General features: G+C 38.9%; 3 protein-coding genes across 6 annotated transcripts in view; 1 reads left to right on the top strand and 2 right to left on the bottom strand.

Annotated features, from left to right (window-relative positions):
* LOC113170541 (single-minded homolog 2-like) overlaps positions 1-21,820 on the top strand; it is a 23,207-nt gene extending 1,387 nt beyond the window's left edge. Inside the window, exons 2-11 of the mRNA XM_026372665.1 lie at positions 9,756-9,838; positions 13,463-13,552; positions 13,820-13,928; positions 14,669-14,754; positions 15,714-15,913; positions 16,213-16,319; positions 18,431-18,578; positions 18,682-18,835; positions 19,356-19,680; positions 21,066-21,820. Of these exons, the coding sequence (XP_026228450.1) occupies positions 9,756-9,838; positions 13,463-13,552; positions 13,820-13,928; positions 14,669-14,754; positions 15,714-15,913; positions 16,213-16,319; positions 18,431-18,578; positions 18,682-18,835; positions 19,356-19,680; positions 21,066-21,820 (2,057 nt within the window). The remainder of the gene's footprint in view (positions 1-9,755; positions 9,839-13,462; positions 13,553-13,819; positions 13,929-14,668; positions 14,755-15,713; positions 15,914-16,212; positions 16,320-18,430; positions 18,579-18,681; positions 18,836-19,355; positions 19,681-21,065) is intronic.
* Positions 21,821-25,426: 3,606 nt separating this feature from the next.
* Positions 25,427-50,389, bottom strand: LOC113169570 (holocarboxylase synthetase (biotin-(proprionyl-CoA-carboxylase (ATP-hydrolysing)) ligase)). 4 transcript variants are annotated; one of them, XM_026371086.1, is made up of 12 exons: positions 49,994-50,389; positions 48,647-48,787; positions 46,578-46,740; positions 44,278-44,304; positions 43,295-44,163; positions 42,710-42,883; positions 37,878-38,158; positions 29,013-29,080; positions 27,572-27,732; positions 27,238-27,352; positions 26,770-26,983; positions 25,427-25,899 (listed from the first exon to the last, which is right to left on the bottom strand). In XM_026371086.1, the coding sequence occupies exons 1-12, from the start codon at positions 50,249-50,251 to the stop codon at positions 25,728-25,730; spliced, it is 2,643 nt and encodes an 880-aa protein (XP_026226871.1). In that variant the 5' UTR covers positions 50,252-50,389; the 3' UTR covers positions 25,427-25,727. The 4 variants fall into 4 exon arrangements, with proteins under 4 accessions (XP_026226871.1, XP_026226870.1, XP_026226874.1 ...); XM_026371085.1 differs by having other exon boundaries at positions 43,295-44,304; positions 49,994-50,388; XM_026371089.1 differs by lacking the exon at positions 49,994-50,389 and adding an exon at positions 49,759-49,977 and having other exon boundaries at positions 43,295-44,304.
* Positions 50,390-62,182: 11,793 nt separating this feature from the next.
* Positions 62,183-69,185, bottom strand: LOC113169056 (ribosomal oxygenase 2-like). Its single transcript, XM_026370188.1, has 5 exons — positions 69,093-69,185; positions 64,993-65,155; positions 64,822-64,910; positions 63,786-63,896; positions 62,183-62,445 (listed from the first exon to the last, which is right to left on the bottom strand). Exons 2-5 carry the CDS (start codon positions 65,075-65,077, stop codon positions 62,293-62,295), a joined length of 438 nt encoding a protein of 145 aa, XP_026225973.1. The 5' UTR covers positions 65,078-65,155; positions 69,093-69,185; the 3' UTR covers positions 62,183-62,292.
* Positions 69,186-72,089: the final 2,904 nt, after the last annotated feature.

Below are 72,089 nucleotides of genomic sequence, written 5' to 3'. Positions count from 1 at the left end.
GACTTAAACGTTTCATTGGCATTATATTCACGTGATTTCAGGATTTTATTCTCTCAAATTTTGAAATGACTAACAGTCTAAATTGATTGATTTATTTTATTATTAATAATAATAATAATAATAATAATAATAATAATAATAATAATAATAATAATAATAATAATAATAATAATAATAAACCCGAAAAGCGACTAAAGAGTTGAACTTTAGGTCCTTTGACTTTAAAGCTGCAATATTCTAATACTACTAACTGAAAATAATTTATTTGTGTTTGCTAGATTGACGTTCTTTTCACAAGCGACACATTAAGTTTCCACTGTTAAAATAAGGAATGATCCAGTAAGGGTTTTAAGTGTTTATAAAGTTGAAGCCAAATCTCTTAAAGTCTGTTGTCAATGTTGTTGAAGTTCTACTGTTAAGTCTGTTAACTTAACTTACAATCTAAAAAAAGGTGTATGTTTTCACCAGTATGTTTTTATTCCTATTGTTCTCATCAGAAATATTTGAACCAGAATAACAAAGATCCACTATGAAGCAGAATCTTTTCTAAATTATCTCAGTTCTGGTCTCGATGTTATAAAAGTCTCCAACTTTGCTCATAATAAAAAAAAGTTGAAATAAATGTTGTAATTGATACACTGGATACACTGTAGAAGTATAATTTAGAGGCACTGATGCTTCAGTTCAATATTTCCATTTTAATATTGCACTTTGAACTATCCATCCATCCATTTTCTAAACTGCTTGTCCACTTAAGGGTCAAGGGTCAGTCCATGCCAGCTGTCATTGGCCAAGAGGGAGGGTACACCCTGTATAGGTCGCCAGTCTATCGCATGGCAGACATATAATATACTGTAGAGACAGACAACCTTTTACACTCACATTCACACCTGCAGGTAAGTTAGAGTCACCAATTAACCTGCATGCTTTTGAAGGGCAGAATGGTGGTGTAGTGGTTAGCACTGCCACCTCACTGCCACTTTCACTTTCATTCACTTTCTGAATGGAGTCTGTGTGTTCTCCCCATGTCTGCATGCATTCTCTATGGGTACTCTGGCTTCCTATCCGTTTGAAATAGTTGCCCTTAAAGATACAGTTATTAGTTACTTTGCTGTCATTGATATGATATTATATGATATTATATGATATGCTGTGTACTCAGAAAATATGTATTTCTATAGTGTTCATTATTCATCAGCACATTTTAATCCAAAATCACATCATTAAATTGAAACATCAATTAGTAGTATTAGAATTCATTATTGCTAACACCTCTGTCTTTCTCTTCTACAAAAATTGAATTTTCCAAGCCACCTTTCACTGCAACTAGTTTTAAAATAAGGTGGTGAATTCTAAATATACCATGGATTATGGGAAAGTATAAATTTACAGCTGAGATTAAAAGTGTCAACCACTAACATTTCAGTCCTTCTTGATCAAATGATTGCAGATTCCATATTTCCACTAGTGTTTTTGTTTATAGCCGTCCTCACACATACCTCTATGCAAATATTTATTTTTATGTCAGTGTAAAGCAGTAAGTGGGCTTGGTAGATGGAAAAATACCCCAAGCAACTAAGATGCCATTCAGTTTTTTGACATGTTTAATGAAGCATATCTCAGCTCTGTATCGCAAAGCGAAGCAAAGAGATTTTGTCAAACATGTTAAACTTCTAATCAGCTCCTCTGGCTAGTGAATGAATTACATACTTTTTTTTTCTTTTTTGTGTCTATGACTATGACTATACATAGTCATAGGCATATAGTTAGTTATATAGCAAGTTATGAAGACAATTGCTTATGAACTAAAGGGGCGTTGATACAAATCAATGAAAAATCAATGAGATTTAAGCAGTTTACTGACATAATAATTCTCTTTGGATGTTTACATAGCAAAAAACAGCCAACATGCAGTAACTGAGAACTATTTCAGCATGTATCAGAGTTTGAGGGACCAAGCAGCCAGGCAAGAGGAAACACAGGTAGATTGTCAAAAAAAGGGTTTATTTATCCATAAATGTGGAAGGAAAATGACACAACATATTTAAGAACTTTGAGGGCCCATAAAAGAGGTCAACAAAAGAAACTAAACTCAACAAAGTAGACAAGCATAACTTCAACTGAATAAACCAACTAACAAAAACCAACTGACCTACCAAAATGAAGACACAAGGGAACATATATAATGGCTGATCAGACCATTTGACACACAGGGGTGTAACTACAAACAAATACTACTAACAAAACTTCAAAATAGTACAACATCACGGTCAGTCTTTTCAGTTGTAAATAATTAAACAATTAATCAAAAATAACTCCCTCCACAAAGGACTAATATTGCCAGTGATTAATATAGTCCACAACATACCAATCTAAATTCCCCCTCACAGGTGGTAGGTTATGGTACAATCCAATGAGCCTCTTCCTGTATAAAACAGGTCTGTGTTCAGGGTCGCATCCTTTGCCCCGGACTGAGAAGACAATCAGCAGCAGCAGCAGCAACTAGTCACTGTAGATAACTAAATTTGCACACTACAAATAGAAACTAATGTACTGGCAACAAAACTAAATAAAGTGTATTAAATAAACTTATAGACTATTTCCTTTCTTTACCTTCTAAATGTATAAACCGAATATGGTGGTTGAAGTATGTATATAGATCTAAACCAATACCAATACCTGAGGATTACCCACAGTTCACTTGTGTGGCAGCAAGTGCGGCCATCACAGAGATACAGTACATACAACAACTGTTGCCCGAGTTCTTCACCAGTCAAAGCTTTATGGGAGAGTGGCAGGGACAAAGCCACTGTTGAAGAAAACTCATGTTACATCACGATTTGAATTCGTCAATAGGCGTAAGACTTCATGATCAAGTGGAATAGGGTTATTTGGTCTTATGAGACCAAAATGGTGCTTTTTGGCAATTAGACGAGACTCTATGTTTCACACTAAACACTGCACATCACCATCACTGTGAAACACAGGTAATGGCAGCATCATGCTGTGGCAATGCTTCTTGGCAGCTGAACCTGGAAGGCTTGTTAAGGTAGAGGGTAAGAAGGTGTACATTACTTTGTAGAAACCTGTTTGCACTTGCATTACTAAGGTATTTCTCTGCATTTATTTTTCAAAGTGGCCAACTTTTATTGACCATGATTGGTTTATAATGTCAATAAAAAGATGAAACATCCAGTAGAGTATTTTTATAGACAATGTATCTGGTTGCTTGGTTTTTTATTTGTCTTAATTTTCGAGAGGGATGAATGCTTCTACAAAATGTTGTGACATTTGCAATGTACTAAGATATGGAAGTCCACCCAGAGGTGTAATTGTGTATACTGTATTTGCATGTGAATTTTACCCTATTATACCTAAGGAGACTTTTCCCCTGTCTTTAGGGCATTGCCTCCCCACAGGTGAGTGTGTCCCTTTTGAAATCTGCTCTCAGTCTGGGAGAAGTACTAACTGAAAAACAAACTTGTAAATAAAGTGAATTAACAACTTAGTAATTCACACATCTATAAATATAATGTATAAAGTAAAGTAAATAGTGATTGATAGTCAGTATCCCAGAGACAGTGCATGTCACCACTAGGTAGTCCACACACACAATCAAAAATGTTGTACTGCAACTTCAAATATGTAGAACGTACACACCATGACACATGATTTTTCTCTACCATCTAATCTAATTCATCTAGTATTATATCTCATATTATTCATGACGTGACAGGCTCATGGTGGGCGGCCATCTGCCTCGACCGGTTTGGGTAAGTGGAAAGAGAAGAGAGAAAAGAACAGCAGGCAATAAAGACAACAACAAGCAGCGAGAACATTGGGCAGGTCAACTGGATTCTGGAGATGTACAGCTCCAGGCCGAGGATACCTGCAGAAAAGTACAGAGAGAGGGAGACAGAGAGGAGGAAACAACTACAGGAGAGGGAAGACACAAAGTTAATGACATGCAATGGTGGCATTTGCATTGATATAGGAGAAAGGAGCTCAGTTTGTCAGTAGAGTTCCCCCAGCAGACTAACCTATATCAGCATAACTAAGAGATGGTTCAGAGTCACCTGATCCACCTCTAACTATAAGCTTTATAAAAAAAGGAAAGTTTTAAGTCTAGTCTTAAATGTGGAGAGGGTGTCTGCCTCCCGAACCTGAACTGGGAGCTGGTTCCACAGAAGAAGGGCTCGATAGCTAAAGGCTCTGCCTCCCATTCTACATTTGGTGTAGAATGGGAGGCAGATGATGAATGATGAATGAACAAAAGTGACAAACCAGCACCGAACTGAGGACTGCTTATAAATGAAATGAGTCAATAATTAGTCCAGTGTGTGGAGAGTGGAGGAAGGGGAAGTCCATGTATGGGTGTGGCAGGAGGGTGAGACATAGAACAACACAGAACCAAAAGACAGGGCCATAGGGAGGAACTGTAACAGAACCCCCCCCCCCCCCCCCCCCCCCCAGCAAGGGGCGGATCCCAGACGGCCCCAAACACACCAGGCCCGGAGGAGGGCCCAAAACACCAGACTGGGTGGGCGGAGGGAGGCCCGGAGGAGGGACCAGGCGCAGCAGACCAGGAGAGCCTCCGGCAGACGGGCAGGAGGCGACGAACCAGAAGACAGAGCCTCGGGCAGACGGCGAACCTTGAGCCAGCTGGAGCGGAGGGGCCAGAACAGGACTACAGTTCTCAGGGGGCCCCCCCCAAGGGGACAGGAGCAGGGTGGTGGTGTCCTCATTGTCATCCCACCACATCTCCTGGGATGACAAACAAAGTTCAAATTGAGGAGACGGCAACGACAACCTCTGCGTCGACCCGTCCGGAGACTGAGGAGACGGCGACATCGACCTCTGCGTGACAGGAACAGGAGCCGGATCCGTGACCAAAGCGGCATCGGCTGCTGGACTAACAAAAACGGCATCGGCTGCTGGAGTAACAAAAACGGCATCGGCTGCAGGACTAACAAAAACGGCAGCAGTAGCCACAGGACCAACTAAAGTAGCGCTGGCTGCAGGACCAACTAAAGCAGCAGTGGCAGCTGCACGACTAACTAAAGCAGCAGCGGGACTAACAAGAGCAGCGGGAGCTGCGGGACTAACAAGAGCAGCGGGACTAACAAGAGCAGCGGGACTAACAAGAGCAGCGGGACTAACAAGAGCAGCGGGACTAACAAGAGCAGCGGGACTAACAAGAACAGCTTCGGCTGCAGGACCAACTAAAGCAGCACTAGCTGCAGGACCAACTAAAGCAGCATTAGCTGCAGAACTAACAAAAGCAGCATCAGGGGCTGCGGGATTAACTAAAGCAGCATGGGCTGCTGGGCTAACTAAAGCAGCATCAGCTGCAGAACCAACAAAAGCAGCGCTAGCTGCAAAACCAACAAAAGCAGAGCTAGCTGCAGGACTAACAAGTGCCGGGGACCGGGGAGTACTGGAGGAGGAGAGCAAATGGTGCTGGCTGGGCAGGGCAGTCAAACGAAACCCTTGCTTGAAGGAATTCAGAGCAGCCATCACAGCGTCTTTAAGACACTGGAACTCTGGATACGTCATCATGTATCCCTTCTTTACAAAAGGTCCTGATTGCTGCACTGTAAAGTACCTCGAAACACTCGGGGTCCACACCCGAGTGCAGCCAACCGACCAAATGCTCTGCACTGTAGCACAGGTCCAAATACTCCTCCTCCAGAATGTCTGCCAGGGTCCCAGAGCGCACAAAACTCGGACAAGACGGAAGGGAGAAGCAACCAGTGGTGGAACGTGGTGGTTCTATGGTTGCAATGGTGGCTGGTTTGTTCTGTTACAAACGGACTAACGGGACCAACGAGTACCAACAAAAGTATATTTATTAACAAAAAGGAGGGCACAGGGAACTAACACAAACTAACAAAGTTTCAAATGAAAGAGACCACACAGTGGTAAAGTACAAAAAAACCCTTGACAAACCTACAAAGTACCAACTAATAAATCACTAGACAAAATACCAACTACAACTCACTAATAAAAAAAAACAAAGTGACAAACGAAAATCACTGCCGGTGGCAGGAAAACAAGAACAAAACACACCAAGCTAACAGGACAAAGTACCAACTAAAAAATGTTGCATAAACGCAGACCAAACAGTTCAAACATACCGACTAAACAAAGGTTTTTAACAGACAAACGAACACACAAACTAACCAGAGTGGTGGATGATACCATATATGATAAATGAACAAAAGTGACAAACCAGCACCGAACTGAGGACTGAGGGGTGCCTATAAAACAGAGGGATGACCAGGTGAAATGAGTCAATAATTAGTCCAGTGTGTGGAGAGTGGAGGAAGGGGAAGTCCATGTATGGGTGTGGCAGGAGGATGAGACACAGAACAACACGAAGGGACTCAAAGCTGATCCTTGGTGTAGTCCCACCTCCACCTTGAACTCCTCTGTCTGACCTACAGCACATCTCACCACCGTCATACTTCTCTCATACATGTCCTGAACTACTCTGACGTACTTCTCCGCCACTCCCGACAGCCTCATACAGTACCACAGCTCCTCCCTCGGCACCCTGTCATACGCCTTCCCTAAATCTACAAAGACACAATGCAGCTCCTTCTGACCATCTCTGTACTTTTCCATCAACATTCTCAAAGCAAAAATGGCATCAGTGGTGCTCTTACAGGGCATGAAACCATACTGCTGCTCACAAATCTCCACCTTCTTCCTAAGCCTGGCTTCCACTACTGTTTCCCACAGATTCATTGTGTGGCTCATCAGCTTTATTCCTCTATAGTTGCTGCAGTTCTGCGTGTCACCCTTGTTCTTAAAGATCGGAACCAGAACACTTCTCCTCCATTCCTCAGGCATCTTCTCACTCTCTAGAATCCTATTGAACAAACTGGTTAGAAACTCCACTGCTGTCTCTCCTAAGCACTTCCACACCTCCACAGGTACATCATCAAGACCAACAGCCTTTCCACTCTTCATCCCTTTCAGAGCCTTCCTAACCTCATCCTTTCCAATCTCTGCTATTTCCTGCTCCACAACATCCACATCTTCCTCCCTTCTTTCCCTGTCATTTTCCTCATTCACCAGCTCCTCAAAATACTCCTTCAATCTTTTCTGCACACTCTCCTGGGTTGTTAGTACCTTTCCATCTCTGTCCTTAATCACCCTTATCTGTTGCACATCCTTCCCATCTCTATCTCTCTGTCTGGCTAGCCTGTACAAGTCCTTCTCTCCTTCCTTTGTGTCTAACCTGTCATACAGCTCATCATAAGCTTTCTGTTTGGCCTTTGCCACCTCTCTCTTCACTCTACGCTGCACTTCCTTGTACTCCTGTCTACTTTCCTCAGTCCTTTCTACGTCCCACTTCCTTTTAGCCACCATCTGTCCTTCCAGATTCCTTTCCTTTACACCAAACCTGCCCATCACCTCCTCATCACCTCTGTTGCCATCACCAACATGTCCATTGAAGTCTGCTCCAACAACAACTCCCTCTCCTCTGGGGATACTCTCTATGGCCTCATCAAACTCACTCCAGAATCTCTCCTTCTCTTCTAACTCACAGCCAACCTGTGGCGTATACCCACTGACTACATTCACCATCACCCCTTCAATTTCTAGGCTCATCACCCTGTCTAAGACTCTTTTCACCTCTAGGACATTGTTCACAAATTCCTCCTTCAGAATCACTCCTACCCCGTTTCTCTTTCTATCCACACCATGGTAGAACAGTTTGTATCCTCCTCCAGTACTAAGTGCTTTGCTGCCCTTCCACCTCGTCTCCTGCACACACAGAACATCTACCTTCCTTCTCTCCATCATGTCTGCCAGCTCTCTGCCTTTCCCTGTCATTGTGCCAATGTTAAGAGTCCCTATTCTCAAACATATGCTCCTGCCTTTTCCCTTCTCTCTCTGACCAAAAACCCTTCTGCCTCCCCTCTTTCTTCGACCAACAGTAGTCAAATTTCCACTGACACCCTGTAGGTTAACAGCATCGGTAGCAGCCGTTGTTAACCCGGGCCTCGACCGATCTGGTATGAAAGTGTTGTGGATGATTCGCATAGTTATTTTGGCAATTTTTACGCCGGATGCCCTTCCTGACGCAACCCTCTCTATTTATCCGGGCTTGGGATCGGCACAGAAGTCACTGGCTTGCAACCCCTGTGGCTAGATTATTGGGACATCCTATTAATAATGAATTACAATAGTCCAGTCTGGAAGTAACAAATGCATGGACTAGTTTTTCAACATCACTTTGGGACAGGATGGTCCTAATTTTAGCAATGTTTCTCAGGTGAAAAAGGCAGTTCTAGAGATTTCTTTGATGTATGAAGTGAAGGAGATATCCTGATCAAAGATAACTCCGAGATTTCTTACAGTATTACTTGAGGCCAATACTAAGTCATCAAGGGTGAGAATGTGATTAGACATAGTGTCTCAGAGATTTTTAGGCCCAAACAGTATAACCTCTGTCCAGGCCTTTATGTTTTTTAAGCATGCTTGAAGTTTGACTAATTGATTAGTTTCTTCTGGTTTCATAGATAAGTATAGCTGGGTATTATCTGCATAACAGTGGAAATTTATAGAGTGTTTCCTAATAATATGCCTAAGGGGGACATATATAAAGTGAAAAGAATCGGTCCAAGCACAGATCCCTGTGGAACTCCATAGTTAACTTTGCTGTGCATGGAAGATTCATCATTAACATGTACAAACTGAAATCTATCTGATAGATACGATTTAAACAACTCTAGTGCTGTTCCTTTGATCCCAATGACATGTTCCAGTCTGTGTAATAAAATGTTGTGCTCTATAGTGTCGAATGCAGCACTAAGATCTAACATGACGAGTATAGAGAGTAGTCCATTGTCTGATGCCAATAGAAGATCATTAGTGACCTTTACCAGTGCTGTTTCTGTGCTATGATGTACTCTAAATCCTGACTGGAGATCTTCATACAAGTTATTGCCGCGCAGGTGGTCATACAATTGCTTAGAAACTACCTTTTCAAGAATTTTAGAGATAAAGGGCAGATTGGATATTGGTCTATAAATCACTAAGACCCCTGAGTCCAGAGTAGGCTTTTTGAGTAGGGGCTTGACTACAGCAACCTTAAAAGCCTGCTAGATATGATATGGGAAAAGTAAAGAAGGTTCTGTACATATTAATGTCATCTTAGAGTTGAATAATGCACTTGACCTTAAAACTTTATTAGGTCATGTTACCAATACACAATCATAGATTCAATAAAAACATGAATCTGTGATTCTTTAATTCACTTGAACCTTTAATCTGACAAACAAAAAATTTTACTGGACAGCTAATTGTATTTTGTAAATATAAGGTACATTAGAGTTTGATGCTTCTCACAAAATTATGACAAGGGCAAAATAAGACTGAACAGCTTCTAAGTAAGTTCATTATCTACAGTTCATAATACTGTAAAAGAGTCAGAGACTTCAGGGAAATCTATGAATGTAGCCACATGGACTTGGTAGTACTTTGGAAACTATTGACACTTAACAGTCAGCCACTGCATCCAAAAATGCAACCTGCAGCTCTTTTGTGCAAGGGGGATGCCATGCATCGAATTTGGGCAGAAACACAAAGTGCTCTTTGCTCCCTGCCAAAGACTATTACAATCATTCAAACTGTTACCAGTGAAAGTTGCAACTTAAGTAGTAGGAGTATTTTACTCTTGCGTGATAGAGTTTCAGTATTTTCCATTCTGACTATTTTACTGTGTCTGTCTCTTTTTATAGGTCTTGGTGATGGGTGGGGTCAGACAACAAGGTTCAATCCTCTGGACAGCATGGCTAAAGAACTGGGCTCCCACCTTTTACAAGTCAGTACAGAGCATAACATTATTCTCTACATGAACTGCTGCTTTAAATACATTAGACTACTATATGTCACTGTGCTATCCTAAAGTACCAAGAGTGAGTGTGGGGGAAAAGTACAGGTCTATGTACACTCACTGTAGAAAGCATTAATTTTGCAATTATTACTGGTCCTACACAGGCCTAATTCATGAATAGTCATTTTCATTTAAAATGAGGCAAACATCAAAAATATATACACTTTCCACTATATTAATGAACATGACAGTGATGTACAACTAGTTTTAAAATAAATCACAAAACATCACCACACAGTGTTGGATGATCTGATAACGTTCTATTGGTCCTTTTTCAGTTAGACACACAAAATAGTGTTGACAGTTCTATGAAAAATAGTTCTGAAAACCATTTATTGATTGATTTGTGTTGAGCACCACAGCAGACGTGGTGGATTCTAAATATACCATGGATTATGGGAAAGAATAAATTCACAGCTGCGATTAAAAGTGTCAACAACTAACATTTCAGTCCTTCTTGATCAAATGAATACAGATTCCATATTTCCACTAGTGTTTTTGTTTATAGCTGTCCTCACACATACCTCTATGCAAATATTTCTTTTTATGTCAGTGTAAAGCAGTAAGTGGGCTTGGTAGATGGAAAAATACCCCAAGCAACTAAGATGTCATTCAGTTTTTTGGCATGTTTAATGAAGCATATCTCAGCTCTGTATCCCAAAGCAAGAGATTTTGTCAAACATGTTAAACTTCTAGTCAGCTCCTCTGGCTAGTGAATGAATTACATACTTTTTTTTTCTTTTTTGTGTCTATGACTGTGACTATACATAGTCATAACAGTGATGTACTCTTTCAAACCAAAGAAGGGTTTATAAATTTGTTCTTACATTGTTGGCTCTAGGGAAGTAGTTAAATAAGTATTTAAAGTGCTATATTGATATAAACATCAAATAACAAAACAGCCTGTCTACTTCTGCACTACAGTATATTCCAGTTAGAGTTGCTTTCTGCAGTGGTTTTCAAACTGCACTGCGCATCAAACATGCAGTACAGAGGCCCATCAGCCAGGTCCTTTTATAATTTTGAGGTTCAAAGTTGGAAGATCGGGACCATTGAAGTTAATCATCATTACATTTGATGCCTTTTGTCTCTGTTTTATCAGTCTGTGATACATTTATTATTACTCATACATTCTTAGTAGATGCTCTGAGGAGAGTAACAGAAAAATTCCTAGGAGAGATAGGAGAGACTGTATATGCTGTTGCCTAGGTTCTTCACCAGTCAAAGCTTTATGGGAGAGTGGCAAGGAGAAAGTCACTGTTGAAGAAAGCTCATGTTAAATCACAACTTGAGTTCGCCAATAGGCCTGTGAGACTCCATGATCAAATGATATAATGATCTAAGGAGGGTTCTTTGGTCTGATGAGACCAAAATGATGCTTTTTGGCCATCAGACTTAAAAAGGGCTGTTCACACCCAATCCCCATGCAACCTGACAGAGCTTGAGCAGTTTTGCAAAGAAGATGTGCAAGCCTAATTGTGACCTATCCATACAGACTCCATGCTGTGAATGCAGGTGCATCTATTAAATACTGACCTGAAGGGGGTGAATATTAATGCAAACACTGATTTCACTTTACATATTTTATTTAATTGACATTAATTTGTAGAAACTGTCTGGGAAAAATTGAGTCACAAGACATGAGTGCTGCACAGAAAGGATTTTTAACCACGCGACTCAACAAACAGAAAACGAGGAAACTACCTGAGGGAGGTGTCAAAAGAACACTGCAAGAAACTGGACTAGATACAAAGACAAAGTAACAACGAAAAACAACCTGAAGCTCGGGGGGGCACAAAGTAATAACTGAAACCATAGATACAAAGTAGCAACAGAAAATCACTGCACTAAGGCAAGTCTCTGGAGGGCATGGTCAGGGTCCAGGGTACAACAAGGCTAAGGAATATGGCTGGTTGTCGTAATAATTACTGACAATCTGGCAGGGAACTAAGGGCAGAAGGGAGCATATAAAGGAGAGGGGGAACAAAGGTAGAACTGATCAGGCAATCAAGGCACAGGTGTTTGGAGAGTGAGTCAGTCTATATATGGGCTTGGCAGGAAGTGGCTAGGGAGCAGAGCAACAGGAGTGGGACCAGGCTCAGGCAGGAATTGTGACTTGTTTTTCACTTTGACATTTCTTCTCAAACTTTGACAACTTTAAACTTTGACATTTCTTGTCAAAGTTGCCAACTTTTATTAACCATGACTTACTTTTTACTTTTTTGTACATGTGGCACAGCAAGCTCAAGTCTATTGTTCATACAGCTTTGGGAATTTTGAAATCAGCCTGGTTGCTCACCTTTGGTAGGTTAGTGGAGTTGAATTGATCACTTTGTAGGCAAGGGTCAGGCTAATTTTGGGTAACTTTGCCAAAGGTGTAAATGCTCAGTGATTACCAAGTTGAGCAACAAAAACATACCAAGTTTCACAGTCACCAGAAGAGCTAAATAGACTGATTACCAGAGAAAACTTAGCTACCCCTAAAACAAACAATTTTAAACAACACTTAGTTGTTCAGTATATCTCCTGTCCTAATTAGATGGACATTATATTGTTGAATTGCTTGTCTGGTCGACTTTCAAGGTATCTTGGCAGGGGCACGTTTCTAGCTCTCACTGCCTCTCCATTGGCATGGTGCAGGGCTCAGTTCTTGGTCCTATATTCTTTTTCATCTATACTACATCCCTAGGTTTCATCATTCAGTCACATGGTTTTTCCTATCATTGCTCTGACAACACACAACTCTTACTGTCATTTTCACCGGATGACTCCACTGTCTCACTACGCGTCTCATGCCTTGGCGACATCGCTGCCTGGATGAGAGAACGGTATCTTTATCTCAACCTCTCCAAGACACAAGCCTTCACAGCCTTCCCTTCAATAAAAGAGCATCAACATAGGGTCTAGAGTGATTGTCCCCACTAAGTCTGTCAGAAACCTGGGGGTGGTCATTGATAATCAACTAAGCTTTACCAACCACATCGCCTCTGTCTCAAGGGCATGTAGATTTGTAATTTTCAACATCAAAAATATCAGAGCCTACCTTTTGAACTATACAACACAACACAACACAACACAATGACTAAAGCATGGATCTAGTCATATCTTGTCTGGAGTACTGCAATGTCTTACTGACAGGGTTACCAGTATGCAGTATCAAACCCCTCCAAATGACCAAAAATGCAGCTGCAGGGTTAGATGTAACCCAATTGGTCATTACTTCAACCATGGGGGATTTATACAGCAGTCCAATACAATTTAAAATCTCATCTTAAGTTCTGTAGGAACTTCCTTTGTTAATGCCATAAAAGTCCTCCACAAACCTGTGTTTTCCAAATCTGACCTTAATAGTTAGGTCCCAGATTTCCCTTCTTTAAATAAGGCAGGACTGCCCAGACTTTCACAATAAATAAACAGTAAAGTCTTAATGGTTGTGATGGTCTTGTATTTTAGACATTTGCCAAACAAATGCTGTCATAGCAACTACAGTAACAACAGAAAAATATTTTCTTATCAACTTGTGCCGTAACTAGTTTCTTTTTTCTCACTTAGACTCTGGATGGGTTTGTGTTTGTTGTCGCCCCTGATGGCAAAATCATGTACATCTCAGAAACAGCATCTGTCCACCTTGGTTTGTCCCAGGTAAGATACTCCACCTCACCAAGCTCTCTGATATGCTAACAACGTCAGTTTGTCAGTCCCAATACTTACTTCTTAATCAGAAGTGATCAGTAAATAGGACCAATTATTATAATCTAATAATAATAATAAGAGCATGGATATTCCAAATTTGGCATATTTGTGATTTGGCAGAAATTAATTTCTTTCAAATACATTTCTGATTCTTGTGCTGATCAGTGTGCATCTCTGCAAATAAATGGGTATGTGCTGAAAATGTGTGTGCTGCAGGTGGAGCTAACAGGAAACAGTATATTTGAGTACATCCACCCATCAGACCATGATGAGATGACGGCAGTGCTGGGTCTTCGCCAGCCCCCTCACTATCATTTCTCTCCAGGTACTTGAGAGTACAGTGTTTAGGTTGTACTGTTAATTCTTAAATAACACTTATTAACACTAATTATAATACATAACACATACATATATACATATAATACAATACAATTTCCCCATCGTGGGATGAATAAAGTCTATCTTAACTATTATGTATACATGTTGACTTGATGAACTCAATATAACTTTGATATTAATTCAATCAGTTAAACAGAGCCATGCCAGTTGCAGCACTCTAACTGCTGTCTGAAGGTAAATAAATGCTGTTACAGAGTTAATGCTGTTTATTATTCTGACAATCCCATTTCCAAAAAAGCTTTTCTAAAAACCTTTTCTAAATTAAAATGAAAACTTAAATCTCTATAGTATAAGAAAAATCATTGAATCACACTGAATCAATCAATCACTTTTACACAACAATATAGTGAAACATTAAAATGCCAGTTGAACAAATTGTAATAATTATTCTTATTGTAATGAACATAAAGTTTAGGGATTATATTAAGTATTTTAAGAGCAATGAGACGCCATCCTTGATAAAGAGTAAAGCAGTTTTTTTACAGACTTACATGTATGCATCACTTTGGACAAAAGAGTCTGCCACTCTTGCAAAAAGATATTTTCAACAATTGTACCAGTAAGGTGTGCCACTGGGCTACTGTACTTGTTATATTACATTATTATTACATTATAGTAATGTCTCTAATGTGAGTAATGCTCTTGTAATGTGCATTTGTGTGGCAGATTACGAAATTGAGCGCTCCTTCTTTTTGAGGATGAAGTGTGTTCTTGCCAAACGAAATGCAGGACTGACATGTGGAGGATACAAGGTAGGTGCAGCCACTGGACCTTTATCTAATCCAACATCTATGATGATTTATGGTGTCGTACGGGCTTCAGTTGTCATCATGGTCAGCACTGTGGAGGTTAGTTAGCTCCATTGCCAGATGTGACCCTAAATTGCCTGTAGGTGTAAATATTTGTCTGGCTCTCTATGTCTGCATATGAGAAACCTGAGACAGATTGATGACCTAGACACATGCATGAATGAGTCATTATTAAGTGATGCATAAGTAATTTCTAATTGGTCATTCTCAAATAACCACAGTGTGGACCATTATCACAAACATTCAATTGTTAAATCATTTAAAAATTGAGAAATGTTGCCTCAGTGAATACACACCTCCTTAGAAGCACACATGTAAGATAAGATAGATAAGATAAGATAAGATACGATGAGAAAATGACTGGCTCATTGCTTTGTATATACTGTTGTTTGTTGAACATGAATTTGTTTAATGTTACTAGATATATAACAGATTACAAACTGGCTGTATTTATTCATTATTTCTGTGACCTGACCTTTGACACTTAAAATAGTTAATATCTTCAGTCAAAGTTTGCAATTAAGGTTGAATAATATGGCAGTAGCTGCACAATTCAGGGACATCTGGATAATATATGAGTAGTTGCAGGGTTCATTAACCACTGTGCACCATAATTTAAATCCCAGTTGGCTGGAAGTAGTTGATTATTAAAAGCATGTGGTCAAATTCTGTATTCAGTTAAAATTGTAGCTGCAGCATTGTGAGCCATCTGATGACTTTTAGTACTCCTGTTTGGCAAATGTAAAACTAAAAATAATCAAATCTGGATGACATACAATCATGACACACAAAGACGTCTTAGGTGTAGCACACCTTTAGAGGCAAATTGGGAAAATATCTTGCAACAACTTTGTCAAGTACATTTATGATGGAAAAAATGTCATGCTGTTGTTTCACTGAAGGTCATTCACTGCAGTGGTTATCTGAAGATGCAACAGTACATAATGGACATGGCTCTTTATGAGTCATGCTGTCAGACACTGGGTCTGGTGGCAGTCGGTCACTCTCTGCCCCCCAGTGGCATCACTGAGATCAAACTCCACAGCAACATGTTCATGTTCAGAGCCAGCCTGGACTTTAAATTAATCTTCTTGGACACAAGGTATGAGAAACACTTAACCAAATGAGTGGATAGATAAAAATAATTATGTCCATGATATTTAGATTACCACATTCTGCAATATAAAACAATATCAACCAGCACAAACAATTTGCATTTACAAATTGATTGATCCTTGCTTAAGACAATGGAATTATAAATCTACATAGCATGAAATAGTTAGGTTAATCGATTTTTGCATCTACCAAACATTAAGGCATGATGCACTTTTATTGAATTACTAATTAAGTGTGGTGACAGGCTTGTAAATTGTGCATATTTTGCCTACTTGCTGAATTCAGGGTGGCAGAGCTGACAGGGCATGAGCCTCAAGATCTGATAGAGAAGACTCTGTACCACCATGTCCATGCCTGTGACATCTTCCATCTACGATATGCTCACCATTTATGTAAGTCCTAAAAGTCTGGGTCGGGGTCTGGGCAAAGTGCATTCAAACAACAAATAAACAACCAAAAGACTGACTGTGATGAGTGAGAGGAGAGAGGAAACATGAAAACTGAGCAATTTTTGACAAGTGAAGTGTGAAGAGATTTGTGCTTCTGATGATGGCAGCTCAAGTGGATCAATTGTCAGCTGCATTATAGCATTACATAGTAACTTTTGTTGGTTTGGAGATTTTACTTGCATACAAACACATTTTGTAACTGCTAAAAATCACAAACACATAGCCTCAGCACGGTGTTGTGTTTTCTTCTTGTGCTTAAATGTGTAAAATTAATTTATCTGTAATCAGATCAATTTATAGTGTCAGAATGGGAATGATTAAGATGCAGTCTTATGGCAGCACCTCCCTTTTTGCACAAATTATTTGTACCTGTATATTGATCTCCAGTTGATAAATTCATTATTCACTAATCCAGATTAGGATTAGAATGTTTTATAATATTTTATAACCGGAACTGGTCTGCACTGATTTAGCTGTAACCCGTATTGAAGAGTGCAGTCTAAAGGAGAGTCCGTAAATCTTTTATGGTTTAAAAACCATAACCAGAATTATTGCTAAGAAGGATTTGGAGGTTGAAGTAAATAGAGGTGTTAATAAGGATGAAGGAGAATATAGACCAGAAGGTGTGGGGGTAAAAGAATGTGAAATCCAATTTCCACAATCCAAGTTAGAAGATAAATACAGAATCAGCAACAGCTGCAACATCTGGAGATTAAAAAGCGTGACTTCAGGGACAACCTGGCAGGAGAGTGAGGACTGCAGACCTATTTATTACAAGTGCACTCATGGCTCCTGGCTTGGAGTTGACTCAAAGCGGCATATTAAAGGAGGGGAGACATATTTGTTGACCAGTGTGGTATATATGGTTAGCAGTATGTTCTTTTTTTCCCATTTCTTTTAGGTGTAATGTTTTTGAATAGGCTTATCCCCTGCTTAGCTACGTGGTTCCACAATAGTGGAATGACCTATCCATCATTTCACACTCCTCACTCCAGTGTAAAGCGTTTAAGCCTTCCCTCAGCCTCACTCCCAATTTTTTAAAAATCTGCTGAAAATAAATGTATTCCACAACTTTCTCTGCACTTACACCTCATGAAACAAACAGTTATTCTTATAACACTTAAATGTTGTTTGGCTTAGATATTTTGACTGTCTTATACCTCACTTGTAAGTCATTTTGGATAAAAGCATCTGCCAATTACTAAATGTAAATGGAGGACCTAAAAAAATTAGGAATTGAATAGCATTGAAGTCAGATAAGGGTTTAGGCAGAGGCTGGTCAGAACAGACAGGAGTCAGAGCAGTCAGAAAACACACAAGATAGAATCAAGACCAGAGAGTTGCTTCTGAAGATCTCTGAAGATGAACTGAACTGAAGATGAGTGAAAAGCTGCTTATATACAGGGAGGCACAGGCGAAACCAAATAAGCTGATCAGGGTGTGATGCTGGGAAAATAAGGCAGAGGCTAAACTAAAAGTGCAGGGAAACTTCAAAGTAAAAGCGGAAGAGAGCAGACCACAACAGTAAGAGGAAACAGTTCTTCTGGAAGAGGCTTGAGCAGGGGGAACTGATGAAAAATGGCAGAGGATGAAGTAGACCAGAGGGACAAGAGAGGGCATTAGCCTTGCACCGACACCAGCGTTGAGGCGTCTACCTTTACGTTGAACTAGAGGTCTGTACGAGTTAAGATTGGTAAAATGTTGTTTCAAATGGTCAAAAGGTCAGATGCTCTCTGTTCTTCAGGAGTCCAGTAAAACTTGACTTTACAGGAGGTGAGATGATGTAGTGGACTGATGATGAAGCTAAAGCTGAGACTCAACCACCTGGAAAAGTCTTTAAAACCCAGAAAGCATGCAGTGATTTGTGGTTCCCTTGGGCCAGCCAGTCCTTTACCGCCTCAACAATAACACAGTCCATCTGAATGCAAAAATAAGAAATAGATAATGCTGGTTAAGACTACAATATTTAATACTTCAAAAACAATGTTTACATATCACAATTAGTTGAGAATTTTCTTTTGTGATCATTTTGTATGTATGTATGTTTCTTGTAGTACTGGTAAAGGGTCAGGTCACCACTAAGTACTACCGTATGTTATCAAAGCATGGAGGATGGGTATGGGTGCAGAGCTATGCCACCATTGTCCACAACAGTCGTTCCTCCAGACCTCACTGTATTGTCAGTGTGAATTACGTCCTAACGTGAGTTGGCATCCCGTTTCTCTCTTCTTTCTTTTCGCATTCTCCATATGAAACTCCCCTGTTAAGGCTGTATAAATGTATATGACTCTCTGACTGCACACAGTGACATTGAATGCAGAGACCTGCGGCTATCTGAAGAACAGAGTCGAGCAGCTAAGCCCAGTCTAAGTCTTACTTCCTCTCAGGACCACCGCAAACATCTCAAAACCAAACCAGTCAAGATGAAGACCAAACTCAGAGCAAGACCCTATCCTGAGGTGAGACTTTCACTTGGATTACTAATAGTATTTCTGTCAATATAGTAAAGCAGACAGGACTGAAATGCATGACTCAGAAATTTAAATCAGTTTAGCCTTACTTGAAGGAACAATACTGTGTGTAGCACAGTGTGTGATTAGGTGTGAGGTGGTTTCTCAAGTAACAAGGTTCTTCAGAGCAACCAGTTTTTTTGGTTAATCACACTGTCTGAAATCACTGCGAACTTATTTTCTATTAAGCCCTTTAGAAAGGGATCGCTTCACAGCCAAAATGGCAAGGAATTAGCAATAAACATACTGTACATACGTCTTTACACTAAGCTAGGCTATATTCCAAATTGTCAAAGTGTTGCTTTTTGATATTCTAGCCTAATAGGTTATATCTGAAATTTAGCTAAGGCAAATCCAGTTAAAATATCACCATGCATGTCTGTTACAAATATACTGCTGCAAGCACACAAATATGTGATTTTGAAAGCCTGTGCCCTTCTCTATCTTATTTTGTGTTTATGGAGATCAGCACACCACTAGTCTCTTACAGTTGGATCAGTTGAGCTTCCCCCTACAGAGGGGGCTGGAAAAGGACACATCCTCATACCTGAAGACCACACACTGCAACGCGAAGAACTCCAGCTTGAGCCATGATGCAAGCCAGATAACTTGCAGTCCCACTTACAATCTGACCCTCCACTATCCCTACAAAGGCCAGCATCCGGATGCCAAGAACCAGTTATCTAGTTCTATTCCTTCATCTCAGCTGGCTCGGCAGATCATCAGTTCCCTGCACAGTAGAGGGCCTGTTGGATGGAACATCAGCAGATCTCCAGCACCCAACAAATACATAGGTACATCTTTTAACTTGTAATATTAATATTACACCAAAAGGAACAGATAACACACTAATAACAATATTATTGTGTAATAAAACCTCATTAAAGGGTCATTCCACATCCTGTATATTCTTGATCTATCTCCACAATACAATAAACATAGGAGAAGTTATTTGAGACCAAATGAGAACGTACACAATTAGCATAAGCTGCTGTCACAGTGCTTATCAGATTCAAATTAGCTACAGACTCCACTAATGTTAGTCTCTCAATACTGTCTCCACCTTCTATAGCTAATATCCAACAACAGCAAACATTTGCAAATTAGCAAGGTGGGTGAATCTCTATAGAAAACAACAGTCCTTGATGATGTTCTATTCTCTTGATTAAAAAAAAATGACAAATTCTTTAAAACTGCTGATCACAAACCTTTAATAAATTATCTCCTTTCAATAAATTATGAGTACTAAAACTAAACACAGCATAAAAACACATTACCCGGTATCCTTGATACACATGGATCACATAATGCACTTCATACACAGACCTTAAAGTTAGATCAGATCATATCTTTCCAGTAGAGTTCAAATTGTTGGATTATTCAAAATCTCCAGATATAGACTGATGAAGGACCGCTAATAATAATTTGTTATTATTATTGCAATGCTTTTTTACTCACTGCACTGTCAGATTTTATGCTAATAACATCACCTGCTATATTCAGTCAAAATACTCACAGTAAATAGAAAATAAAATCTCTATAATTACATTTTATACTATTAATATTATTTCAGAGCCTTTATTGTTAATACACTGTACAGATTCTTATTTCATTCAAAAATTTACATTTGAACACAAGACTGTTAAAGACGCAGAGAGGAAGTGAACTGTAATTTGCCCATAAGTACCAACATTTTTTCAGGTTTTACCACCTTTAAAGATGTGATCGATGGGGATGTATTGCAAATTCATAACAAAATAAAAGGTTATTATAAATATAGTATAATCACATAAAAGTGATATTTCTTTCTGAAGATGTACAAAGGCAGATTTAAATAAATCTCACTAAACTTCCTAATTTAATCCTTGCTGTGCAAAAAATCCCCAATGCAAAAACTGTATATATTAGTTGCAACTATGTCTTTTATGTCTTTTTCTTATGCTACTAAGGACTTACCTTTTCATTTCATTTGGAAGAACAGCTCTGATAGGGAGGGTTTATCTGGTTTCAAAGTAAATGTGTATTAAGCAGTTTTTTAAAATGTATCTCTTTGGATATTTCCAGACTAGATTCATATTCCCGACATCCTGACCTTTTAGTAAAACTACTTATCTGAGCATAGTGCTGCTGTTGGTTCAAAAATTATTTTTGGTAGTTTTCAGCTTCTAAATGTTTTCAGGCCCCGTGCTGGCAGCTCACCAGAGGTACCCTGACAAGATGCCAACCTATCATGATTGTTGGAGAACAAATCACTATTCTACCAGCAGAATGAAGGAAGAACCCTACAGAGATTATACAGTTGTTAACAACGTGGTATCTGAGGCTTGTCCACATCCTTATTTTCATGCCACCAAGGACAGGAAGTCTTTAAGCCAGGACATGCAACATAACACAAGATGTGCTGAGAAACTTCAAGGTGATCAGGCCCTGGCTCGCCCTTTGCTCAGTGGCCTGATACTGGGTAAAGTTGAGCAAGGTGGCTCACTGCATGGCATAAGCCAGCCTCTTCATGTACAGATGGTGCTGGAGCAGAGGAGAAGACAGCATATGATAGAGGCTCCTTACAACAATGAAGCTGCAGGACATTCACAACCTGTTGATGGCCACAAGCATGAAGCTCTAACAGAGCTACAGTCCAGCTCTGCTGAGGGTGACAGGAGAATGTCAGTAGGCATGGGGGTTGGGGTAGAATTTCCAGTCCAAGCTCCATATATGTCTTTGAACTTTCAGCAAGTCTTGGGCAAACACAGCTCTATGAAAAGCCTACCTTTTACCACAATGAGCCATATATCAGACAGCCATAGTGACCATAGTAAAGACATGGCCTCCTATAGCTGCACCAGCCAGAGCCCCAGTTCTAGCTTGGCCAGTCAGAGCCAAAGAGAAATTCCACATTACATTAGCACATCTGTCATTAAAACAAATGAGAAGTGACCCAGGACAGAATCTCAGCAGATTTTTATGATGAAATTAATAACTGAAATTAATATTAAATAGCCCAAAATACCAATTTTGCTTCAGTGGGCTTTACCGTCTGTACAACACCCTCTGTTCCTATACCCTCAACCGGAGGCAACAGGTAAGGGATTCTACTTCCAGGACAAACAGACTAGATGGTGTTTATACACAACAGAGCAACATACATCTACACAGATTTACAATAATGGACAATCAGAATGATAACAACGATATATAAAAGAAAAACTTGATCATGGTGAACATTGAGCTGATACAAACATCTTTTTGGAACTGAAAAGAGTACACACAAGAAGAAGAATTCAAGAACACTGAGCACACATCTGGGAAAGGAACCAATGCACTGACGACAACACACAGACCAGAGTTTGCAGATCTTACACCCAGCTGTAACTGAGTGGCCATACTGTCATTGGGATTGGTGTTTTCCAAACACAACAACAAAAATGTTTTTTTTTTTTTTTTCCAGAAACTCTCAGTCTATACAGTCCAAAGACATGTGGTTACGGGGGGTTGGTGACCTGTCTGGGGTGTACCCAGCCTCTCACCCCAGTGACAGCTGGGATTGGCTCCAGTACTTACACAATCCTTGAGTAGACAAGCAGCATTGTGCTTGAGTGGTGTAACACACACTGCTAAGCAATGACAGTGTGCCTGTCTGTGACCATTCGAATACACCAAGGCGGTTGGCCATGTAGTCAGAAAATAACACTTTTTATTGCAAGAAATGGCTACTGTGGTGTGTGACGTTTATACTGCCTGGTTTCAGTTTGTTTAGAAAATATTTGTTGTAAAAGTAATCAAATGTAATAAGTGATATTACTTTGACTTAAGTTTGTACCATCTTAGCCAAACATTTGTACCTAAATATAGGGTGGTTACAGTATAGGGTCACAATTTATGGTTAGCTATTAAAATTTAGTCAATAGTTCTATTTATCAAGTGTGTGAAATGATGAGATTAAAAAAACATTTATAGTGGGAACTGTAGTAACTGAGGTTTGATCTAATCTGTGTCAGGGAATGTTTTGTTTTCATGCACTTCTCATGATGCACCTTGCAAAGCAATGTGGACAGTATGAAATCCAGTCCTGGACTCTATGTTGTTAAACCCTGATATAGAGTCCTGGACTCCATTACTTGAAGCCCAACCACCCCAAAATACTAAAATAACCAAAAGTCCCAAAAGAGACAGTGCCACTCCCCAACCACAGAAGAAGGGAGCAGTGACTTATAAGAACTTAATAAAAAATAAATAAGAAAAAAAAAGATCAAATGTGGACTGTTAAATATCAGCTCTCTTTCGTCTAAATCCCTGTTAGTGAATGATTTGATAAGTGACTATCAAATAGATTCATTTTGTCTTACTAAAACATGCAGCAGGAAGAATGTGTCTGTCTGAATGGGTCAACTCCCCCAAGTCATATTACTCTGGAAGAGGGCAGTCATCTTAGCTTTACTCCAGTACAAGTCGACTATCTTGTTGATAATACTGCAGCATCACTTCGAACATTCAATACTGTACGGTCACATATTGCTCTAAAAGGTAGTTTTAGAGAAATTATTTGACCAGTTTTTCTTTCCTCTTTCCACTCTCCGCAACTGGTTGAGGCAGATACCTTGTTTCGGCTGGAGGTCTCTTCTTCTAAAGGGAATATTTACTCTCCACTGTTGCCTAATGCTTGCTCAAATGGGATGGTTGGGTTTCTACATAACACTTTATAAGGTCATAACTTACACCGTAAAGTGCCTTGAGATAATTTCTGTTGTGATTTGGCGCTATACAAATAAAATTCAATTGAATTGAAGTAGGTGTTGAGATTTTTTCATGTTTTTCCAACTACAGTGCCACCACCAGGACAACTGATGGTAAATGGTCTGCACTTATATAGCGCTTTTCTACCTAGCTAGTACTCAAAGCGTACACTGCGTCTCACAACTTGGGGTTCAGTATCTTGCCCAAGGACACTTAGGCATGTGACATGCTGCAGCTGGGATCAAACCACCAATCCTGGGATTGGCAGACAACTGCTCTACCTATTGAGCCACAGCCACCCCACTGATAGTGAACTAAACCAGACAGCTGTGCATAATTTGGGAATAGAGGTTATAGTGACAAGTAAAAAGAGAAAAGAGAAATAATCTGCATTTAAACTGTTGATGTTGAGATGAGGGGATTAGGTGACTATTATGGCTCTACGGTGAGAATTGTTAGAAATAGCGGTTGATAGCAGTCTCCTCTGAGTCCTGATCAAGTTTTAAGGTAAGCCAAAGGAACTCTGGTCTTTCACCGAGGAGGCTCGCAATTGCTGTTAAATGGTCAATATGAAAAGAAAAAAATATTTTTGACCCCTGCAACCTGGCTGCTCAAGTTGTTCAATGGGATGTTAAAAGTATGGCACGTATAGATCGAACAGTGAGCCCTTTGCTTTACTACTTTCTCACTGCTTTTGACACTAAGAGAGACTTTCCTAACTTTTATAGATTTTTAGATTTTATTAGACTTTTATTTATCTAAATATTGTTGAGTATCAATGGGTAAGGTTTTGAGGAATAAAATATATATTTGAACAAAACGGTGATAAAACTATTAGATATTCTAAAACATGTAAAGAAACTATGGCATTGTAATATGGCAATATATGGCATAATTTAGCTAGCAATTGTAATAAATGTCTATATTTTATCAATATTTCCTGCAAACCTAATCTTAAATCCACCATCTTGCCTAAATGTTATTTTAACCTTAAAACTAGTCATTGCTCCAAAACATAAACCTAACCCTAACCTTTGAAAGGTTATGTATTACTGTGTTATAGTAATGTTGCATAGTCCATAGTCCTGAAATTCAATCAGGTGAACATTAGGTATGATTGTAATGATGGCAGTACCATGTTTAGTTGAGCTAAGTTTAAATCCCAATGTTATGATATAACACATAATTATTTTTATGGTACAAATACTACATGATTGATGACACTGACAATACTCAGTATCAGCAAGTACTCTAAATTTAAGTACTCATATTTGTAGTCAGCATAGAAGAAGCACCATTGGGTGCATCCTTAATGTAATGCAAAGGTTTAGTGGTGATGACGGGACTTTGGTGGGACAACGATAAATATGAAAAACTTGATCATGGTGAACATTGAGCTGATACAAACATCTTTTTGGACCTGAAAAGAGTACACACAAGAAGAAGAATTCAAGAACACTGAGCACACATCTGGGAAAGGAACCAATGCACAGAAGACAACACACAGACCAGAGTTTGCAGATCTTACGCCCAGGTTACACAAAACACAAGTTTGTGATCTGTTTGCTCAAATTTGGAATTATGGTTGTGCTGTCTCCATTACTAGCCGAGTTTGCACTGTGGTCAACTTAAGTAGAATACAACTTCCTTCACTATGTGTTTGTCTGAATGGCTCACCTGGCTGTCCTGTGTAGAGCAAGGAAGGGAGACGCCATCCAGATGAAAGGAGGTTAAGAACTACAGTAAAAGTATAAATCTTAGGCTGAGAAATCATCTAGATGAGGCAGTAAAATCAGGTTAGACACCAAGTTGAGGGGTAGAACATTTATTGTTCCAAACCAGCAGGACAAAATGATGTATGTGTCCATAACTAATGCACATAATACTTCATGTATTCCAACAAATACCCCAACCAGTTTAAATGTATTACAGGTTAAGAGAAGCAGAAGCTAACCATTAGTCCCACTTATACCATAACCATTAAAATATTTAGTCCTGTATTAAATATTTAGAAAACAAAATGTTACATAAGGTTTCAAAGTTTTACATTAGGTTTTCTGTCAGACTAAATAACTCAGTTTAATGATGATTCTGAACGTACAGTTTTGTCCTAACGATACTTGATGACCACAAGGTTCTTCAGCATGTCAAAGGAGTTTCCATCAGGCTCCACTGAGAACATGCCTTGCTCTTTGCTGTGCACTTGGAGGAAGCCGTTGAGATCCAGGCCCACCACCTCAGCCTCCAGTCCATCCTCACTCCAGAGGCGCACCCGAGTCCCACTGAAGTCAGAGCACAGAGAGCAACTGTCACAGCTGTGGTTCAGGACGTTATTATAGAGTTCAGGACACTAAAACAATCTGCAGTCAGCTTAGACCATTTGTGAGAATCAATACTGCTAGGAGTGAGAACAATACTTTAACGCTTCCCTATCCTTACCCTCATAAACAAAATAGCCCTCCCATGTCCCTCCAACTCAGCACATGCTGACAGTGTTTTATCTGTTTCACTGTCTTCACTCTTCTATTCCATGTCCTTTACACAAGGGAAAAACAAAAACTCAAGTCTATGATTACGGTTTGGTCAGAGAACCATGGATGGAGCTTACACAAACCAAGGGCAGTGTTTCATAACAGTTTTTTATAACAATTTCCTGGCCCTGATTTGCCAATATCCCAAATAGTGAGGACTACATTGCATCCTAACAACAGCTGCTCAAAAAGATTGCTCCTGCCATACAAAAGTTTTAAATTTAGACTCAATCCCAGCCACTTCAAGCGTTATAAATTCCACTGTGTCTATTTGCATGTTCTTCTCAATGTATTGTACAGTTGGCAAAAATGCCCCAATTTGCATATATATGAAATCAAAAGTGCAAAATCCATAGCATGTGCTATTTTGCTCATTTCAAAGATGCAGACCTTGGACACCCTTAGTTTTGCCAGTGCTTTCAAGTTTGTACATGATTTAGTACATGCAGTCCTTTAGTAACTCATGGCCTATGTGGTAGCCAGCCAGAGATAGCTGTATTACCTATATGTGACTGTTTTTTGGTTAAATTTAAAAATCCACTTTTTTCCGTGTCATTTTTACCTTTTTTTTCCCCCAAGTCTTCTAATTATAAATGTAACATAAAACCCTCTGGTGCTGACCTGTGAAGCCACCTCTTGTAATAGGTGGGCAGAATGGCATCTGGGCCTTCTTGTTGAAAGCTGCTGATGAGGACCTCGAGGCAGCTCACTGTCCGAGCAATGACCTGGGCGCAGCTTAGCTGCTGTAGACTGCAGTTATGTTGAATGTTGTGTTGATGGATCAGGTCATTGATGCATACTGTTGGGTTGCTATTTGAAACGTTGACCCCACAGCCTGTAGAGCACATTATTTTTAATGTTGTTCTGAAAGATACTGAGTTTACTGGTGCATGTGGCATAATAGTATCAAAAAAGGACTATTAGTGATCACCCATTTTTTAATAAATATTTGATTTCAAGTTTCAAATTCATAAGCTATTGAACCTATAACTGCTATGGCAGTCCATGAAGTAAGAGAAAAAAGAGTCATGTTGACATATAATGAAAAAAGATTTCTGTCTCTAGGTGTTATAAAGAGGATATTGTTACCTATAAGCAGATGAAAGGTTGATCCTATTACAGTTGAGGTCACCAGCACTCCACCAAGCTTCATCAAATTACTATAGTAGATGTCATTGGGCCACTTCACTCTCAGGTCTATGTCCTGAAGACATATTAAATGTAACTAATTAGAATAATACTTTTTCAGTTAATACCCAATGTATTGACATCTAATATAGCTGTATGGTACAAGAACAGAACTATTATCACACCTTTATGGTTTATTTAAGACATGTAACTTATGAGTCAAATCATAGAAGATAAGTAGACTGGATTATGTTAATATTATATTACTGATACAGGGAAGTATGCAGACTGACACCTCATATCCAGGAAGTGAGCGAACAGCCTCCACCACTGCCAGAGCAGCCAGATGTTGAAGGAAGGGAATCCTCTGTCCAAGCTTGGATCTCAAATTGACCTGGACCTTAAGAGTGAACATGGCACAACCTAGAGGACTAAGCCAGGCATTCTTGCTGCGACCTGCAGCAGTAGAAAACACAGGAGACATTACGACTTTAGGCAGATTGTGTTCATCACTGCTCTTACTGAAACTATGCAGGTGTAGGTGTAGATGGTAGGGGTGTGTTTTATGAAGTGTTGAGACAACAAAGTATAATAACAACAACAATAACAATATACTGCTTGAGATAATGAGTTGAGTTGGACAGTTGCCAGACAGTACATGTCACCGCTACTAGGGGGTGGCTGGGGCTCAATAGGTAGAGCAGTTAACTGCCAATCCCAGGATTGGTGGTTTGATTCCCGGCTGCCACGTCACATGCCAAAGTGTCCTTGGGCAAGATATTGAAATGTTGCCCCCGGTGCCCCCGGTGTGCTCTGCCATCGGTGTGTGCTTGTGTGTGTGAATGGGTGAATGAGACGCAGTGTAAAGCGCTTTGAGTACCAGCTAGGTAGAAAAGCGCTATATAAGTGCAGACCATTTACCATTTACTACAGGGTTTCAGTGGCTTCTTCAAGGAGCTGAGTAGAACCGGGTATTAAATCACTGGCCCTGGGGTTTGTAGAAAACTGCTCTACCAATTGAGCTACTGCCACCACATATATTATATTTATTTATTACATATAGAAACATGAGGCAGAGCCTTTTACTATCAAGCTCCTCTTGTGGAACCAGCTCCCTCTTCAGGTTCAGGAGGCAGACGCCCACTCTACTTGTCAGACTAGGAATAAAACTTTCCTTTTTGATAAAGCTAGTTAGAGCTGTCACAGGTAACTCTGAACCAACTCATAGTTGAGTTAGTGCTGCTATAGACTTTGTCTGCTGGGGGAAATCCCTTCTTTCTAGTGTGCAGTTACCGGCCCTACCAACTTTTTTTAGTGTTTTTTCTGCTGCTTGTTTTTCTTTTGTTGCCTGTTATTTTTATCTCCACTTTCCACTAACCTAGGGGTTTTCCATATCATTCTTCTGTAAGGTCCTAGCCTAACTATGAAAAGTGCCTTCATATGATTTTTGTTGTCATTCAGTATATTTCTAGAAACTGAATGACAAGAGTCCAGTTAGAGGAACAAGGTGTGTGTTTTAAAAGATTATCTGAGGCCAAAACACAACACAACCATGGCAGAGTGGTTTGTTATATGTATTTTCCATAAGCTTTCATTGTTTTGACCACAGCTCCTTGTGATGCTGGTCACCACTGCATTAAACAGTGAAATTAATAACAAACACTTCCAACTGAAACTAAAGTGTTGAAGCATGTGTGAATTTCATGTATGTATTTAATATGAGGTTAAGAACTGACCTTTTCCCCGGGTTTGTCGAGCTCCTATTGCTATTATTCCCACATCATTTGGTACATGCAGACTCAGCCTGAAATTAGACAAAAATGTTGAACACAGAAATGTTAAAACCTACTTTAAAAAGGGACAACCTGTTATAGCGGTATTGTTTTATATTATACATTAAATTCGCATTTTTACTTTAGGCTTGCACCATGTCTACACAGAAGTGCACATCATGACACAGATACACACCTACTTTAATCAATCCAGATGTCTTCGCTGACTGGGCCTACTTCATGGCCACGGCCTGAACAGTGTAAGTCTAGATTCCTATGCTTATGTGCATTTTCACAGTGCCATCTCCTAAAGCAAAGTATTGGCTGAACTCTGTCAAAGCATGTTTGCATAGAGTTGAGCTTTTATCAACCTTCCCCTGTCATGTTGCTGGGGTCCTTTTGTCTCAGTCATGCACTGCAGGGTGTACCTGTGCAATTACACTTGGTAGTATGTGCATTAGTTAACTTTACTTGTTAGTTAATGCTTACTTACATGTTAAAATTGCTAAATTACATACCCTCGTTGTAAAATGTTAATAAAGTGATGGCCACTGTGGCTGGGCCAGTGATTTTACGAGAGAGCTTTGTAAAAGACTTCTTGAAAAACTAGGTAGATTCACAACTCAATTGATAACTCTATTCTAATGTCACGGAAGCCTGTTTGAGTTTTACTTCAACTGCAAACTAAATTAGCAATGAATTTATAAGTCTAGGCAGGTTAAGTATAGGATAAGTTACAGGATAGGTTCATAATTTTTCATTTATGTCTTAAAACCTATAGTGCCCATAGATTGCAGTTGCAGAACTAAGTTAAAGTCTTGCCTGCTGTTGAGGTTGTCCATATCAGCAGCAACCTTAGTGTAAAGATTTCCATTAGCCAGTAATTAACACTTTTTTGCTGGATAAAATTCTGAGAAAAAAAATTTCATAAATAAAAATAAAAACGTAAAAAATGCTGGTCAAAATTGGTAATATGTAATGTCAAGACATAGTGACATGGATAATTAAAGAAAAAGCTGTTTCTGTTAGCATCACTTAGTATTAACCGTCACTAAATATTAGCTTAAGAGAAGGATTACTTACTTACTTACATGTTCATAACCATAAAATAAATATTGTCTGTTTTATTTATGCTTGTTTTTGCCATTTCTTTCATTCGAGCATCCAAAACCACCACAAAGGAAGCCTGATTCATTATATTGGTGTGACACACCCATTTCACAAGCTCTATAGCATCTATGTGTATACACCTTCAGGAGCTTATGAGGAAATCATTAAATTATAATTTAATTAATGACCGAGAATGTTCACTGTACTGTAAAAAAACTTGAATTTTATTTTGGGAGTCAATGCAGAATTGGAGAATGCAGGCACATTTGGATGGAGAATCTATGATATTGTAAATTTTACAATATTCCAGAGAATTTGGGGTGGCTCTATGAAATTAAGGATCAACTTCTCAGTTTCTCATGGCCACCTGTTGAGGTGTCCTTACACAATACACTGAATCCCTGTAATAGCTGTCCAATGGAATCTTCCCCAAGGGAATTGATAAAATTAATCACTATTATTATAATTGAAAAACTTAAATTGGTGTATATAGCATTTTTGTGATCAAGTGTCATATCAATAATGCTGACTGAATTGAGTGTATCTGACCGTGTTCATGCATCAATATATCTCATCTAGCAAATAATCCATGTCTGGTATAGCTGGAGAAAAGAGAAGGATCTTCATACATGCTAATGTTACAAATGTAGAAGCCATCAGTCCCAGCAGCAAACATCATTTAAAAGTTATGCCACATAGGAATCAATTTGAACAACACTAAACTGTGCAAACCATAAGTATTTCGAGAGCTAGTGACAGTGATTCCTATGTAGAAAATCACTTCTTGCCCGCTGCCTCTAGTTTGACCATATACACGCAGTGATGTGACATCATATGCTGCCACAGACATTTTTCTACTGTATGTGAACTGAACTAAAACGGTTGAGCAAAACTTGCAAATAGTGCAAAAAAGAAAACAAAAACAGCTCAACAGATTCAGGAATTTGTTCACTTAACTGAAGCTGGTTACAGTGGATTGTAATGGTTTCTGAAGCCAAGTAACTGCCAACACGTGCTGACCATTAGAAAAGTATTTTAAAAATTATTTTAGTACTATTTAAGTATTTAAAAAATTTAAAATACATCACCAAAACAGACAGGACTTTACAACTATTCCCTAAGCTAATATATGCCTCAGTCACATTAGCTGAAGCATGACCTGGTGAGCTGAGGTTGGTCAAAGCCGATAAATTCCTGCTAGGCTTGTAACTGGGGGATGTTGCTGTTTGACAGGACCACCAAAAGAAATCAGTCCAAACTGTGACTTAGAGGTCTATGGCAACAATTACCTTCATGAAAAAACAAGACCAGAGGCCCAGCTTGCTCTCTAGAGTCCTAAACACAGATCAGAGGATCACATCCAGTCTCAATTTTGCTTCAAAATTCTGAATTGACCTAAAAATAACAGTAGTTAGCCTTAACACCAATGGGTTTACTGTAGGCAGTACTGTCTGTACTGCATAAGATTACAGGGCAATGCTTCGACTACATATAACATTCAGTTTGTGACGTTTGATTCATAGAAGTGGATCGATTTATTAATTCCTCGTGTCTGTCAATTATAACACCACAAGAATAGTGATATTTAACATGCTGAAGTTAGGACATTATGGACAATGAATTTGCCTCTTGTGCAATATGGTAATTTATCCTCATCGAAAACACTGGTCCTAAAGCTATAACACACATTTTTGTCAACTCTAAGACATTTACGAGTATTTTTAAATGTATTACAACCAAGCAACGACACAAGAAACATAATCAGTGAGACAATCGCAAAGGTTTGAAGCAAGCGTCCAAGTTTGTGAAATGTAAGAGAAAACAAGGAGTTTGTCTGTGTTGGATAAACTGTGCATAACTGACACAGTTTACAGAGTCACTTGTAGCTTCAACTTTGATCCAATTTGTACCTCAGTTACGTGCACAATTGTCCTATAAGGTTAGGCAGCATTTCAGGTGCGCTTACTTACAGTTTGACCTCCATATAAAGTGGTTGATGTCTGTTGGACCTTTCTTAGCTATGTTAAATCCTGCATGTTTGCACTCAAACACATTTGCCTAATGTTATTGGTAGTATGGCTGTTGCTGAGACTCCTAAGTCAACTCCCAAACCACCACCCAGCCACCCAACTGTGTTGGATGTGAGTAAATTCTGCTTCTGAATCACTCATTGCTCTGCAGAACAGAAGGACAAAATAAATTGACCTTGCTCTATACAAGAATACCTAACTGTAGCTGTTCACAACAAAGATGCTTGAAGTTCTTGACTGAAAATGCCTATTCAAAGCAGTACGATTTAATATGATAGGATTAGAATAAACTAAAACACCTAAAACACTAAACTAAACATAACATAACAGAGAGGCTGAGATTTCAAATGGGATGCTGCTGTTAAATCCAGGCCATCTAAAAAAATTTAATTGCTTTCTTTTATCATGGGAGCTTTATTTAGTATTAAAAAATGGTTTTATTTTTTCATGCAAGATTTTTTTTCAGATCATTCCCTGCCTTTGCTTTTCTAATGGAAGAAAAACAGGACACACTAATTCACTGCAACAACAGTCAGTTTGGAGTCAGGTCTGAATCAAATCAGGATAAAGAGAACTGGAATCAAATCATCCTAAAGATTTACACCTCATCTCTCGTCACCTCATATTCTCATCAAAGTTAGAGTAAATGGGTATAAAAGTTGCAATGGAATTTACATAGTTTAACGAGTAATGATTTTACTGATCACCTTTGTTTTTTGTCAGAGCTTTTCAGGTTTAGATCATCCCAGGCTTTGTTTAAAAACTACCAAATTATGAACCAAGTTGTTATTAGGGCTTTCTATTTTAAATAATCTGTGGATTTTTGTGATTTTGTTTCATCCCTAAATGTAATAATTTAATGTCTAGAATTCATGAGCATCACAGTTTTGAAGAGTAAAAGCTGACATGGTAAAAGCTCTTGTCAATAACTCAAACATAGTCAAGAAAAGACAAAAAAGCTAATTACCAAATTTTGGAACACAAACGTTGACATAAAAAATTTTAGCGATTTGTTTCGAGGTCACAGGTGAATTCACTGATTGTATTATTATCTCTGTTTGTGTCCCTAGTAGTAAAGACATGTAGATGTGTAATAGGTAAATTAAGAAGGCAGACTATTAAGGAAAGAAAGTGATCAATAGCTATACAGTCAGAAGATGTGAATCCTAAGGTCTCTCACTAATGGGATCCACTTAATCTTCTTTTTTTAATAAGACCAGAATAAAGTGAGTAAGTAGCATATTTTACAGAGAGAAATTGGAGGCATTGTCCTAAGAAATCCTAGATATAGAAATAGCTAGCCAGCTAAGTCATCTCTAAGAGTAGGTGGTGAGAGAAGGTGGAAGAGGACCTGTAATCCTAAACTAAGCTACAAGCTTGTCACTGCCTCTCTCATACTTAAGACTGATATAAAACAACAAGGTAGGTGAATGCCACTGAACAACACAGTAAAAATATTTTTGAAAATTATTACAAGTTATATTTACAGACATATGAACAAACTATCAAGGACAGCATAAAATACACATTCTATCCATTGTATCTACTTTTGTTAAATATAAACTAACCATCTAAATAAAATGGTGGATTTGATGGGGTCAGCAAAGATATAATTTTCCTGAAAGCCAATAACCTCCCAAACCACTCTCCACCCAAACCACTCTCCACCTAAACCCTGTTTACTTCCAAGATTAAAATATCTTAGGTTAAAAGATTATTTTTGCTACTGATGCTCATTTTTGAAACAGGATTTACTGTGCATAAGCGTGTTTGCATTGATCATTCAAGCAGCATCAAAGGAATGATCAATATCAGAGGGTAGACTAATCTGTAAATGCTCTTAATTGAGCTAATCCTGTTTACCACTGAAATTGCAATTGTCATTTCCAAACAGCATGATCAGTAACAGAAGTTTGCTATGCAGTGCTATATTGCCATGGCACAGCTGAGACACCATGGACTAACCTTGATTTGGTGACTGCTTGTAAGGGCTATGCCTGTTTAGTCTTAAAAAAAATAAAATAATAATAAATAAATAATAAATAAATAATAATAACAATAATAAATACTTTATTGATCCCCTTAGGGAAATTGCGATTGGACAGCTGCCAGATGGTATGTCGGCGCCACTACGGGGTTTCAGTGTCTTGTCCAAGGACACCTCAGCAAGTAGCCAGAAGGAACAAGGAATTAAATCCCTCACCCTGGGGTTCGTAGTCACTACCTGCTCTACTACCTGAGCTACTGCCACCCCACTGTTGAGAAAGAAAAACAAAAGGACTGGAATATAATATAATTAAAGTGATTTAATACCTAAAGGAACTGTTTCTCTATCTTCTAACAAATATGGTCTTGTTCAGGTCCTGTAGTTTGCCTCACAGCAGAGAGAGAGTGAGAGAGAGTGAGTGAGAGAGAGAGAGAGAGAGAGAGAGAGAGAGAGAGAGAGAGAGAAGATGAAATCAAAAGCCTGCACCTCATCTTGACCACTGCACCATATGTTCAACAGCATGAGAAATAAGAACATTCAGGCATCTGCTTACAATCTTTTCTAATTGCAGGTAGAGTATGCAAGGTCAATTAGGACAATTTGATTTCTATGGTTAAACCTGTTGCCACAGTTATGAGGACTCCATTTTCTCTGCACCAAACCCCTTGACTGTCCTGTGGTTGATGTTTTTCTTGCTTGCTTGTCAAAACAAACAGATCACCAGGATCTTTTTCAACAAATAGAACAGCTTTAAGCAGAAGAGTACCCAGTTTCTTCTTCTTACCAGATTATGAGGTTTGCACTGAATTTACCGTGAAATGTTCAGTTTGTGAACATGCACCACAATTAAGAATCACTTCCTTAAGAATCACCTTTGATGAAGGAGTTGGGGGGGGGTCAAAAGTATAACTGGGTGGGTGTGCATGTATGAGCCTGAAACTCTTACAACAAAAAGTTAAGTAGGACATGTTGCTCCAGGCATGGGGATCAGGTTCAGCAGAACAGGAAAAGAATAATTATGTGCTTGGGACAAGTGGTGTTAGGAAAACCCTGTAGTCTCTTATCTCAACTTTTTTCATAAATAAACACCTTGACACTTTTAACTGTTCTTAACTAAACACAAACAGCTTCCTGCTGGCACATACACAAATCAGACAATGTAATTTAAAAACACATTATGTCACACTTTAAAAGAATTGTGCAGTTAAGACTGGTTAAATTTAATATTAACTTGTACAAACGTATACATCTATTTCTACAATCACTTTAATACACAAACTTTGAGTTCTTTAGCAGAGAACAAAGCTTTTTCTACTAAATAAATCTAAACTAGCATCCTACTGTTTATGCTGTAGGACTGGTATCACACTAGGTACTGCTAGATGCCCAACTATTTGAAGCATTTGGATTTAATATTATGATCTTTTAAGATTTTCAGCTACAAATTTGGTGTGCTAACTTTGTTATTGCAGTAAAGCAAGTCCGTAACAGTCTAATGTTACTGCTGCCTTAGAGTTTAAACGATGGTAAAGATACAACATTAACAGAGCGTGTGTAGCTGCAGGTCTGAACAGAGCCCTCAGTATTAAGCAGTGGAGAGAGAAAACACGTAGTGTGTGTTGTGTTTCTATTAGTATAGTATAGTTTAATAATGATCAGTGCTAAATAATGTGTAAAATAATAATTATCATCAAATATCAATATTGGAATCACCACATGCTACAATGACATTCCATCACTATAGCACACATCCTGTACTACGTGTTGAAAAGCCACATCAGTGAGTCTAAAAGGCAAGTGAGTGTAAAGCTGCTCACTAACAAATTCCAGTTGTAGTTTGTGATAAAACTACTGTGGCACCACATTGTTTCTTATTAGCCGCGCCCAACCAAACAAAGCAATAATAGGACAATAATACTAGCAAACACAGTCTTCTAGCCATTAAGCATCAGCTTCAAGTCTCTGAACCTGTTTTTTCATAAGTTCCTCAATTTCAGGAACTGCTGACCTCTAGGCACTTTATCAAACATTTTTAGTTTGTCTTTCCAAAGGACTCATCTGAAATTATTTTTGCTTACTTGATCAACAATATATCCCTAAAAGAAATTATATCCCATCATCATATCCATGAACAAATACAGTTATTGCCATTCTGCTCACTACTCTCTGTCAATGTTTATGGCTTTTATCAAACAAGTGACTTTACTGCTTGACAAAAATAAAATGTGTGGAACCATACCAGATTGTGGAAGGGCTTGGGGCGTTTTAAAGTCAAGCAAGTGGCTTTTTACCACAGGAACTACTCATCCTGCATTTTACATTGTATTCTAATTTGCATACTACATACATATGAGTCTGCATTGTATTTTAATTTGCGTACTATGTACATATGTGTATGTAGTAGGGAAATTAACAACAATTAACAATGCACACTTATAAGTCTTGCTGTCATATCATATGCAATGAAAATGCATTTCTTGACCCACTGAAATGGTATAAATGTTTTTAATGTAACCCACAATGCACATAAATTAATCTCAATAAAATGGGCAAATTGACAATCCACAATGCTACTAGTATAATGTTTAGTGTGAATGTTTATTATGTCTATTATTAGACATGTTCAATCAAGATCAAGAAGATTCTGTTCGAGTGATATTGGCTTAAAACTGAATAGTTTAAACTAGGGCAGCTGAAGCTGAGACTGAACTGGATTCTGCAATATAGGCTTTGAAATATTACTTACTTAACTGTGTAAAGCTATCAATTCTACCAAAAAGATGTTTTCTTTTTTCTTCAGTATCATGCAGTATAATAAATACCTAACAAATACAAATGTTTAAATAAAACAGACATTCTTTAACAATAACATTAATCAAGGCTACAGCAGTGGCACATCTGGAAACTCAAACATTAGCTGTAAAGTGAAACTGAAGCAGCAGGTTTGGGTTATATGGCCTACTCATTCACCCTGCTTTAGTTTTTGTATAACCTTAATGACAACACTGTCTGTTCCAATCAGCTCAGTGCTGCACCACAATCCATTTTTCAAACTTTATGACAGTTTTAATTGCTCCCATCTGCTGCCTGATCGACCCACTCAACAGCCACTTTTACTCATATGTGTGGATGTATACAAAGAAGTCTATTGGGTGCAACTTGCCGCTGATGCAGTGAGGTCACTAAGGCATTAAATTAGTTCCAGCCTGTCTACCATCCCACTCCAGTAAGTGCATATGCAAACAAACGTCCACCCACAAACACCAACACCCTGGATTCACTGCAAGGCTTGTATGCTTTTTTAATATTTTTTCTTTCCTTCGCTTGATTTGTATCAACTTCATATTCTTCCTATGCCAACGAGACACTTGGCCTGTTATTGAGTGAGCAGAGCTTGTGACATTCCTTACTGTTTATCATAACTGTCTAACGCCTAACACAGTTTCCAATTGTGGTGGTGTACTTCAGCCACGTTTTCTGTTCACTTTCTTGTTGCATGCCTGCTGACACACCACACAACAGAAAGCTACAAGCAGCTGGTTATCAAAATCGAGTAAGTACAATTATACAGAAAGTAAACTAATGTATTTGAACTGCCGTTTTGCATTTTTAGTCACAAAGACAATTTTATCTATGAGAATACACCACTGCTAGCCTCAGTATACATTTCATACATTTAACAAGCTCAGAGGAATGTATTACCCTTCTAACAGGTCCATGGTAGATGTGACGACCTCAGCGTACAGCAGGATATGCCCCAGTAAGTTGGTTTTCAGATTCTTCCTGTAGGTCTCCATACAGAATTGCGCCCAGCTCTGAAATTCTGAAGAGTCAGTGACCAAATGAAGAGGACCCTCAGACTGCATAGAGTCATCTTGGAGCTCAGAACAGGACACAAGCTTCAAAAAGGTCTTGGACAATGTGATGAGACCATTTTGATCTGCTTGTGTTTGCAGCCACTTCAGAAAGCTAGCCTTGGCCTTCTGTGTGAGACAAAGGAGCAGAGAGGCACAATAATACCATCAGTTGTTTCTTTTATATGAAACATTCTAAACATTTCTATAAAGACAACAGTCTATAGTACAGTAAGTCAATATTCTCTTTTTCTGTTTAACATGTTACTGGCATGTACTGAATGGATTTTGTTTTCCAATACAGAAAGGACAAGGCCACTGCTATGAGGAAAGTAAATTGAAAGTTAGGATAGGCCGGTGTCATTATTACTATTTATAGTGTTAACACACACACACACACACACACACACACACACACACACACACACACACACACACACACACACACACACACACACACACACACACACACACACACACACACACACACACACACACACACACACACACACTTGGTGCTTTACCAAAAAACCACACGTATCCCCTTATGTTAAATGTTAATTATAACAGAAAATGTATATTAGTAAGGACCTTTTTAAGTAAAAAAATAAATAAATCTAGAAATAACTAAGTAGTTAAGACGGAATCTTCAGCAAGTGCACAATCACAGTGGTCACTGGAAGTTAAATTTTTAAACATTCATTTTGAAGCATTTTCTCTATACATGAATGGCCTAAACTTTGTCATAAAACTACATAAGGTAACTAGGAGACAAAAAAAATACACCTATTAATTTCTTTATTTTAGAATAATAACTAATATAATATAATAATAATATTTTTTTTTTAAATATAAGAAGTCTCATACAAACACACACACACACACACGTATGTATGTATGTACGTACATACGTTTATATACATAAACATATATACACACACACATGGAAACTCCTACTCACGCTTAACCAGGTCAACTCAAGACCAACACATCCAAATTTCCATTTGTTGGGCCACAGTGGCGGAGGTAACAAGGTCAAATGTTATAGTAATCCAAATATACAACAATAATATGAACAACTACACTACAACTAAAACCCCTACTGTTACTTCTATGGTAAATGGTGTGCACTTATATAGCGCTTTTCTACATAACTGGTACTCAAAGCGCTTTGAACTTCTCATTTACCCATTCGCATACACAAGTACACACAAACTCACCGATGGCAGAGCTGCTATGCAGCTGACCTGACTCACAGGGGGAAAGTTGGGGTTCAGTATCCTGCCCAAGGGCACTTGGCATATGACAGGAGGAGCAAGGAATCGAACCATCAACCCGATTGGTAGACGACTGCTCTAACTCCTGAGCCTACTACTACTACTACTACTACTACTGACCTAGTATTTTATATCCAAACAGGAGTCGCTTGAGCCAGTGAAAGACCAAATTTAGGAATGTGACAAAAAATATTGTATGGAGAATGTTTCAGGTCCTTGCTTCTCAAAAGCTGGGAAACCGACTCCTCCTAGTGGTTGTTCCTATGTGCATGTCCCACTGAAACAACATATTGCTATTCCATGACAACCACACCATTTCTGATGGCCTTCCTCAATTTTATGAATTAGCTCAAAAGCAATGTGCTATTGTTATCTAATTTTCATATACATCTACACAAGTAAATGTAAAATAAGAACATCCCTTGTTAACTATAATACAATTTAAAAAAAATAGTAACAGTTAACATCACATTACACAAAGAATCATGATCTTAGTTCAAGTTGATATTGATACTGGATTGGTATAATAATATTGAATACTTTATCAGAGTCTGAGTATCTGTATCAGGGACAAAATGGAAAACTGGTAAACAACCAATTGTAGGATTAGACATGGAAATGTATAATTTTAAATTATTGGATGTGTGCATCTATGAACATGTTTTGACAATGTAACTTGACAATATAAACTGTCCAGCTACTATCAATGCTGTCATTTTAAATATCTTAATCTTAAAGACTGTATTAATTAGACAACCTTTAATATGCACACCCTCAAGATGAAATTAAGTTTTCCAAAAATCAAACCATAGCATATGTGTGGAACCTAAACTGTACAGCACTCACTGTGATTTACTGCCCTCATGTGTTTGTATAGGCCCTGTGTCCACAGACCTGCTGTAAGCTTCCCGCATCTTTGTATTCGTCTTAATATTCAAATTTTTTGAGATACTGAATTTGGGGTTTTCATTAGTTGTCAGTTATAATCATCAAAATTAAAAGAAATTAAAACTTGAAATATATCAGTCTGTTTGGAATGAATGTATACATTATACAAGTTTCATTATACAAGTTTCTTGAATGGCATTAGTGAAATACATAAACTTTTTAAGATAATGTAATTGTATGACCAGCATCTGTACACTGGAGATCAGAATTAGAGAACCTACAATTTCCAAAATATCAAGCTCACTCCTTTGTCCTATTTTAAATGATATAAACATGAGTAAAATAGCAGTATTTTAAGCATATATCAGTATTTACATATATTCTGAAAGACAGCATAAACAACTTAAATAAGATATTTGAAAAAGAACACTGATCAAAATTAGAGAATACTTTCAGATACCTCCTAGTTAGTGGTGTTAATTTAGCATCTGGTGGTAATTTCCTTAATTATCTGACAAACCCGATTTAACTAGCAGCCAAGCTTTAAAATTTTCACTGACTTTCACTGAGATGGTGAGCTGTTCCAGCAGCAGATTGAGGATGAAGGCCAAAGGAGTGACAATTACCAAGAGAAGTTGGTCATTCTAAATCTGTGATTTCCAGAATTCTTACGATGTCAACGTTTACAAGTCCCCCAAGAAAGCTGGTCATCCAAGACAAATCCAAGACAAATGCAGGGGAGGATAGGATGATACAGAGAATGACAATGGGCAATGAGTTCAACACTGCAGCTGGAATTGCAAATGTTTATCAGAACCTTCTCCGACAACATGTATTTCTTTCCCTGCATTTGTCACCCAATCAGTCAACAATTTTCATGCAGGACAATGCCCCCTGTCACGCCGCCACAGGTAAAGTAGTTTAGGTTTCTTGAAACTGAAAACACTGAAATAATGAAATGGCCAGCCCAGAGTCCTGATCTAAATCCTCTGATTTTCTATTGGATTGGATTCTTGGCGAAATAGTTATGGCCAATAAACTCCCCACTACAGTCACAGAACAATGGAAGTGACCAAATCACTCCAGAGTAGTGTGAGAGACTAGTGATGTCTCTGTGAAGTCAACTTCAGCACACCTTGTGCAGTTTGTGTCTGACCTCACAAGAATGTGGGCACACTCTTGATCTTGTCCTAGCACATGGTTTTACTGTTCTTAACCTTGAGTTTGTGATGCATTCTAAGCCTCAACAATCACCCCTGGTGATGAGAGCTGAGCATTAATGGAAGAAAGACAAGTTACATGTGTCTTTTCAGATTTGAGAGACAGCTGGCGTTTTTAATCAGAGAATTGTAAAAGTTGGTAAAACCAAGTACCAAGTAGTTATTGTTTCACAACCCTGTGTTAATTTTAAAACTATGAACGCTGCTCTTAATGTCTTAACACCAACCTGTCTCTCCTTTTTAAAGGGGTCTTTCCAACACCCTATGTGCTCAATATTGATAATGGCAGCAAGTGTCATCATATGAGAGAGACCATCCAATGTCAAGATCATTCAAGCTGACTACTATGACTAACACTATGCTCATTAAACTCTAATGTCTGTAGTGTTACCCTCATTCTGCAGCCAGCATAAGGATCAGCACACACAGGCAGTGGGATGCATGTCAAAACATCTGCACCCATTGTTATCTATGTGAGTCCACACACTGGCCTCAAATTGACACGCATAAACGGGTCAGGATAGAGCACTGACTATCTCTATCTTTCCAGCACTGATGCAAACCAGCAGTAACTTTCTTGACTTAAAGGTCACGGCCACTCTACTGTTATTATTTATGTTTTTTATGAGATCGGTTTCTGCAGTTTTGCAGCAGTTAAAACATGAAACTTTAAACACGCAGAAAACAAAGCTCAACATACAGGAAAGATATTCTGTCATTTTGGCGAGTGCATACACTTCCCAAAGACACAGACACAATTTATTTTGTTATCCCTGGTTTATGGATGAATACTGTTGTTCAAATTTACATTTACATTTAAAATTGGTAAGTCACTTTATCCAAAGCAACTTACAAGTGAGTTACAAGGCAAACAAAATATGTAAGCCAAAGAGAAAAAGATTAGTAAAGTAAAGTGCTCTAGGTGCAATATTTTCTTAATTTATTTAAGTGTAGAGAATGTCTGATGTTCAGATGGTTCCAGATTGCAAATAAACTTTGATTGTATTAATATTTTTTATGAAGTGGCTTTCCTCTTATTTTTGTATTACATGTCATGGCAGAGACATTAATATTACTGTAAAAAATGTAATATTTAATGAGGGAATGCACTAAAAGCACATAAAAAGACCGCAGATAGTTTATTTTTCTTAATATCAGCTTACTAGTCATCTGTATAGTTGAAATATTACACAAACCAATGTTATGGATATCAAATGACGCACATCAAAAAATGTGCCACTGCATGGCCGGTGTGTGTTGGCCTCAATATTGCAGACAAGCACTGTGGGTCTAACCTCAGAGATGGCTAGTAGGTGGACTGGGCTTGGAACTGGAGAATGGTTTAGTTCACAGCTGAGGCCGAGAGAAACAAGAATCTCTGTCAAGACTTCATAACGCAGTGCATTGCTGACCTTCAGTTCATCAAAACCTTTAGATGCCAATTTCTCAGGCTCAATTTCCAGGTGGACCTGCAGACAAAAAAACACATTAAAAATATATTGACATAAAGCTTAATTGACCAATTTCTAACCTAATAGCTAAAATCAATGTAATTTTCTTCAAAAATGCTTCAAGTTGGATGATGCTCTGATCATAGAAGAGAAACAACTAAACAGCAAGCTGTAATGCACTGTGTGTTCTGACACCTGTTCATCATGGCCAGCATTTTATAAATCAGTTTTTCTCATGATATCTATCACAGCATTAATGTTGTGGCTTATCAGTGTAGATTTTACACTGATTTTATTATATACATTTTTATTTTAATAAAGTGGACACTGAGCAGTATAAATGTAAGACAAATCTTTGAAGATTTTAAAAAATATTCTGCCTTGTAAACTACAACAATAATCACTTTAAATAAGGTCATATGTGTTTACCTGACAGAGAACAGCCTCCCCACCATCCCTTCCATGGGTAACACGCACAATAACCATGTCCCTCTGATGCAGGACATTGCCTTTCAATTCCCCCCAGAGCTCAACTTGCCCTCCTCCTTTAGTGTCCCTAATATAAACTTTGCCACTCGCCAACACGCTCACTTCCAGTTCTGTGTTGTCTTCCCTGGTGAAGCTCAGCCTGCTGACCTGCCCATGTTGCCTCTCCCTGTCTTCTAGACTGAGGCCTGCAGGACACAAGGTGGAAGCTAATCCCAGGACCTTGCCACCGAGGCTCAGGTAGGTAAGAAAGCGGGTCTGAAGCTGCGGGGTCAGAGCTTCCTCTTCTGCCAGTACCAGGAGCCTGGTGTGGTCCAGCCACGGATCACTCAGAGCTTGCTGTGGTTGAAGCTGATATATTATGTTGTTTTCCATATTTATACACTCTGATAAAACCTGATGAATTGCCTGAAAACGCTCCTGGCAACCACCTGTGTACACCAGAACATTTGGTGGTTTGCCATTAAAGTGAAATCCACCACCAAAACAACCCTGAGATTCATGCTCAAGTTCATCCCGAGTCTCATCACCGCTGTCTAGCCCTGTTGAATTATCCTCTGGAAGGTCTGGAATGTTCTCAGCTGAAGCATATTTGACTGAGGCAATGGTGCTGTTCTCCAGTTCCAAACATTCGTGGCAGCTAGACAGGTGCAGGTGGTATCCATGGCCCTCCATATGATGATGATTTCCCAAAGAATTGTCTTGCGACTCACCAACAGATACCAGATGCTTGGTGTTGCAGATCGGCTCTGAACCTCGTCTTTCAGTGGTAAGGAGACTGCCTTTACAGCAATGGGGGCGGTGACAGTCAGCTAACAGGTGACACAGTAAAGAGTCAGCAACACACTTGTTAGTTTGGGTGCAGCAGAGAGATTGTGACTTTACAGTCTTTGGGTTCTGTGGACAATCCCTTCTCAAAAGCTCACCGAGAGTGGATTCTTGGAGGATAATAGCTATGAAAATGCACAAAAGAAGAAGAATGTCAGTGGAATAAAATAAAAACATCAGTATATCTGTTAATGATGCCTTAAATCTCAATCTTAATTTTCTTTGAAAAATACTAAATTATGGATCTATTTTCACCCACTTGAGCATTTCTGTCAATAAGCTGATATGTAATCTCTTTGGAAATAGTTTACACATCCTGTACTAACATGCACATAATAATGAATTTCAGTTCAATTCTTCTTTTATCTTTGTTTTGGTTTCCACAAACTTCCAAAAAACAACAGCAATATCTAATTTGTTTAGGTGCTTTATTAAACTCAGATCACATTTCAAATCTATAGTTTCAGATGTGTTGGACACAAGATTATACAGTGAGGGAAAAAATTATTTGAACCCCAGCTGATTTTGTAAGTTTGCCCACTAACAAAGAAATGATCAGTCTATAATTTCAATGGTAGGTGTATTTGAACAGTGAGACACAACAATGACAAAAAAAATCCAGAAAAATGCATTTCAAAAAGAGTTATAAATTAATTTGCATTTCCACGAAGGAAAGAAGTATTTGATCCCTTCGAAAAACGTGCTTTAGTACTTGGTGGCAAAACCTTTGTTGGCAATCACAGAGGTCAGCCGTTTCTTGTAGTTGGCCACAAGGTTTGCACACATCTCAGGGGGGATTTTGGCCCACTCCTCTTTGCAGATCCTCTCCAATGTTTGGCAACTCGAACCTTCAGCTCCCTCCAAAGATTTTCTATGGGATTAAGGTCTGGAGACTGACTAGGCCACTCCATGACCTTAATATGCTTCTTCTTGAGCCAGTGATTTGTTGCCTTAGCCGTGTGTTTTGGATCATTGTCATGCTGGAGTACCCAACCACGACCCTTTTCAATGCCCTGACTGAGGGAAGGAGGTTCTCACCCAACATTTGACGGTACATGGCCCCATCCATCCTCCCTTTGATGCGGTGCAATTGTCCTGTCCCCTTGGCAGAAAAACACCCCCAAAGCATAATGTTTCCACCTCCATATTTGACAGTGGGGATGGTGTTTTTGGAGTCATAGGCAGCCTTCCTCCTCCTCCAAACACAGCGAGTTGAGTTGATGCCAAAGAGCTCGATTTTGGTCTTATCTGACCACAACACTTTTACCCAGTCTTCCTCTGAATCAGTCAGATGTTCAGTGGCAAACTTCAAACGGGCCTGTAGATGGGCTTTCTTGAGCAGGGGGACCTTGCGGGCACAGCAGGATTTCAGTCCTTCACGGCGTAGTGTGTTACCAACTGTTTTTTTGGTGACTATGGTCCCAGCTGCCTTGAGATCATTGACAAGTTCCTCCCGAGTGGTTCTTGGCTGATTCCTCACCGTTCTCATTATCATTGAAACTCCACGAGGTGAGATCTTGCATGGAGCTCCAGACCAAGGGAGATTGGCAGTTAATTTATGTTTCTTCCATTTGCGAATAATTGCACCAACTGTTGTCACCTTCTCACCCAGCTGCTTGGCGATGGTCTTGTAGCCCATTCCAGCCTTGTGTAGGTCCACAATCTTGTCCCTGACATCCTTGGAAAGCTCTTTGGTCTTGGCCATGGTGAAGAGTTTGGAATCTGGATTGATTGATTGATTGCTTCTGTGGACAGGTCTCTTTTATACAGGTAACGAGCTGAGAGGGCTGCCAATGTCAGCTCGTTACCTGTATAAGATCCACCTGGGAGCTAGAGATCTTGCTGACGGATAGGGGATCAAATACTTATTTCCTTCATGGAAATGCAAATTAATTTATAACTCTTTTTGAAACGCATTTTTCTGGATTTTTTTTGTCATTGTTGTGTCTCACTGTTCAAATAAACCTACCATTGAAATTATAGCCTGATCATTTCTTTGTTAGTGGGCAAACTTACAAAATCAGCTGGGGTTCAAATAATTTTTTCCCTCACTGTATATATCTAAAATTTCAAATAGACTTTTAGGACGTTTTTGTGTGATTTCACTCTCACACAAATTACACTGACTACATTCACATTTAGAATGAAAACATCATTCTAAATGTGAATGTAGTCTATCAAAGGTTTGTACTGAACAAATGTCTGTTGCTGCAAGAAACCAAAAATAAAAATAAATTAAATAAGAATGAGACTTTGTTAAAACATAGTCAGGCTGAATCAATGATATGGGCATAGAAAGAGATACTTTAACACAAATGAGGTCTTACGAGGTGATGGTATGGAAATACAATGTAATTCACAAAAAGGAAAATATGAAATGTAAAAGAAGGCAACATACGAACTATCTTTAAAGGCTCAAGTCCATTGCCTAGCTGGAGTCGATCTTCAATAAAAGCCACCCCCAAACGACTGAAGTTATCTACGCTGGCCTGAGCCACCACCCTGAATGGCTGGCCAGGACTATAGGCCAGAGGAAGACAGTAGTCAGACCACTTCACCACCTGCACACAGCAACATATCAATGGTTAGATGACACATTATCCTTTCCCTGCATTGTAGATTATTCTGTTCTACCTTCAACACAAACAGCACTGGATATCAGGAGAAACCAGTTACATGATAAAGAAACAGTACAGAAACACATTTAATAAACCAAAAACATGCAGCAATATGTTTTTAGATGCAGCTGCCACACCCTCTAAATCAGGGGTCTCAAACTCGCGGCCCGCGGGATTTTTTTTTTTTCATATTATTTTGTATTAAAAAATAAAAAATAAATAGATTTGACAAGATAGGTTTTTTAACAAAGCTTTTCTTGTGGAAAACCTGACCAGCCCCACCCAGACTCTGCTTCCTGCGGCCCCCAGGCAAATTGAGTTTGAGACCGTTCATCAAAAATCAGTCAAAGCAAACTGTATTGTAACTACTACCATGCAGGCAACAACAGCATTACATAGTCTTAAAGCAAAATTATGGGCTGCATTTTGTATGTATTGTGCTCCTACACATGACCTATCACTTTAATTGGTTGGGTTTTGCAGATGTACAAAAAGCCACCATAACTTAGTTTATTCCAACTGGCACTAAATGTAACGCTCTGTCCAGACAGGGAGAGAGTTTTGTGCGATTTCAATTAAAGATGGTGCTACAGTCTCTTAAAATACTGTAACATTGTTGTCAATAAAAAAAATCTAACTGATACAGTTGCAAGGATAAGTAAGTGAGTAAGTAAATCTAAACTAAACCTTTTTCCCAGCAGCATTGTGGAGTATCATTGTGGTCTTTGATGTCTCTTGAGATGCGCTGCAATGTTTGTGGAAGCAATCATCCAGAAATCGGGGTACTTTGCTGCCTCTGAACCAACAGTTTGCCATCATGTAGGTGAAAATGAATTACCGGGTTCATCAGGGAATCTTACAGGACATGGTTGCTTGAATCTGAGAAAAAGCTGAATGGTGCAGCAGGACAATGACCATAAACATCAAGTAAATCTACCACAGAATGAGTTCAGAGGCACAAAATCCACCTTTTGGAGTGACCCTGTCAGAACCCAGATCTCAAATTAAAGGAGACACTGTGTTATGACCCAAGGAGAGTCTCTCAAACCAAACATCCTAAAAATATGGCTAAGTTGAAGCAGTTCTGTGATGAAGAATGATCCAAAATTCCCTATAATTGTTGGTGCAGGTCTAATGCACAGCTAGAGGATGTGCTTGTTTGAGACTTTTGCTGCCAAATGTGGTTCAATCACTTATTAAAAAACAGTTTCTCTTAACTTTTATGCAGAAAACCATTCTTCCATCCATTTTCCTAACCATTTGTCCTCTTAAAAGGTACGGGGAGTCTAGGTGCCTATCCCAGCTGTCATTAGACTACAGGCAGGGTACACCCTAGACAGGATCAACCTATCACAGGGCTGACACACAAAAACAAACAAACAAACACACACACACACACATTCACACATATGGGAAATTTAGAGTGACCAAACTCATGAATCATAAGGTGCAAATGAACAACTCTCTATACACACATTCACCACGGGCATGTTCTCAAACCATGCATGTACAGTTAACCAGATAGATTATATAGTATTGCCTTAATTCTTGAAGGCATTATGCAATTATAACCTACTATGGGTGACATGTTTATATGTGAACAGGCAATAGTTCTGCTAAATCTGGTGGAATTTCACCTATAAGCACCACTGCAGTGCAGGTACAGTATAAATTGAATTTTATTAGATTTGCTCTATTATCAGTACAGAATTAAACTATGTTTTAAGGAGAACTGAATAAAGAAATTGAGAGTTGGGGAGATCACAGAATATGTCAGCAAAAAGCTAGTTTTGCTAATTCAGACAATTATTGTGACAGTATTTCTTGTTAAGTAATGTGTGATGCCTACTTTCTTATTTGATGTGTAAGGAGAACGGCAGCCCCTTCCATGTGCTGTAGCTTCTATGATGAATGAAATGTTCTCTATTTGTGGACCACAAACCAAAGAGGACCCCAATAGCTGAGTGCACTTGATGAGGTCATCACATGCCTGGGAACAATACACAAAGCACATAAAAGAATACAACACTACAAGACAGTTGCACCCTAATTAGTAGTTAGTGACAAGAGTCAGATGTGTTGATTAAAAGGCACAAAATGACATTCACATAAAAGCATGGTTAGAGTAGACATCACACGCATTCTGCAAATTCAGAGGAAAATGCTTCTCGTCAGTCATTCTGCCACAAATCAGATATGAATTAAACATCTCTGTACACATTAAGTTGGAAACAAAAACCAACACAAGTGGAAAACATGAATGTAATTTGTTCCACCTCATCAAGCAAAAAGGTCACCAGTACATGGAGGAAATCGTGACAGATATTAGAACAACAGTAACAAACAGGAGAGCTGTTTGCCAGTTGCTCAAAGTAGTTCATCCTACTGTAAACGTGCAGTTCTTATTTGAAAATTACAGTGTCATGCTGTTGTGCACATAGTTGCTCTAATGCACTGGCTATACAAATTTTAAAGTGATCATAGAAGGGAAAATGAAATCATGGTGCAAGGGTCATATTGAATGTGTCAGCCAGTGTTTATTTTTACAGTGTTTTTGCTAATTCTACCTCATCCTCCAGCAGATCACACAATATAGCGACTTTTCGGACCTTTTCAGCGACTAAAAACAAATTTAACAATTTTTTGCCCAGAATGTTCTTTAACAAAAATTTTGCCATTTTTTCAAAGTTAACAGTTGTTGTGTCATAAATAGGTAAATTAGGTTAGTTTTATTTACATTCTACGAAAAATTGTTGGCGATATTTCTCGTTGAAGTAGCGACAGTGTGCTGACTTCTCATTTCATTACACTAACGAAGGAATGACAGATTTATCAATTTCCACTAAATATTTCAGTCAAGAGCACTGTTAATATCGCAGATCTGTCAAATAATCTGCCATATTCTCATATTTTTCGCAGCCAGAATACTGTTTCTATGCACTCTCAAAGTACAAATCTCACCTTTGCGTTGCTGGTTTGCATTTAAGTTGGCAAATTTCGAACGAGACATTATGTCTCATTCGAAAACGCACACGAGTCAAAGGTAATGTTTATACTATCATATAATATTTAACCATGTTACGTAAACAGCTACTTGACCCGTTGTCTGCGCTGCTCTGACATTTCTGGAGCTAGCCACGCTAAAACACGTAAATAAGACGTAGTATAGCTAAACGCTAGTTCCGGGATATCCAACCTGAGGCTTCGTGACATAGACGGCTTTGTCTCCTAGCTGGAGGAAGACGATGTCTTCAGGTGGAAGTGGGCTGAGATGCCAGAGTGCGTCGGTGTGGCGATCATTCGCAGTGGCCGAGGATGAGCTGGAGCACACGCTGAATGCGAAGCTGCAGTTTTTCAGTTTGGACAACCTATTGCGGATTAGGACCGAGTAGCACTTGTGAAAGCGCACCCACATATATACGTAGCACAACGTTATTAACATCTTAACCAGCATACATGAAAGAGGCCATCGTGGCTGAAGTTATTCACAGCTGTCAAGCTATCTGCTATATCTTTCTGTCTGTCTTTTAATGGCTGATTGTTATGGAGCATTACCGCCACCGACGCTGGAAGTAAACTTCTTCATGACATTTGATAGTGGGGCGTAGTCGACGTTAAGGCGCTATACCGCCACCTAATGTGCTACAGCCACAGAAACCTAACAAATAAACCTTCTGCTTTGGTAAAATGAACATCCATCGTGTCTTCCAGTTTCACTACTTCCATTACTAATGTAAACTGGACGTTTGTAAATACCAAATTGAGTTTTATTGTATTTTTACATTGAAACCTAAAATGAATGATTAATGAATGAAAATCAAGAAATGTGTCTATCAATTATCCGTAACAATCTAATCAGCTGACAAACCTTCTAAAAATGTAAGAGAGACTTAAAACCTATAGAGCATGCATGTCACCTGCTAAAGAGGAGACTGTAGGAGTTTTGGGAGTAACCACCCAAACCATAAGTAGAGCAAGTAGGCCTGCACAAACAACGTTCTGTTTGAAAAATATAGCACTAAGATAAGATAAGATATTCTTTATTGATCCCACATTGGGGAAATTCGATTGTTACAGCAGGTCAGTGCAAAAAAACAACATTAATGTGCAAAAAGAATGAAAGGGTGTTTAAAATGTGCAAAAATACAAAAGTAATAAACATTTTACAAGAATCTACAATTATATACACTATTATGACTAAACATATATAATATGTTATACATATAATAATAAAATAAAATAAAGTAAAAAAACAATATAGTCAGATGGGCTATGGATGCATGATAACCGGTTTTGTACATGTATATTTAAACTGTGGCATTGTACAATCTAACAGTTGTTGGAATGAATTACCTGCGGAACTGCTCCTTCCTACATGGAGGGTGTAACAGTCTGCAACTGAAGGAGCTGCTCAGCGCCTCCACTGTCCGATGTAGTGGGTGAGAGGTGTTGTCCATGATGGATGTTAGCTTGGCCAACATCCTCCTTTCACCCACTTCCTCCACAAGGCACAGTGGACAGCCCAGGACAGAACTGCCCCTCCTGACCAGCTTGTTGAGTCTCTTTCTGTACCGATCTGTGCTGCCTGCTCCCCAGCAGACCACGGCGTAGTGGAGTCATAAAAAGTCCTTAAGAGAGGCCTGCACACTCCAAAGGACCTCAGTCTCCTCAGAAGGTGGAGGCAATTTTGGCCCTTCTTGTACAGGGCATCATTGTTGTGAGTCCAGTCCAGTTTCTTGTTGAGGTGAACACCCAGGTACTTAAAACTGTCCACTACCTCAATGTCCGAGCCCTGAATGCTCACCGGTGTGTGTTGTGGTGTTCTCCTCCGGAAGTCAATCACCATCTCCTTTGTCTTACTGGTGTTCAAGCACAAGTGGTTGTGCTCACCCCAGTCCATGATGACTGACCTGTACTATGTGGTCTTTAACAAATTGTGCCTATAAAATATTCACTTCCTTGGATGTTTTATCTTTTTATTGTCCCTTTCGGAACATTCATCTTGTTGTCGGTAAACCATTTTTGTTTAGCTTTCGCTGTGTGCTTTGGGTTATTGTCTTGCTGGTAAAAATATCTTCTCCCAAGCCATGGGTGTCTTGCCGATAGAATAGGATTCTTCCAGAAATGTCCTATATTTTGCCACATTCATCTTACCCTATACCTTAACAAGCCTTCCAGGGCCAGCGGCAGAGAAGCATCCCCACAGCATTATGCTGCCACCACCGTGTTTCACAGTAAAAATGGACTGTTTGGTCTGCGCCAGACATAGTGTCTTATCTGAAGGCCAAAAAGCACCATTTGGTCTCATTAGATCAAAGAACCCGATTCCACTTGAGCATGGAGTCTTTCACGTGCCTATTGGCAAACTGAAGTTGTGACTTAACATGAGCTTTCTTCAACATTGACTTTCTCCTTGCCACTCTCCCATAAAGCTTTGACTGGTGAAGAACCCGTGCAACATTTATTGTATGTACAGTCTCTCCTATCTCAGCTCCCTCAGAGTAGTCATCGGTATGTTAGTGGCCTTTCTCACTAGTCTCCTTCTTGCATGGTTACTCAGTTTCTGTGGACAGCCCGTTCTAGGGGGTGGCTGGGGTGCAATTGTCTCCCAATCATAGGATTGGTGGTTCGATTCCTGGCTGCCATGTCACATGCCAAAGTGTCCTTAGGCAGGATACTGAACCCCAAGTTGCCCCTGGTGAGTCAGGTCAGCTGCATAGCAGCTCTGCCATCAGTGTGTTTGTGTGTGTGCTTGTGTGTGCAAATGGGTGAATGAAACACAGTGTAAAGCGCTTTGAGTACCAGCTAGGTAGAAAAGAACTATATAAGTGCAGACCATTTACCATTTCGAGGCAGATTTAGACATCTGCCATATTCCTTTCATTTCTTGATAATGGATTTTACTGAACTACGGGGGATGTTCAGTGCCTTGGAGATTTTTTATCCATCCATCCATTTTTCAATGACCTGTATCTGAGTTGCTGGAAGTGTTCTTTTGTCTTCATGGTGTAATGGTAGCCAGGAATACTAAGCAACCAGTGATTGGACTTCCCAAACACAAGTGTCTTTATACTACAATCACTCGACACACATTCACTGCACTCAGGTGATCTCCATTTCACTAATTGTGGGACTACTAGCACCAAATATCTCCACCTCTGTTGGATTAGGTCAGTCATTTTAAAGGGGGTGAATATTAATGCAAACACTGATTTCACCTAATACGTTTTAATAGGCACTGTATTGTGGAAGCCCCTCTTAGATCCTATCCCAACTAGACTGCTCAAATATGTTGGATGGAGATCCTTCTCCTCACATATGAAGCACCTAATCAAGAGCCGTCATGTCTTAAAGACCTCACAGTTACAAATTTTCTCAGCAGCACACTTTGCCCTTAGAGTGCAGATGTACTTCTAGTTTCTAGAGTTTTCAAATGTAGAATGGGAGGCAGAACCTTTAGTTATCAAGTACATCTTCTGTAGAAACAGCTCAGTAGACACCCTCTCCACTTTTAAGACTAGACTCAAAACTTTTTTTTTTTTTTATAAAACCTATAGTTAGAGCTGGCTGCGGTGACTCTGAACCATCTCTTAGTTATGCTGCTATAGGCTTAGTCTGCTAGGGGAAGTCGCTTTTTCCCCTCTCTACTATTGCCTAGTGCTGCTCAAATGGAATTGTTGAGTTTACCATATAATTTAATAGATCTAATTCATAAGTGACACTGTAAAGTGCCACAACGTAATTTTGTTATGATTTGGCCCTATATAAATAAACTGAATTGAATTGATTATTAATTCAATTCAATTCAATTTTATTTGTAGAGCACTTTTTACAATTGACATTGTCACAAAGCAGCTTTACACAACCAAAGAACAGTACATGAACAGTGAATGTGTATGAATCATGAAATGAGATTGTCCCTGATGAGCAAGCCGAGGGCGACGGTGGCAAGGAAAAACTCCCTGAGAAGGCAACCGGAAGAAACCTTGAGAGGAACCAGACTCAACAGGGAACCCATCCTCATATGGGTGATTCCATGCTATGTAGGCAGCAGGCAGTTCAGTATAACAGTTAATGTCTTTAAGTTGATGTGGAGTCCAGTTAGTTAATTGCAGGCAGACTTGTTTCATTCCTGGACTATCGAGCGTTGAGTCGAGACCTCCGAGAAACAGCTGCCGACGTCCGCCGAGGCCAAGACCGACTTCATAGTAGTGTGACCAACTTTAACCAACTTCACCAAGCGTTGGATTGTTCACCCACTAATAGGGAACGTGAGCTGGGATTAGACCGTCGTGAGACAGGTTAGTTTTACCCTACTGAAGATGTGTTGTTGCAATAGTAATTCTTTGAACTTGGTTAAGTGCTTTATATGTGAGAAAGATTTTTAAATTCTATTTTGGATTCTACAAGGAGTCAACAGAGAGAGGCTAATGTAGTAATGTCTTGCTAATTCTAGTTAAAACTCTGGCTGCACCATTTTGTATTAACTGGATTTTTTTTTTCTTTGTCCCTCCTGTGAACTTTAACCCCATAAAAGTTTTAAAGTGACAAAATTTACTTGGACCAGGTAATGTCACAATGTTTAAGTAAACACCTTGAGACTATGGACGACCACCCGGAGAGGCTATAAAATTTATCTTCTGATCTTTAGCTTACTCAAGAATTAAACATGGTGGACCCACAGCTCCACCAACAGGATCTGTAAGATCACTGGGCCCAATATTTAATGGAATCATTATGGGTTTTACAGTGAATCACACAGCCAAAACTTCAACTGAACCCTTAATAAGCTGCATGTACTGTGTTATCAACCTGAAATCCACCAGGAGCTGAGTAGGTGGAGGTGTGAAGAAGAGGCTTTTCTCAGCAGAGAAGTGCTGGGAAAAGCCTCTGGGGCGAGTCATTTGCTGTAACTCGACTGGTTCACAAGAAGGACCTGTTAACACTACAATTGGTTAATTACAAGTTTATTTAAGAGGCTTCTCTGGAGGGTCAGGGGCGACCCTGGCCCCACTGGTTTACGCTGGTCTTGAAAACAGCAAGGCCAGGGTAAACAGTGATCAGATCTCACAGTCCACAACTCAAAAAGCAGAGTCAGATCAGGGTCAGAGCCAGAGATATAAGCAGACGTACAAATCCAGAGGTAAGGCAAGGTTTAGGTCCAGGTTGCAATGTAGGCCAGTCAGGAACAATTGCTGGAGAGTGGTTTCTAAGGGGTTGAAACAGTACAATCTGGCAGGGAACTAAAGGCTGAAGGGAGTTTATAAACCAGAGGCGAACACAGGTGGAACTGATCAGTAATTAGCACAGAGGGAATTGAAGGGTAGAACAAAGGTGCAGTGGGTCAGGTAAACAAGGCAGAGGAGAATGGAGAGAGAGTCAGTCCATATACTGTATGGGCATAGCAGGAAGTGGCTAGGGAACAGAAGCGCGGGAGTGTGACCAGGTGAGAGAGAGAGACAGAGACAAAACAAACTGGGCCAGGACCAAGCAGGAAACGAGACATCTGCGATGAACATGGACCAAACTGGACAGGACTGAAGGAGTTCTGATTTCTGCAAAGAAAACAAGGCCCTGTTACCATCTGTTTTCTTGGCCTCCATCACGTCCAGCAAACTCAAGTAACCTGGACAAACTCAGATTGTTATGTTTAATTTTCCAACTTAGGGGGAAGTCAGGTCAGGGCCATTGTTGCTTCCCAAAAACGTTTTATCCGCTGTGTCCTACCTCTCTAATTGTACAGTGCATACAGAAAGTCCAGTTATTATTTTCTTTCTTATTATTTTCTTGTTCTACAAACAATACCCCACAATGACAATGTGAAACATGTTTGTTTGAAATCATTGCAAATTTATTAAAAATAAAAAGTGAAAAAATATATATTAACTATTCACAGTATTTGCTTAATACTTTTATACTTATAATGCTAGTTACACTATAATAATAGTTTCTCCCATCCATCTTTGCAGTACCTCTCAAGCTCCATCAGGTTGGATGGAGAGTGTCAGTGCACAGCCATTTTCAGATCTCTCCAGAGATGTTCCATAGGGTTCAAGTCTGGACTTTAGGCCATTCAAGGGAATTCACAGAGTTTCCTATAACCACTACTTTGTTATCTTGGCTGTGTGCTTAGAGTCGTTGTCCTGTTGAAAAATGAACCATCACCCTAGTCCAAGGTCAGAGTGCTCTGGAACAGGCTTTTATCAAGAATGTCTCTGAATTCCTCATTCCCTTGATCCTGACTAGTCTCCCAGTTCCTGCCACTGAAAATCGTCCCCACAGCATGATGAGATGAAGCTTGGCATTTAGGCCAAGGAGTTCGATCTTTGTTTCATCAGACCAGAGAATTTTTTAAGTTAATTAATTAGTTAATTTTGGTTTAAGAGTCCCTCAGGTGTCTTTTGGCAAACTCCAGTCCTGTCGTTAATATGACAGCCCGACTGAGTGATTTCTGTCTGGCCCCTCTACCAGCCTGATAGGTGGAGTGCTATAGAGATGATTTATGTTGGTGAAGATTCTAAGTCAGAGAATCTCAGAGATGGTTGTTCTTCTGGAACGCTCTCCTCTCTCAACAGACAAACTCTGGAGCTGTTTCAGAGTGACCATTAGCTTCTTGGTCACCTCCCTGAATAAGGCAATTCTCTCTCAATCGAGTCCTCGCGGTTACACACTTTTTCCATCAACAGAATTTATTCTGTAACATTCCCCAGATATGTGTCTCAATAGAATCCTGTTCTTGGACTTCATGGCTTGGTTTTTGCTCTGACATGCACTGTTAACTGTGTGATAGTATATAGACAGGTTAACATGTTCAATCAGCTGAATTTCCCAGAGGTGGAGTCCAATCAAATTGTAGAAACATCTGAAGGATAATCAGTGGAAACAGGATGCACCAGGGCTCAATTTTAAGTGTTATGAAAAAGGCTGTAAATACTTATGTAGGTAATTCTATGTTTTTTATTTTTAATAAATTTACAAATTTCAAACAAACCTCTTTGACTTTGTTATTATGGGGTATTGTTTGTAGAATTTGAGGAAAATAATGAATTTAATCAATTTTAGAATAAGGCTGTAACAACAAAATCTGGAAAAAGTTGTGCATGTTATGCACTGTGAATACTTTCTGGATGCACTGTATGTTCTTATTAATAGTGGTAGAGCAACAGCTTTCACACAAATGTTATCTTTGCCCTAATTATTATTAGTGGGAGAGCTCTGCAACAGCTCTCACACTATTGTTATTTTTGTTGTTTATTATCATTACTCTGCCCATTTCTCCGTCATTAACTAGTGCTCAATGCTTTTTAGTAGAAATGTCATTCAGCTTTGTTGATATGTGTTATATTTATGCCACATATGCTATAAATTTTTACATCATTCAACTTTTTATCAACTTTCCTCAGATTCCTATTTTGTCATACATTGTCATAGAAAAGTTATTCAAAGTATGAACAGGTGCAGACACTTCCAACTTTTTCTCTTTAGGTCAGCTTCTCTGTATCTTTTATATTTTTCAAGTTTCATATGCTTCTTGTAACAGTAGGACTTACTGTTTTTGATAGTCAAAACTAACTGTTGAGACACCATCTAAATCTCTCATTCGGTCCCATTATAAAAGGAATTTTTAATCTCTTTTCCAAATCAGAGCTGAGGGCTTTTTGTAAATTGCCACAAAACCATAATTTGTTTAAATTCTTTAGCTCATAGTTTTTTATATTTTTTACAACATAACCAATAGTTTTTGTGTAGTCTAAGGTTTTGTGGAGCAGGTTTTCACTGCAATTTGCCTTATGAGGAGAAACTACCAAAGTGCAGCTCTGTATTTTTTCTTAGTCACATACCTTGAACGTCTCCACCTAAAAATTCAACTTTTACAATGAGTTCTGTTTTCATGATAAAAGCCCTTATACCTAAAATCTAAAAGAAAAGGCTTAAATATCATGAATATTGAAAATATTAACAGCAGTTAGGAAAATTATAGATGGAAGTATGTGTGGAGTATACCAGATGTACTAACTACAGTTGCAAGAAAAAGTATGCAAACTCTTTGGGATTACGTGGAGTTTTGCATTAATTGGTCATAAAATGTGTTCTGATCTTCATCTAACTCACAACAATAGAAAAACACAGTCTGCTTAAAATAATACTACACAAACATTATGTTTGTTGACAAATTTAAGGAACTGATTCCATCTTTTATTTCAGAGCCATGTACCAACACAGAGGAAGGCAGTTACTTCAATGTTACTCCAGCACAAGTGGATGTTACAGTTCCTCCCTCTGCCCTGGTCTGTGGGTTTTGTTTCGTTTTTGTCCTGTCTCACTCTCCTGCCACACGCCCATATATGGACTTCCTCTACTCTCCACTCTCATTCACCGGACTAATTGACTCATTCAGTTCACCTGTGCATCCCTCCACTTTATAATAGCTCCCGTCCGTCCTCTGCTCATTGCTGGTTTGTCACCCTGATTTCATTCATGCAGCACACTACTCCTCCACAATCTGGTCAGTCAGTTAGTCTGTTTGTTTGTTGGTTTGTCTGTGAGGCACTGTTCTGTTTTTGGTTTGTCGGTTTGATTTGTTTGGTCTGCGCTCATGCAGTGTTTTTCAGTTGTCAGAGGAAGTTAACTCCATGATACAATTCACAAATCCGTAGCTTAAAGCAGAAATCACGTAAGTTAGAAAGGAGGTGGCGTTCCACCAATTTAGATATATAGAATGTTGCCTAGCCTGGAAAGATAGTTTAATAATATATATAAAAAATAGAGGCAAATAAGAACAACCCCAGATTTCTTTTCAGCACTGTAGCCAGGTTGACAAAGAGTCATAGCTCTGTTGAGCCTAGTATTCCCTCAACTCTCAGCAGCAATGACTTCATGAATTTCTTTACAAATAAAATCATAACTATTAGAGAAAAAATTGATCAGATCCTCCCTGCATATAGCATGGAATGTACAACAACTCTAGATCCACGCTTGTACTTAGACTGCTTCCTCCCCGTAGATCATTCTGAATTAATTTCAGTAATTAATTCCTCTAAACCATCAACATGTCTCTTAGATCCCATCCCGACTAGACTCCTCAAGGATGTCTTACCTTTGATCAGCACGTCCATATTAGATCAGATCAATCTATCTTTACAAATAGGCTACGTACCACAGGCTTTTAAGGTTGCTGTAGTCAAGCCCCTGCTCAAAAAGCCTACTCTGGACTCAGGGGTCTTAGCGAATTATAGACCAATACCCAATCTGCCCTTTATCTCTAAAATCCTTGAAAAGGTAGTTTCTAAGCAATTGTACGACCACCTGCGTAACAATAACTTGTATGAAGATTTCAAGGCAGGATTTAGAGTACATCATAGTACAGAAACAGCACTGGTAAAGGTTATTAATGATCTTCTATTGGCATCAGACAATGGACTACTCTCTATACTCGTCATGTTAGATCTTAGTGCTGCATTCAACACTATAGATCACAACATTTTATTACACAGACTGGAACATGTCATTGGAATCAAAGGAACAGCACTAGAGTGGTTTAAATCATATCTATCAGATAGATTTCAGTTTGTACACGTTAATGATGAGTCTTCCATGCACAGCAAAGTGAGCTATGGAGTTCCACAGGGATCTGTGCTTGGACCGATTCTTTTCACTTTATATATGTCCCCTTTAGGCAATATTATTAGGAAACACTCTATAAATTTCCATTGTTATGCAGATGATACCCAGCTATATTTATCTATGAAACCAGGAGAAACTAATCAATTAGTCAAACTTCAAGAATGCTTAAAAGACATAAAGACCTGGATGTCCTCCAATTTCCTTCTCCTAAATCCAAGACAGAGGTTATACTGTTTGGGCCTAAAAATCTCAGAGACACTATGTCTAATCACATTCTCACCATTGATGACTTAGTTCTGGCCTCAAGTAATACTGTAAGAAATCTCGGAGTTATCTTTGATCAGGATATCTCCTTCACTTCATACATCAAAGAAATCTCTAGAACTGCCTTTTTTCACCTGAGAAACATGTTAAAATTAGGCACATCCTGTCCCACAGTGATGCTGAAAAACTAGTCCATCCATTTGTTACTTCTAGAGTGGACTATTGTAATTCCTTATTAATGGGATGTCCCAATAACTCATTAAAGAGCCTCCAGTTAATCCAAAATGCTGCAGCCAGAGTTCTGACTGGAATTGGCAAGAGAGATCATATTTCTCCAACGTTAGGTTTTCTCCATTGGCTCCCTGTTAAATCCAGAATTGAATTTAAAATTCTTCTCCTCACTTATAAATCCCTTAATAATCAGGCTCCATCTTATCTCAAAGACCTCATAGTTCCATATCTTCCAAGCAGAACTCTCCGTTCTCAGACTGCAGGTTCCTAGAGTTTCCAAATGTAGAATGGGAGGCAGAGCCTTTAGCTACCAAGCCCCTCTCCTGTGGAACCAGCTCCCAGTTCAGGTTCGGTAGGCAGACACCCTCTCTACATTTAAGACTAGACTTAAAACTTTCCTTTTTTATAAAGCTTATAGTTAGAGATGGATCAGGTGACTCTGAACCATCTCTTAGTTATGCTGATATAGCTTAGTCTGGTGGGGGACCTCTACTGATAAACTGAGCTCCTCTCCTCTCTCCTTTCTCCTGTATCAATGCAAATACCACCATTGCATGTCATTAACTTTGTGTCTTCTCTCTCTTTTAGTTGTGTTTCCTCCTCTCTGTCTCCCTCTCTCTGTACTTTTCTGCAGGTATCCTCGGCCTGGAGCTGTACATCTCCAGAATCCAGTTCATCTGCCCAATGTTCTTGATACTTGTTGTTGTCTTTCTTGCCTGCTGTTCTTTTCTCTCTTCTCTTTCCACTCACCCCAACCGGTCGAGGCAGATGGCCGCCCACTATGAGCCTGGTTCTGCTGGAGGTTTCTTCCTCTAAAGGGAGTTTTTCCTCTCCACTGTTGCCTAAAGCTTGCTCAAATGGGATTGTTGGGTTTTCTCTATAATTTTTTGTATAATTATTTTCTGTAAGGTCTTAAACCTTACACTTTAAAGTGCCTTGAGATAACTTCTGTTGTAAATTTCGGCTATACAAGTAAAATTGAATTGAATTTTCATGTTTTTATTGAATGTAACATGTAAACATTCACAGTGCACGGTGAAAAGTGTGTGAACCTTTGGACCTAATAACTGGTTGACCCTCCTTTGGCAGAAATAACCTCAACCAAACGTTTCCTGTAGTTGCAGATCAGACCTGCACAATGATCTGGAGTAATTTTGGACTACTCCTCTTCACAGAACTATTTCAGTGTAGCAATATTCTTGGGATGTCTGGTGTGAATGGCTCTCTTAAGGTCATGCCACAGCATTTGAAACATGAAAACATATGTTTGTGTAGTATTATTTTAAGCAGTGTTTTTCTATTGTTGTGACTTAGATGAAGATCAGAGCACATTTTACTTCATATCATATTTGTTACTCCTTTTATTGTTTCTGTCTACTTGTTTTTCACTGGTTTATGAATCTTTTATTTTCACTTTTCTGCCTTCTACAGGTTTGGGAGCACATTATGCCGCCATAGATTAGTCTGTTAGGAAACCTATAATGATACACTGAGCTCCTCCTCGCTTCTCTCATCTCCTATGCTCTCATCTATCCATTTAAGAGCTACCACTGCATGTCAGAAAATGAATAGGTCCAAGCAAAACCCTGTGTAACTAACTTTTGTGTGCATGAAAGATTTATTGGTAACATGAAGAAATTGTAATCTATCTGATGGAAAAGATTTAAACCAGCCTAGTGCTGTTCCTTTAACCCTAATGGCATGTTTCACTCATTGAAGATAAGTATGGAAAGACATCTGTGGTCTGATGCTAAGAGATCATTAGTGACTTGTTTCTAAACTTACATTTAGTCATTTGGTTGACGCTTTTATCCAAAGCGACTTACAAGGGTAGGCAGGGTAAGCGTAAGGAGGTCTTGCATAAGGACCCCTTAGAGGGCAGGCCACAGCTGGGATTCAAACCCTAGTCTCCCAAATGGAAGGCAGTGATCTTAACACTACACTAACCAGCCATATTTCTGTAATATGATGTACTCTAAATCCTGACTTAGGAGTCCTACTTGAACTCAATTTTCCCCTACTTTTTAAAAACTGTATTTTGTATTTAATAGTTAGAATTAAATCTATTTGTTTGTGCTAATCCATTTAAATGTGACAGATATGCCAAAAAGTAAAAAAACAATACTGTATGCTAAGTGGGTCTATTGACTCTATCAATCTAAATGGAATAGCTGTACTGTAATGTAATCAGTAATCAATACCATGAACAATAACAACAACAAATAATAACACCGATTTGGGGACAAAAGGCACATGGCACTGCTGGTACTGTGGCAGGTTTATTCAGGTGGTGGAAGAAAAACAAGCACAATAGTATTTCAGAAACTCAACATATGTGGACATCTTCAGTGACATTGTGTCACAGTGTCCTGTGTGCTATACCACATCCAGTAGACTCTCACTCCAGAGAGCTACAACTAGCTTGCACTTAGCCTCCTCAGTGGGCAGCTGGAGCTGGGCCACAGCCAGCTTCTCTGCCTGCTGGAGCTGCTGCAGGGCCTGGAGGTGGGACAGAGGGAACTTCAGCCCCTGCATAGACAAAAGCATATTACTGGATTTTAACATCTGGGGTCATTGAGTACAAAACATATTTACACATACATTATGTGTCATATTAAAACAACATCTAGGGGCATGTAAGGGTGGCAAGTCATGGCTGCCTCCCGAACCTGAACTGGGCCCTTGTTCCATAGTAGAGGATAGCATTCTACATCTGCAAACTCTATGAACCACAAGTAGAAATGCACTCTAAAATGGTGTTCTGCTGGGAAAATATGAAACTATAAGGTCTTTAAGATGTTGGAGCTGGAGTTCACAGGGAGCCACAGGGAGAAATCTAATATAGGCAGAATATGATCTCTCTTGCTAATTCCAGTCAGAACTCTGGCTCCAGCATTTTGGATAATTAGAGGCTTTTCAAGCAGTTATTGGGACATCCTATTAACAGTAAATTGCAATAGTCCAGTCTAGAAGTTATAAATGCATAGACTAATTTTACAGCATCACTTTGAGACAGGATGCTCTCAATTTTAGCAATATACCTCAAGTGGAAGAAGGCAGCTCTAGAGATTAATTTTATGGCAAATGTTTTACATTGCATCGGCCCTTGCTGACACAGTCCTTTGCATTTATCCAGACTTGGGACTGGCACAAGTTGACACTAGATTGTGCCCCGTTGTGGTTGCATTGCCTTATGAGTACACTAACCGTACACAATATTACCTAACAAAAATTATTTCACGGAATGACTACTTAAAGTGATCGCCCTCTTTAGAAACAAACCATTTGAGAATCAGAAGGTTCTACACAGGAGAGACAATCTCTCTTTTTAATGAAGGCACTGTGTTAAATGCAGCTATGACCTTGTTGCATTAATGAATGGTCCATGGTCAGTGAACAGCATGTTAATGTGGTAAAACCTTAACCCTTCATAAGGAACTCATTGAAATACAAGAAACTTGAACATTTGAACCCTAGACCATTATTGGAGGATACTGAAAAAATTACTTTTGTGACTTTCATAAAAATGTGCAAAATACCTTATTTCTACAAATGTGTTCTTTCTGATATTAGTACTGGTAACAAATATCACGGAAATATCAAAGATTGGTCTAGTCCAATTCAAATGAGTCTACCGTGAGCCATGAAACACTTGTGCAATAACTCATTAATAGCTTTAACAGGTATCTAGAACAATTCTGAAACCTTTTTATCATCACTTTAAGACATCACGGTACAGTCTTACTATTCATTTGGTGACGCATTTAATAACACACAAGTTACTATGGTCCCTTGCCCATATAAGGGTAAACAGTGAATAAATCACAATAGGCAGGTCAGCAAGAAGAACAGGAGTGTTAACAGCATACCCTGGATACATCATGGTCTTCCTTTTCAACACACACTCCACCCATCATGTGGCTCTCCCTTTGGTTCTTCAGTGAATGCAAGACAAAGACCATCATCTCTGTGGACTCATCCTTAAACAAACAGACAGACAGACAGACAGACAGGCACGCACGCGCACGCACACACACACACACACACACACACACACACACACACACACACACACACACACACACACAGAAAAAAAAAAAAAACTTTGGTTAGGGTTAGATTGTGTTTTAGATTTAATTTTAGCAGTATGCAAACCCCAGGGTTAGTGGTTTGATTCCCAGTTCCTCTTGCCTACATAAAATACACTTTTTCGGATAAAGAACCCATAAAGTCTAGGATCATATAGACATATGAAAGCTGTGGTAGTAGAACCACCAAGAATTAAAAAAATTTCACTGTCACTGATTACAATAAAAAATAAAAAAAAATAAAAAACCCACCTTTAATGTCAGTCTCAAAAAAATCATGCTGGATATTTATATTGAAATGAGGAACTAAACAATGCCAAATTGTTTATTGGAAATAAATATTATCAGCCTACAAAGGGCTGAATCCAAAAGCACCCCCAAAAGTGTAAAAAAATATGTGGCAGATTAGTCCATTTTGTTAAAATTATATTGCAGCAACTTAAGATGGTACTCAGGAGTTTAATTTGTATCTCCTCCCAGATCTGGTCCAGGGCTCAAATCTAAATGTCCTTAAGAAACATATTGTTTGGCCATACCATAAAATCCTGTAAAACATTTCTGATATACTTTTCAGTCTATATCATCCACTCCTTAAACAGGATTTTTAGATCTCAAGGAAAAGTCCTGATGCAAGTCTCTCTCCACATCATTCTTGCTTGTGAATTGCTATAACCAGTCCAGTAATGCAATGAGGACTATAACAGTAACCTTTCTGAGGGAGGCAGTGGTGTTAGAGTAAAATAGGCACATTTCTAATTCATGTATTTAATCAAAAGTGAGATCATGGAGATCAGGTGCCACGTCAACCCCTACTTACCGCTCTGTCTTGGCTTGTCTCCACTGTTATGACGATGTGGTCTTTACTTCTCAAACACACCATATCTTCCAAGACAGGAATCTTCTCAGCTTTGAGACAAACAAATGGACATGTAAATTATATTGATGTGCACATGTTTAAACACATACAAATGTCCATAGACAAACGCACATGGTATGAGCAGCTGCTGGTCGTATGGTGGCAGTCTGTTCATGATAAAGTCTCTCTTCAAGTGAGTGGAATGGGCTTCCAGCATCCCCGATTCAATTTTATCAGCCAGGAATCTGAGGCCAGCTGCCAGTTGCCTGCTGGTGTCCAGGCCTTCACTGTTATCCTACACACACAAAAAAAAGAAAACACACAGACTTTTAAAAACACTTGCTGTGACTACCAAAATTTCCTACAACTGCTACTCAACATTTGCTAGTTAACTTATTAGCTAGCTAATATACGTGCACACAACAAAATTATGAACTGATGTTAGGCAAGGGTACCATATCCAATCTCATAAGACTGTTTCTGAGTGTGAAAATCTTTTAATTTTTTTTTAATGCCTACCAGTACTTAAACCCACAGTCAAGAGGAGTGAGCCATGCATTAGTGCAAGAGAAAGAGTTAAATATTAATGCAAACAATTATTTCACCTTACTTATTTTTATTTAATTGACATTACTTTGTAGAAACCTGTTTTCATATTGACATTAATTAGGTATTTTTCTGATATTCATTTGTCAAAGTCACCAATTTTACTGACTATGATTGATTTACTTAATTTTACTTAATACTTTTTATAGGCACTATATACTACACTAACAGAAAGTACAGATATGCACACTTAGGTTATGATGTGTTCCAATATGCATGTGAGGAACGTGTGTGTTGAAGGATGCCATGAAGAACAGTGGACTGTCACAGTCACGATGACCTCTGTGACCAATGTGACTTTGCTAATAGATTGGAAAGGTTAGGATGGATACCAAAGATAAACAAAGTTTCCGGAACAAGAGGTTGTGTAAATTAAATATTCTGATAGGCAGAGAAGGGGCAAGTCATATACTGTAATAAACAGTATCGGATAAATACTCAGGAAAAGTTTAGAGAAGGGGAGTCATAATTCAGAAGTTGGGAGGGAGTAGTGAAGGCATCATTGCTGGATTACTGCCTCCAGATTCCCCAGATCTCTCTCAGTTTGGTTGTCTTATATTTCTTTAAATTGGCAGACAAAATGTTTTCGTAGACTTTTAAGTAAATTTTGCTCCCGCTATCATGCGTTACATCATCAGTGAAAAATAATGAGCATGTCACAAAAAAGCTATGCAAGCCCAAGCCATGATGATACCTCCACAGTTTTTCACAGATGAGCTTGTATGTTTGGGGTCATGAGAAGATATAGTCTTTCTTCTAAACCTTTGCCTTTCCATCATTTTAGTAAAGGTTATTATTTGTCCCAGAATCTTTGAGGTTTATTCTTTTACTTTTTGGCAAATTCCAGCCTGGCCTTGCTATTCATCTTGCTTGCTTAGGGTCAGCTCTCACAGTGTTTCTGTCGTCAACTGCCGTTGTCTCAGTCTACCCATTCAACATCTGTTACTTAGTACAATCAGCCAAAAAGGTGTCATGTCACACCACTCTTCAGATCTCTGCATTGGCTTCCTGTTGCTGCAAGGATTTAGTTCAAAGCTCAGTCTCTTGCCTACAGAGTGGTTAACTCTACAGCTCCAACTTACTTCAACTCAACCATTCAGGTCTACAACCCCTCCTGTCCACTGCGCTCAGCCAGTGAACGACTAACAACTTTTGTTAGTCATAGAGAGGTGAACAGACGGTTTCTAAATGTGTGATGGTAATAGTGAGTCTATTGGTGGCTTTGTCATTGTCAAGTCTGAAAATGATTCAAATGCCATCTCTAAGGCCTTGGAACACCTGCAAACCACAATTAAAACCATTATCCACAAATGGAGAAAGGTTGAACTTTCTCAGGAGTGGAGGGCCTACCAAAATTGCTCTTAAAGTACATGATGACTTACCAGGAGTTCTTAAAAGAACTCAAAACAATATTGAGCTGCAGGCCTCACTCAGTTAAGTTTCATGATTTAGAAATAAGAAAGAGACTGGGCAAAAATGGCACCCATGGGGGAGTTCCAAGGTGAACGTCATTTGCCAAAAAAACATCTTGATTAGCCTTATCCTTCTCTCTCTCAGTCACATAATAGTTTGGGCAAAATATTATATGCACTGATGAGACAGAAGTTGAACTTTTTGGAAGTTGTGCATGACGCAATGTGTGACATAAGACGAACACAGCATTATTAAAAAAACATACTGTACCAACAGTCAAATGTAGTGGTTGTAGTGTTACGATCTGAGGGTTGTCTGGGGCTCCATCAATTATAGCAGTCTGTCAATTATTGACATAATTGATGGAGCCCAGACTATCCCCACACCATCACACTAATACCATGAATTCTGTGGTCTACCAGAAAATCCTGAGGGACGTGTGGATATCAGTTTGAGATAACTGCAAGCACATTTGGGTTACGCAGCTGGAAAAAAGCAGCCAACTCAACATCTCTTCACTTATTTGGAGGTACTCCACAATAGCTGTATTCTTTAAAGCAGCATTAATCACCAACTGCAAGGTGTGGCTAGTGAAGCGTATACTGGTTCGCCCATGTTTCTCCTCTAGTAATTTTGCAGCAGCCACAATGCTCACACCATTGTCATTACTGCAGTATTTTTCTGAAAGGGGATTTCACATTTGACAGCTACTTCTTCCAATCACTCCAATTTTGGTTAAGGTGTCTGTCTTCAAGTGGCATGGTGGTACGGCAGACAGACATTAACTTCCAGTCATGTAAAGGCACTATCCTGGGTTGAAGTTGGTAATAATTTTTTTGAATCCTTCATCTTCCACCATAGACATTGGCCACAGGTATGTAACCAAAAATACTCAGGATGGCATCAGTTATAGTGGCTGCTTGTTGAGGAGTGCACAGGGGATTTCTGAATAAATTCACTTATGCTAATTTGTTTCTTTCAGAAGCAAAAACAGAAATAAACAAAAAAACAAACATGAGCAAGCAAGGTGAGGCAATTTGTGTGAATCTTTTTGTTTTTAATAATTGCAGATGGCAAGTTGACCACAATTCTTAAAAAAAACAATTTAAAATATAATGCAGCATTGTTTTTACGATTTTTTGTAAAAACAAACAAAAAAAACAAAACAAATTTTGTTCAGTTCTAAAGATATGCAGAAAGCTACCAGGCTTGATTAAAAAGAAAGGAAAATATATTCATTGGTGCAAAAAGGCATAAGAATCACACACTGAAAACCACAACAGTTACTAAAAAATGTAACATGTTACTGCTGATATTATTTGCTTTGCTTGTTTTTGACTTTCCACCATTTTAATTTGAGCTTAGATTTAGTGTGAATGTCCTGAAGTTACCAAAGAAACATTTTACACAATAGCACTTGATTAAACTATAACATTTTTAGTTAGAAGATATACAATTTTTTCTTGCCGTGCCGTTTCACTTTCATCCGTGTGTTTTTCTTTTTTCTTTTTTTCTTCGTGTGCTTGTTGCGTTTAATATAAAATGCAACCATGTGCTGGATGACTTGCTACTTCCTACTACTGGTTGATCTGCACTCTCCGACATTTTGCAAGCGGCTGCATTGCCTTGCCTTCATGCTCACCTGTGATATGAGCTGACCAACTAATCGACAACGGCAATCATCGGATAACAACAAATATGAAGAACTCTTCCGCAACTTCCACTTTGCACTCAAATCTTAAAACTGTAAAACAATACTGCTTTTCAATATGCAGAATACTGGTTCTGGTTGTCCCACGAATGTGTCTGTAAATTTTCATGCAACTAAATTGTGTAGATCGCCTCCACTGGCCTGTTTGAAATGTGTGCCTCAAGCCATCTGAAAGAAAGAGCTATTTCATGGTGTGTCTCTTGGAATGCAAATGAGATTTCATCCCATACCTCTTTGCGTAAGCGTGTACCCACATACGCTCTGTAATATGGGACACATGCAAATTACTGGTTGGTATCTTTTAATACTTAATGTGTGCTTCACTAAATAATGAGTGAATAATGACTAATGGACTACATGCATTCTTTATGTTAGTTTAGTATCTAAACTAATTTATATTTATTTTGTTCTGAATGTGTCACAAAGTACAAGAGCTACAGTAAACACCACCTGTAAATTAAAAAGTTGTTGTTGATGAAAAATATAGCAATATAAAACTTACAGAATTACAGTGAGTCTTTTAAGAGGTGGTCTCCAGCTTGTAATACAGCGTGAACAGGGGACTCTCAAGATTAGTAAAAGATTAAACAAAACAATATGTTACCAGCAGAGATTATAGACAATTTTTATCAAGATAAAAGTAATTAACACATGATGTACCTGCACACAAGAAATAAAATTGTAAACAAAATGTTGTTGGAGGTTAAACTGCCTTCAGGATCCTCTTCTATGTCAGAATCTTCACATACTTAAAAGGAGAAAAAATGTGAGTTAGTAATGACAGTTTTTGGTCTAACTCTGTAAAACACCATTTATTGAATCAATAGTTTAAAATGTCATATATTACAGAACATAAGAAATGAGTCAGATGAATGATCTATATTTTTGCATAGAGGCCTATAATTAGCAATTGCAAGAACTGATCATTTGCATCTATCTCCTGGTATGGCTGCTAATTTAACTTGATTATTTTATAAGGCTAATTGATTATGAGAAAACCCTTTTGCACTTGTGTTGCACAGTTAAGAACAGTTGTACTAATGGAGAAATCAAGGGAGCATGGCATTGTTTGGGTTAGTTTAGTATCAGAACATCAGCAGTTGTTTGTTTACAGATTCCAATAGGTACTAATAGCCAGAAAGAAAGGATTTCAATAGAGACCGGTCAGTCTATTGCTTTATTATATTTGTTTGCTTTGAGGATGCTGGACTTTATGGCAGAATTGCCAGGAAAAAGCCATATCTCAGACTGGCCAATATAATCAATAGAGTGAGATGGGCAAAGAGCACAGGCATTAGAAAGACTGAAAGACTGGAAGGTGTTGCCTACAGATGAGTCTAAGTTTAAGGCCTTCGAATCAAACAGAAGAACATATGTGAGATGCAAAACGTGAAAAGACGCTAGAACTGTGCTTATTACCTTTGTCAAGCATGGTGGAAGCCATGTGATGGTCTCCAGGTGCTTTGTAAAATAGGATATTTGTACAGAGTGGAAGGGGTCTTTAGGAAGGAAAGCTATCAAAATTGACAGCAAGAATGCCTGAGGTAATCTCCATTGTTTCAGGTAAATGTGGTGTGATGTCCTGTACAGGAAACAACTGTTGTTTATTATTAGTATTTTTCAAAATAAAGATTGCACTATCCTAGTGAGTAACTAACTTGGTGCTGAAGTAAAAACAAAAGCTTGAGAGAAAACTGACAAAATGTCAGGGTAACTTCACAGTCTGTAGTATGAAAAAGCTTATCTGCACTATGTTGCAAGAATGTTAGGTTAACATGCTACTTACACTATCCAACCTCCTATACATATATCTTTAAGTTTCACTCGATATCTCTGGGACATCCTCTATCCCTAACCCTAATCATCCATCCAAAAGTATCTCCTGCTTCAGAGTAGGAGATAAGCTAATGTTAGCCACATTAGCTGAGCAGCAATACTGTGCAGCTAATGTGGCTACATTCAGTAAGGTAACCCAGTAAACAACACATTAAAATGTTAACACTTACGGTTTGAAACTTTGAATGAGATCCAGGTCTTCAGTCTTTAAATTCAGCAGCCACAAACCAGTTGGAACGTCACACACAAGCACATATAAATGGTAAATGGTCTGCACTAGCGCTTTTCTACCTAACTGGTACTCAAAGCACTCTACACTGCATCTCATTCACCCATTCGCACACACATGCACACTCACACACTGATGGCAGAGCTGCTATGCAGCTGATCTGACTCACCGGTGGCAATTTGGGGTTCAGTGTCTTGCCCAAGGACATTTTGGGATATGACATGGCAGCTGGCAATGAAACCACCGATCCTATGATTTTATCCAAAGCGACTTACAAGTGATGTACTTGTACTTTCTTTCCTTTTTATCTAATGCATTATATCAATATTATTTCCTCTGTGTGTTATTGTTGTTGATGGTTGTACTATTTTGGGTGTTTGTCTACTTCTCTTTCCCCGTCTGTCTCGCCCCTCTCTCTCTTCCTTCCCTTTGTCCCCTCTTTCACCTGTGCGATCCTGAAGCTGGTAATATATATGCATGCTGGACTATATTACAATCAATACAGGAAAGATGAACTACACCATAACACCTGGGTAAAAACACATAATCCTCTTGAAAAAAAAAACTAAATTGTCCAGCACAAAAAGACACCCAGTACTCCATGGTCCATGCTAACTAAATTTAAACTAAATTTAAAAAATAAATCAATAAAAAAAAGTGAAGTGCTCTAGGAAGAGGTGCTTTAGTTACATAGGGTATAAGTGCAAGTTATTTTTTGTTTAAGTGCAGGTAAATGATTAGGTGCAGAGAAAGGTGCGGAAGAGTTCTGTTTTCAGTATGCCGCTGAAGATTCTCAGATTCCAGGTAAAGGTGCATCTGGAAGTTGAGTGATGGCAACAGGACTTCCTTCTTGTTAGGTCAAAACGTTTCACTACTCATCCAAATAGCTTCTTCAGTCTGAAGATATGTTTCAGCAAGTTTTTGAAAACTGAGAGGGAGGTGGCTGAGCATGCAGAGGTGGGTAGCTCAGTCCACCATCGTGGAACCACAGAGCCGAAAAAAGAAAACTTTTGAGGTGATGTGAGGGGGAGGGGAGGCTAAGAAAACATTTCTTCCTATTTGAAAGTTGAGTCATGGCAACTGGACTTCCTTTTGTTAGAACGTTTTGTTGAAATGTATCGCTTCTTCAAGAGCAAGTAGCTTCTTCAAGACTCAACTTCCAGATAACTACATCTGGGTGACTGATAATCTTCACCAACATTTCTTCCTATTACACTTTGCTTTGATGTTTTCTTCTTGACTTAGAATTTTTACTTGCCTTGTACCTTACTTGTAAGTTGCTTTGGATGAAAGTGTCTGCCAAATGAATAAATGTGAATGTAAATGCATCTGCAAAGCTGGCTTGTGACAATGACATGGCATCAAATGACAGCATCTAAAATCAAACGTTTTCTGGAAGTTGAGTAATGGCAACTGGACTTCCTTTAGTAAGTC

The sequence above is a fragment of the Anabas testudineus genome, chromosome 14 (genome assembly GCF_900324465.2).
Source record: "Anabas testudineus chromosome 14, fAnaTes1.2, whole genome shotgun sequence".
Classification (NCBI taxonomy): domain Eukaryota; kingdom Metazoa; phylum Chordata; class Actinopteri; order Anabantiformes; family Anabantidae; genus Anabas; species Anabas testudineus.
Note: the sequence above shows the minus strand (reverse complement) of the source record. Positions and strands in the feature narration are given on the sequence as shown.

What these genes read in the sequence shown, in the direction of transcription:
- LOC113169570 (XM_026371085.1), bottom strand. Translation starts at nt 50,251, where the DNA reads ATGCTGGTTAAGATGTTAATAACGTTGTGCTACGTATATATGTGGGTG. An exon ending in TCGACAAACCCGGGGAAAAG is followed by an intron (nt 27,733 to 29,012) that starts GTCAGTTCTTAA and finishes CTACTGCTGCAG; the next exon opens with GTCGCAGCAAGAATGCCTGG. An exon ending in GCTCACTTCCTGGATATGAG is followed by an intron (nt 27,353 to 27,571) that starts GTGTCAGTCTGC and finishes ATATGTCTTCAG; the next exon opens with GACATAGACCTGAGAGTGAA.
- LOC113169056 (XM_026370188.1), bottom strand. Translation starts at nt 65,077, where the DNA reads ATGCTGGAAGCCCATTCCACTCACTTGAAGAGAGACTTTATCATGAAC. An exon ending in AGACAAGCCAAGACAGAGCG is followed by an intron (nt 63,897 to 64,821) that starts GTAAGTAGGGGT and finishes TGTTTGTTTAAG; the next exon opens with GATGAGTCCACAGAGATGAT. An exon ending in AAGACCATGATGTATCCAGG is followed by an intron (nt 62,446 to 63,785) that starts GTATGCTGTTAA and finishes TTGTCTATGCAG; the next exon opens with GGGCTGAAGTTCCCTCTGTC.